At 41.5% G+C, this 61,726-nt stretch overlaps 4 protein-coding genes across 4 annotated transcripts; 1 reads left to right on the top strand and 3 right to left on the bottom strand.

The window, feature by feature from the left end:
- Positions 1-1,719: 1,719 nt before the first annotated feature.
- Positions 1,720-22,961, bottom strand: LOC124276021 (the record flags this gene model as incomplete). Its single annotated transcript, XM_046711663.1, has 10 exons — positions 22,917-22,961; positions 21,644-21,806; positions 18,914-19,019; positions 17,642-17,732; positions 16,199-16,480; positions 13,252-13,449; positions 12,898-12,969; positions 12,772-12,834; positions 11,747-11,848; positions 1,720-1,856 (listed from the first exon to the last, which is right to left on the bottom strand). Coding segments are annotated over exons 2-10 (1,169 nt in total), but the record flags the coding sequence as incomplete, so codon positions are not given.
- A 198-nt stretch (positions 22,962-23,159) lies between these two features.
- On the top strand, positions 23,160-29,355 carry LOC124276019 (RNA-binding motif protein, X-linked 2-like). Its single transcript, XM_046711661.1, has 5 exons — positions 23,160-23,263; positions 24,992-25,150; positions 26,587-26,716; positions 27,382-27,553; positions 27,831-29,355. The coding sequence occupies exons 1-5, from the start codon at positions 23,250-23,252 to the stop codon at positions 28,613-28,615; spliced, it is 1,260 nt and encodes a 419-aa protein (XP_046567617.1). The 5' UTR covers positions 23,160-23,249; the 3' UTR covers positions 28,616-29,355.
- Positions 29,356-36,366: 7,011 nt separating this feature from the next.
- On the bottom strand, positions 36,367-41,777 carry LOC124276020 (integral membrane protein GPR180-like). Its single transcript, XM_046711662.1, has 5 exons — positions 41,653-41,777; positions 41,470-41,497; positions 39,579-39,770; positions 38,197-38,274; positions 36,367-36,749 (listed from the first exon to the last, which is right to left on the bottom strand). The coding sequence occupies exons 1-5, from the start codon at positions 41,775-41,777 to the stop codon at positions 36,594-36,596; spliced, it is 579 nt and encodes a 192-aa protein (XP_046567618.1). The 3' UTR covers positions 36,367-36,593.
- Positions 41,778-51,207: 9,430 nt separating this feature from the next.
- Positions 51,208-53,517, bottom strand: LOC124276018. The gene is made up of 3 exons (XM_046711660.1): positions 53,472-53,517; positions 52,360-52,710; positions 51,208-51,289 (listed from the first exon to the last, which is right to left on the bottom strand). The coding sequence occupies exons 2-3, from the start codon at positions 52,603-52,605 to the stop codon at positions 51,230-51,232; spliced, it is 306 nt and encodes a 101-aa protein (XP_046567616.1). The 5' UTR covers positions 52,606-52,710; positions 53,472-53,517; the 3' UTR covers positions 51,208-51,229.
- Positions 53,518-61,726: the final 8,209 nt, after the last annotated feature.

Below are 61,726 nucleotides of genomic sequence, written 5' to 3'. Positions count from 1 at the left end.
TCTTTTTCACGTATTGCTCGCTTTCGCCAAACAGAATACTATTATTTAACCCAAAGCTATTAAATATATCCTAGCATTGTGTAATTTTAATTACAGTTTTTGCTCTATAAATTCTATTAAGATTAAGATTACCATGTGTATTTGGAGCCGGAATAGTAATCAGCAGCTTAACAAGTTCAAACATGCACAATAATATGACGGGATCTAATTCTGACGCAGACGCCAGTAAAATATAATACAGAGTACTATTATTTAACCCAAAGAAATATAACCTAGCATTGTGTAAATTTCAATTACAGCTTTTATGTAAAATATATATAATTAACATCATGGGTTATAATGGACCCTCATGAACGGGTAAGCAGAAGTTGTACCCATTACGGAATGGGGTAAAATAATGAAGCCATTTAAAATTGACACACATTTTTACTGATGTTACTGTAAACTAGCAGTCAATGGAAAATCCAGGCTGTAATCAGTTTGTGATTGTTGAATGGGGTAAAATAAGCAAGCCAGTTTTTGTTACAATAAATATGATATTTTAGAGAAACAAAATATCTTATGCATTTCTTGGGTCAACTACACCCTCAAGCTTTATCCGGGTGAGTAGACGCGAATATATGATTGGCAGAATTCTTTGAATAATGTGGACCAAAGTTATAATTATTTGTAACTGCCAGTTGTCTGTGGTCTGTGTTTGCCGCGATTAGGACTTGCTAATCACAGGGGATCAACTTCTGCACAAAACATACCATTTTGACACTGATTTTAAGGGTAAAGTTTGGGGGTCGCCTTATCCATGGGGGTCGCCTTTATAGACGGTAATATACGGTACTGCAAAGACAGTTGTAAACAGAACATTGATAACACTGAACGGTGGTCATGGAGATTCCTTGATGGGTGACCGTTTTGGCAGCTTGACTATGTGAGAGTTTCAAGGACTTCTGTCCTTCCCTACGAAATTGAAACACTCCTATGTGGTCACTTACACCTAAGGCAAGTGAGTTTGTTCAAACTGCCTTTGTTCACCCAGCAGAAACCTGGTGGTATACGCCATATGACTATTAACTTTCTTAGCCTACCACAGGCAGCTTGGCTATCCGGGGTACTACTAATGCCCATCGCTCGTGTTATCGCTTAGAGCATGTCCCTACAGAGTTCAGCTAATAATAAGTGTCCAATTATTATTATGAATCATTAATATGATTACTGAATGCACACAGTATGAGTCATATGAACCATTGAACTTTAAACACTGAATAGGATGTTATCAGTATCAATGGAAAGAAAGGGTTTAAAATTTCTGCATTACAACTGTCAAGTAATTGTTAGCTTGTTTGTTGTCCAATGCCACACTCAGCAATATTACTGTTACATATTGCAGCAGTCTGTAAATAATTCAGTCTGGACCAAACAATCCAGTGATCAACATCATGAGCACTGGATTATGCAATTGGGTCAGGATCACATGCATCAGCCAAGTCTGTTCTGCTTGGAAAAAATGTATTTATATGCATAATATAGATATAGATAGCTCTGAAAGGAACTGACCACCAGCAGGGACCTGAACTCTACCATGGATCTGACCTCTATGAGGGTCTGTGCTCTAGCAGAATCTTATTCTAAGCTCTTCCAAGGTCTGAGCTGTACCAGTGTCTAAGCTCTACGGTGTCTGAGTGCTTACAGGGATCGTGTATTAAAAGCAAGCTTTGTCCTGACAGTTTCCATGAAAACAGCTTCCATTTTACCTTGATGTAGTTTTTAAGTAGTTTGCTCTGGGTTTCAGTCTGAGGTTTAAGTCTCTTGAGTTGCTGGACAATAAGGACATGCTTGGCCAGGAAGTCAGCAAGGTCTCCCTGGAACAGAGAGAAGTTTAGTTGCCCAGGAAACCAATAATGGTTACATGCAAAATATAAAGGTGGCAAATTGGAAATTTTAATATAAATTGTATATTTATATACTTATCCTATCTCACGACTTGCACCTCTCTCTCTTGCTTCGACTTTTAGTGGAACGACTGTAAACCTTTTTCCATAGGCCTCCTTGTCCATTCGCCCATGCACTCCATGCTGCTCTCCTTAATTAGCTTCCTGGTTCCTAATAAAGCTTGCAGCATGCTCCACTAATTGCCCACATGACTACCTTGAATGATCATTCTCATCTTGGAGCCAACATTGTAATCTGAGTAGTGGGGAGGGCTGAGATGGCATCAGTAGACGGATACCATAAGCATATACACAATTTATGGCTAAAAATTTCGCACAATTTTAAACTTATCCATACCTTCTCGCTACTTATCCCACGGTTGAGACGGCGGGCCGCAGATTACCCTGCCTGGCGCAGACAGTGGCTGAACAGCTGGTCTTGAAGCTGTGTTGGACTGATGACAACCGATAGCGTCAGGCCAAGGGGAGGGGCCTGTTATGCATGCACGCTAACTCCTCTATGCTTGGTAGTTGGGCAGTCCGAACCTCTTGGCTTACTGCCAACGAATACCCAGGGTGGATGCTCCGAAGCGTCGATGTGGTGTTCGGCCGCAACCTTGGCCAAGACAAGCGGGCTAACCGGGCAAGTAGGCCTCAGCCACACTAATTACAAGGTACCCCGTAATAAAGTCTTGCAATCCAGAATCGGGCCAGCCCCTGCTTCAAGAAGGCCCCAGACACCAACGGTGGCGGTCAAAGAGAAACACAACCCGGCATCTCCAAGCTTTAACGCTCAGTTCGGAGCGGCATCAAATTGACCATCACTCCTTTGCCTAAGCTTCAGTCAAAGGATATGCCCGGCAACTTTGGAGGCAGAACGCAATGAAATCCACTGAATTCGAGTGTCACTTCACTGACGTAATTGCTCAGTGGAGTAGAGGTCAGTAAGCGTGAATGTCGAACCGCACCACTGCATCGCCATACTGATTGTGCCTCAAGTCCGTGGTGGGCGCCAGGTGGCATGATTCGATGCCTTGCGTATGGAGGCCAAGTGAAGTAGTTCTAAACCCATATAATGAGAACAAAAGGTTGAGATCCAGTTCAACTTTTATTCAGTATATACAAGGAAGACAGTAACGCTTAATGGAACTGTCCCCTCATCTGCGTTGTTGGGCCGATGTTGCTGAGCCAGTTACAAGACGCCCAAACTGGTGTAGTCCCTGGACATCCGTTGTCGAACTAGGTCTCTCAAGAGGTACGTGAAGAGAAGACTGTATCAGAAAACCAGAAGCAACCTTCCATGATAACAGTCAAGGAGCAGTTGCTATGAGGGCCATCGCCGAGAGCTAGTGCCGCGAAGTCTCATGAGGATTGGAAACGGCTGGAGGAGGCAACCCTGCAAAGGTAATGGCTCGCAGGATCGCGGCACGCATCCATATGGCCAATGTGGTCTGGGAAACCTCCAGTTCTTGAAGCGGTCGACAAATGCGGTATGAAGAGGCGCTTGTAGCTGCTACACGCTACCTTGCTGCCTCCAAGGATCGCCGTCAGTGTCAAATCTTCATTCATCATCAGGCCCAACGAATGGTGGACAACAGGAAATGGTAAACATCCCGTCCGGTTGCCGTTCTGGCAGTTGGTTTTTCGCAATGAAGTCCCAGCGGAGACCAGGAAAGCCTTGCCATGCTCTCAGCTTGAACTGCACCCGTTATTGACTTCAAGCGCATGCAGTTCAGATATCAGAGCAGCGGTAGCCAAAGCTACCAGGAGCTTTCTTAGTAGTGCGGAGATGCTGGAGAAACCAGCAACGGCTTGAGCCAAGGTGGGTGGGAGATGCAATTCCCCTAACCTTTGTAATAGTCTTCAAACTTCTTCCACTTGTTGTCGGCGGCTGAACCGAGGTCAAAGTACGATGCGCTGAAGTGATGTAGAGGTGACCCGTGGCACAGTTCCGAAAGTGAGCGGCAGAAGAAGTAGGTCGTCCCCGTTGGGAAGCGGTGCACTGGTTTGGCTCTGCCAGGCTTCTTAGGTTGATCTCAACCAACTTCGCTGACATTGCGGGCGCGCACCAAAAGCAGTAAGTATGTTGCTGGTGGCCAATAGGTTTCTGTATTACTTTGGTAGCAGAGCTGGAGGGGAAACGCGTGAGGCATTGAGACCCTCCCATGATATTGCCACGCGCCGAGGTCCCAAGCCAAGGAGTCTGGGATTGGTGATGCCAACTTTGGAAGTTGGTTGTTGAACCTTATTTGAGGCGTGATAACGGGTAGATCATCGACTGAAAGCTCTGGGGCAGTAACTTCCAATTTGTTGGGGACGGTCAAGTTGATCGGGGACAAGGCATCGTACGGATCACATTTTTTAACCCTGGGAATGTGTCCTGCTCTGGCTACGTTTATGAGATGGAAAACCCGATCACCCGTATTGTAGCAGAGATTCGCTGAGCCTGTCGAGCCTAGATGATTTATATACCAAACCACTGTCGAAATGTCTGGATTGGATCAACAGACTGTTTGATTGAAGCCTGCCTTTGAATTCCAGCCTCATTTATAGCGAAGTACCAGTTCATCGGATTTACCACAGTCTCCGCCACTTGGTGGTCGAGGGCGTGAGCTCCCAAACCATGAGGGATGCATCGGCGGTCATAGGATGAGATGGTGCAAAGGGCATCATAGAGACTCGGCGAACATACCATTCGCTGATCAAGCCACCATTGAAGGACTGGACGGCCGGTTCTGGAAGGCAAATCATAGTTCCTGGGTTGTCGGCCTTAAGGTATCGGATGAAATCGCTGTATCGGGTCGAAGTTGGAGCTGGCCTCTGCACGCTAAGGCTTCTTCGAGCTGACGCCAGAAGGCCCAGTAGCTCCTGCCACTGTTGTTAGGTTCTCCCCTGAGACAGTGCTGAGGAATGCATCGCTGAATCTTTATCCACCTGTCGGAGGGATCTAACATCATCCCCTTCGGACAAGTTTCGAACAGTGCTCCGATGAATTGGAGTCTCTGACTCTGAGTCGGTATTAGTTCGATTCCATGATGTTCAGAACAGCCACCCTAACTGTCACAGCGAGGCAGCGCAGGTGAACTGTAGCTGGCTAAGCAATCTGATCGGATCCTGTTGAGCCTGGATGCAATTGTCTATGTAGCTTCTCGGTGATCCCTTGAAGAGTGGAGGAAGCTCGCTATGGGCTTAGTAATTCAGGTAAAACCAAGGAGATGGGGGAGTAGAACCCTGAGAGGCCGGCTGGACCTAGGAGCTCTATCGCGAATTTGTCTAATAGCGGCACCTATAGTGGTTTGCAGAGTCTGAAGCTGGTCCACTGGATATGGCCGATGGAGCGGATGCACCCGCCAGAGGTTGACCGCCAATAACGGGTAGCTGATAGCCATGAAGTAGCAGGTTGGTGACGCACGGATCCTTGAGGGATGGTCCACCCGGGCGAAGATCTGTAATCTCCCGCCTACGTAGAGTGTTGTAAATCGAAGCGACTTGAGCGGAGGTCTGTGCCGGGTGATCTGATTCCTTAGTATGGCTAGGTGATCCGGTATGATATGAAGAACTACCATATATGACCGTCCTATAGGCAATTTTGAGGACCCAAAAGCAGTCTGTAGAAGGGGTCGTCTTATCCATGGGTTCACGCTTTTCGTCAAACTTTTCCAGGGGTAAGAAAACAACATTGTCTCACCCTGGTGAACAAACAACAGAAGACGACTTTGTCAGTAGAGGCGTCAAATTTGCAATTAAACATCACTGACAAGATTATTTACCTTTTAAGTTATAGTTGTTTTGCTGGGCATTGTATTATTTGCAGGGATTAAGATTACCGCGCGTATTTGTCTCCGTACACAAAGCCGAAATAGCAATCAGCTGTGCACACGTTTCCAGCGAACAAGTTCAAACATGCACAATAATATAACGGGATCTAATTCTGGCGCGAAGTCAGTAAAATATAATACAGAATACCATTATTTAACTCAAAGAAATATATCCTAGCATTGTGTAATTTTAGTTACAGTTTTTGCTCTATAAATTAATTAAGATTACCGTCGCGTATTTGTCTCTGCATTACACAAAGCCGAAATAGCAATCAGCTGTGCACACGCGTTCCCGCCGAACAAGTTCAAACATGCACAATAATATAACGGGCCGAATTCTGACGATTCGTCAGTAAAATATAATACAGAATACTATTATTTAACCCAAAGAATTTATTTACAGTTTTATGTAAAATATATATAATCAACACTAAGGTTATAATGGACCCTCATGAACGTGGTAAGCACATGGAATGGGGTAAAAATACGGAAGCCATTTACACATTTTTACCGATGTTACTGTAAACTAGCAGTCAATAGAAAATGAAGCGATAATCAGTTCGTGATTGTTGAATGGGGTAAAATAAGCAAGCCAGTTTGTTGCTACAATAAATATGATATTTAGAGAAGCTATATTATCCATTTTCTGTCAACTACACTTCGTTTCGATCCGTGAGTAGACACAATATATATGACATTGAATTCTTTGAATAATGTGGACCAAAGTTATAATTATTGTTGTGGTCTGTGTTTGCCGCGATTAGGACCCCATCGCGGGGGATCGACTTATGCACGAAACATACCATTTTGACACTGATTTTAAGGGTCAAGTTTGGGGGTCGTCTTATCCATGGGGTCGTCTTATAGACGGTCATATACGGTAATCTGGGTCGCTGTAGTTCTAGTTGGTGATCTGGTTCTGATTGGAGCTCTGGTTCGACCATCTGAATAGAATCGGCCATGAGATGTGGATCTGTACTGTGATCCCGATTGGTCAGTGGCTCTGTAAGGTGATCTAGATCGTATAGGTGACCTGGGTTGGTAAGATGGTCTGGATTTGTAAAGTGATCTGGACCGATTCGATGCACTAACTGGAAACTTTGATCGTGATCTGGATCTATAAGGTGATCTGGTTTGCAGTTGCAATCTGGCTTGATTTGGTGATCTGGATCGGTTAGGTGATCTATTTTGATGTTGTGATCTGGATCAGTTAGGTGATCTGGATCGGTCTGGCGATCTACTTCGATGTTGTGATCTGGATCGGTTAGGTGACCTAGATCGGTCCGGTGATCTGATTCGAAGTTGTGATCTGGATCCACTCGGTGATCTGGATCGGTCCAGTGATCTGATTCGAAGTTGTGATCTGGATCCTTTCGGTGATCTGGATTGGCTAGGTGATCTGGATCGGTCCGGTGATCTGATTCGAAGTTGTGATCTGGACCCATTTGGTGATCTGGATAGATTAGGTGATCTGGATTGATCAGGTGATGTGGATCGTAGTTGTGCTCTGGATCGGTTAGGTGATCTGGATTGATCAGGTGATGTGGATCGTAGTTGTGCTCTGGATCGTGACTGTGATCTGGATCGATCCGGTGATCTTGATCGGAACGATGATCTAGATCGGGTTTGTGATGGTGATCTGGATCGTGAAGGTGATCTAGAATGATGTGGTGATCTGGATCGGCGATTAGGTGATGAAACCTGAAGTGTTAATTCATGATGAACGTCGTAGCTGTTGTAGCCAGCTCCGTCCGGTTCAATGAACTGTTGGGGGACAGTTGGCTGGTTGAACACGGTTGGCCAGGCTCCAAACAAACTGAGACAGTTGAGGAGATATGTACCGATGATCTGGATGATGATAGTGTCCATCTAAGGTCCCCTGGTAGTGTAGATCGGACAGGCAACGATGAATTATCGATCACAACCACCCGCGAGTGATCTGACGCTATAGAAGGAGGTGATTGATGCGTACGTAAGAGCTGCCGAACGTCCTCAGATAAGTAAGAATCTGATGAAGCGTCCATAAAATCCTCTTGAACCACAGACGTCGCTCTCTTGCGTTGAAGGTCACGATTTTCTGTCGCTGTAACTTGATACGGCTTGGTGGGAATGGGATCAGATTCTGTTGATTTCCTGTCCCTATCGGTGATTCTCGGGGAGCAAACACGGTTGGTAGGCCTTAAAATCCTCATCTTTTAGTGAATTACACTTGCCACATCGTTTGTTCCAGTTACATTGTCCAATACAGTCACTGCAAGGCGAGTGAGGGTCGAGGGCCTAATAATTAGTCTTGCATTGAGTACAAAATTTCCTTTTTCCTTCACTGATTATCAGTATTCCCCATGATGTTAGGGGTGAAATAATGTCCCTAATATACAGCACGTCCACACAGTCGTGCGACAAGAAAGAGAATAATCATTCAAGGTAGTCACATGGGCAATTAGTGGAGCATGCTGCAAGCTTCATTAGGAACTAGGAAGCTAATTAAGGAGAGCAGCATGGAGTTCACGGGCGAATGGACAAGGAGGCCTAGGGAAAAAAGTTTACAGTCGTTCCACTAAAAGTCGAAGCAAGAGAGAGAGGTGCAAGTCATGAGATAAGTTTAAAAATTTCATTTTTCACAAGAAAACAAAACAAATTCTTTAACATCATAGATATTTCCTAAATATTTATAGTCTAAGTGTTTGCCCTGACAATGGAATGGTGGTTGTTCTACCCCTGGCAGCTTTACCAAGATATGTTAAAAGATGGTACTTATTGTTACTAGGGCTTCAACGAGTCCATTTTTTTGGACTCGAGTACTCGAGGGGTAAGACTAGATCGGACCCGAGTACTCGAAATTCATACCTTTCAAGCAAACGATAGCGTAAATTGCATGACGTGTTCCGATCACACAAGTGAACACTTACTTCTTTCCGACTTCATATCGTCATGTGACTAACATTTCCCCTGCAGAATCAGTATTTGGATGTTTACTTGACAAATGTTATTTTCTTCGTACTTCTTGTACTGCCTGCAAAACGCAGTGATATACCGCATTGGTAGTGCATTTGGTTATTTTGCTCTTTTCACTATCCAGATCAAGATACGCCCATACATTTGATTTTTTATCTTTCTCCATGTCTATCAATTGTCAAGATAGTTACCTAATCATTTTAAGAAGTGAAATCTCAAACCATGTATAATATACTGAGTCAAAAAAGAAACTTCACAAAATGTAATTTGAAAATAATAAATAATTTGTCTCTGATAATACATCTATGTATCCGAAATGGGATCCCTATCTTTCGACTCTAGAAAAACGTTAGCAAAACCCACTCAAACCCATCTATTCGTCAGTAAATGGCGTTAGTGCCAAATCAGGTTTTGCGTGCAGCAGTCGATCACGTGATCTTTGCATCGAAGTTTTGTTCATTTGCACGCGTTTTGCATCGGCCTCAAGAATTGAAAAAACACTTTTAAACCACAGTTCTAACGGTACTTGAAATGCAACGATTGTCAAATGTGCAACGTGAACGTGCGTTGGCATGTTGCAAGTGGGAAGATCAGTTATTGACGCCGCAAGAGCAATGGGATGCAGCCGCCGTACTGTGTATGACTTGCGAAGTCGTCTACAACAAACTGGCACCACTTCTGATGCGCCTAAGGTCGGGTCGTCCACGGTGGCGCCATTTGAGCAGAAGACCGGGCCAAATCGCCCCTCGTCACCTACGCGGACAGATTTCTGCCGGCTACTACGAACCAGGGCTGAGATGTTTAGAGGTCGACTGTCCTCACAGACCATTCAAATCGGGTTATGGGCTGCCAATTTTCCATTCTCGATCCCCATATCGGTGGGCCAATATTGGCCGTTTTCATCAACGCCTGCTGTGGGCCCAACGTCACCTCCGATGGACCCAGAGACTGAAATCGAAGTCGATCTTTAGCGATGAATCCAGGTTTACCCTCAGATTCGCGGACGGCAGGCATAGAGTCTGGAGACGGCGTGCGTGAGCGGTGTGCCCAATGTTGTGTACAGGAAGTTCGACAGATTGGCGGAGCGAAGTTGCATGGTGTGGGGGTGCTTTCTGTGGGAACAACTGTTCCCGACTTCTGGTCATCCGTGGAAACCTCACAGCTGCTGCTTACCGCGACCAGGTGCTCACCCCTGAACTTCGCCTTTCATGGCTCTCATGGCCCAGGTCTACAGTTCCAGCATGATAATGCTCGTCGACGCATACCGCGATGTTGACACGAAATTTCCCTCAAAGCGCTGGAATCAACGTCATGGACTGGCCATCGAGGTCACCTGACCATAACCCAATAGAGCACGCGTTTGGGATGCACTTGGGAGAAGGCTTCGTGGTCTTAGAAACCAACCTCAGAATTTGCAGGAACTTGGCTGCCTTGCAAGAGCAATGGCACAGAATCCCCAACCACGTGTTCACAAGCATCAGGCAGTCGATGAGGAGACGGTGTTTGGCAGTGGTGAATGCGGCGGGGCGATACGATATTGAACTGAGAAATTTCGCATTTTTATTCTTGTGACTTAACATTCTGTATACCCATGTTTTGATACGGCGGTGTAGCCTAATGGAACTGATTATGGCACTGTCAGTGTATCGAGTACATCACACAGATCTCAGCAATGAAATAATAACAATTTAACCATCTTACCATCTCTTGTTCTTTTAAAGTGCCCTGAAGAAAGAATGTGAAGTTTCTTTTTTGACTCAGTATATTTACTCTCATCTGCAGACTTGTAACAACTAATACCATACAGCCACACCTTGTGAGGAGTAAACTATTTAATCTAGTTGTTAATAAAAACATTATCAGATGGGTTAAAGAATTCAGGGTACATAGAACTCAGTATGTCAGTGTAAATGGCTATCAATCTTCTTTTCTCTCAAACTATACTGGAGATCCACATGGATGTGTTCCTTCATCCGTACTCTTTGTTTTGTATACCAATGACTGTTACTTGTCAATATGTGACTTGTTTACTGTGAAATTTGCAGATGACGCCACTGTTACTGGCCTAATTTCTGATTCTGAACATTATTACCGTCAAGGCATTGACAAAACCGTAATGACAGTTTTTTTTATCAAACCTTTATTTAAAGTGTGTTGACCTACAATTTTCTATGTTGGTATGGGAGTCTGTCTCATCGCAACAAAAGCAAACTTTTCAAAATTGTTAATACTGCTTGCAAAATTTCTGGAGTGTCTTTCGAGTATATTCCCTTCATCTATGAGCGCCAGATTGTCAAAAAGGCAGCTAAAATTAGATTTGATAGTTGATATATTTGATCTCACCATTTTGAACTACTTCCTTCTGGACGCTGTATTCGTTACCTACCCTCAAAACAAACAGAGCTCGACAGTCTTTCATACCATCAAGTATTCGTGAATGCAACAAATATTTTGAATCACCATCATGTGATTAGAACTAGAATTATTCAGGCTCTTTACTTATGTAGTTAATTGAATTATATCATGTCAGTTTTATTTGTAAATAGTATTCGTTTTGAGCATGTAATTATTGTGTATATTTTTGTGAACTGTGTATATATTCATTTTGAGACAGTTTGGATGTATTAGAATTTCCTCCGGGATAATAAAGTTATATCTTATCTTAATATTAGACGTTAACGGCCGCTCATGCATAGCACATGGCAGACAGTCTGTCAACGTCAAATAATTCGAGTTATCTCCCCTTTTCGAGTCCTCGAATCCTTGAAAATGGACTCGAGTCCAGCTAAACCCGACTCGTCCTCGAGTACTCGAGTACCCGTGGAAGCCCTAATTGTTACCCTTCCTTGAGGTCGGCATCAAGAGCATGAAACAAGGACTGGTCCAGTTTAAAGACAAAGCATCCCCTTTGGTTGCATCTCAAGGATTCGAGACAATGGAATGCACACTGATATGTTGATTGAGATAATAATGGGATGCAATTTTAGCATGGATGCAATGTATGATTACATATATAACTCTTACAACTATTGTTATTATCACACCAACCTGTGCTTTGGCCAGTGTCTTCATGTTACTCTTGGGAAGCCCAGATCCTGACCCAGATGATCCGCGACTGTTATCTTCCAAGGAGTCCACAATTTCCTGGTACTGGAACACAGTGATAACATGCATATAACTAAGACGCTTAAGCGCGACTCACATGGATCGGCACTTCGTAATGACCTGCCGATTTCCATACATTGTACAACATGTTCAGTGGTTGTATTGAATATCGATCAATTTTCTACCCCTCGCACGATTCGATCTTCCAATATTAGTGATGATTTCATACAATCTCACGGTAATTTGTTTCCATGGTATCAAAACGTCTGAAGCAGACTTAGTGGCAGTTATCTGCTGTGCAATACTATGTGAAGAAGACGGCAATGCCAAAGAGAAGAAAAAGAAGTTGTTGGACAAAGAATGGATTCTCCATTGTGATATTCCATAGTGTTTCTAACTCAGATGATGAGTCATGAAACACTCCGTTCCTCCTCCGTGAAAATCAATGCAGTGTCTTTGAAGCAGACGAAGCCATGTTTCGTGCTTGTATGTAAACATTTACCACGTGACACCAAAATGCATTTTGATTGGCCGCCACATCCAACTTGAATAACTAGAACAGGCTCTCCTTTTCTGCGACACAATCGGCGCTGGTTCGAAAGCAGCTGATTTGTACCGCTTTGTTGAATTTGATTAATCACTCAAATGATATCAATTCGAATGCTGCCTGTTATCTTCCAAAGAGTTCATTATCTCCTGGTACTTCAACAAAATTATAACACAGATATTACTAAAACCCTGGCTGTTATCTTCCAAGGATTCCATTATCTCCTGGTACTACAATACAATAATAACACACATATTACTAGAACCCTGCCTGTTACCTGCAAGAAAGTCCAATAACTCCTGGTACAACACAATTATCACATATCACAACATTTACAAACATATAGACCACTGATGCAGTCTTGTGTAAATCACAGTAAACAGGCAAATAGTATTTTCATTTCAGCCTGATAAACACTGACCTCTGGAAGATGCGTCTTGACCTTCATCTCAGTTTTGTGGAAGTTGGCATTGATGCTGGTCAACTGCGCGCATCAGTTCTGAACTTCGGGTCATCGTCCATGGCAGCCTCCAGCTGGGAGATCTGCCGTTCTATGATCTGCTCGACATGTCGGACAGGCTCGTAGGTATAGACTCACCTCGGGCTCCACCTCCGGACACTAGGGGATTGGAGTGGGCATTAGTTCTCAGGAAAATCATAATAATTATATTCATAGTGACATCACACTTACATAGATGTTCTATTAACAAAAATCACTTGGACATCATTCAATCTTTGTTCTTTAGCAAGATAAAAACTAGTCATTTCATGCAATAAACATGGAATCAACAAAAGTACTTTCTGTACAAACTGTATCAGGTACAATTCCTAATGGAAAATAGTTCTGAATATCACTCTGTGAAAAAACTCAAGATATCCCTGGTACTACAGCTAATCCTACCCCAATGATTTTGATGATGGCAAGTCTGGGGTCAGCGGGTCTTTGTTCGCCAGGCTCCACGTCGGGGAAGTAGACCAACAGGTCCTTGGCCGAGCATCCCTTACACAGCACCAACCCGCACACACGACAAAACAGCTTCTTACGCAGAAATCCGAATGTGCTGCGACACATGTGACAGCAATCACTCAGGTTCTCTTGCTGTGGAGAAAATACTTTACAATTCCACTATTTCTTTAAAACATTCAAAGCATTTCATTCAAACACACTATATCTTAAAAAAATATATTTGGCACTTTCTCCGATTTCTTCTTGACATTCAAAGAGAATTCTTCCTACAGTCTGACACTGCTGGTACAATCACTGCCACATGAGAACCGGTCATTACAAGAATCTAACATTTGCCCTCTAACCACCAATGTTGTGACACTTTGTTCATGCCCTTAAGAATGTCATTATGGTGTCATAAAGGTTCGAGAATGACTTATTGTTTTGCTGATTAATTTACCATGATTTACAGTTTGTGTCAAGATTATGAGATGTCTTAAATAGTGCAGATGAAATTAGCCAACTTTTTTTGTCAGATTTTGTTACATTGTTCCCTGTCTAAGTCAACATTACTGTTCTCATTTTCAAAAATAAATCAATACAAATATAATAAAAGAACTTTACAGTGTCTTTCTTTTTTTTTTTTTCTTTTTTTTAAATATTTTTATTTCCCAGAGTACATTTGTTGTTGTGGTACAAAAGCATCATATACAACACATCCTCGTCATCAGACGTTGAGCGAAAACATCACCATCAGTACAATCAATCAATACATCAATACAAAAGCAATCATCGTATGTTCAGGGTAAATTGCTATAATGTATCTGTTATCCTTAACAAAGGCTAATATGTATACCAGTACTTGTATTCAAATGCTCTTATCAAATTTTATTGTACTTATATGACATCTAGGTTGGTATAATTGGCAAAAAGTGTATGGAAGGAAGACCAGAAGGCATAGAATTTTGATGGGTTTGCATTTGAAAATGCTGTATATTTGGTAGCTTTGTAATAATTGAGTATTTCCTTTGAAGCACTGTAAAACTGGCTTTATATTATTTTATTTCGCTTGTTTTATATAGCATGTATTTCACTATTAGAAACACCAGATTAAGTGGGTTGTTGTTTTACCTTTGAAACCAAAGATAATATTTTCATCGCGACAAATCAATATTTCCTTCAGACAGTATATCCAGCCAATCGGATACCTCCCTCCATACTTTCATGGTATATCGACATTCACACAATAAATGAATAATTGTTTCAGGAGCAGATTCACAGAATGTGCACATTGAAGAGTCTGTGTATTTCATCAAATGTAACTTATGTTTAGTCGTTAAAATATTGTGCGTAATCTTGAAATGAAACCATCTTAACTGTACGCTTTCTGTACATCTATTTGCCATTAAATATATATTAGACCAGTCTTCTTTGTTATATTGTTTATTGAGGATGTGTTCCCATTTTTTTTGGCTTGTTGGTCCAGTTTCAACTGGAGGTATAAGTATATTATAAAAGGATTTACTCCTTTGGTTTTGTCCGCAGATACAAGATATATTAAAAGGTAATGTTGGGTGTTTAACCTGATAGGTCTACAGTGTCTTTCTTTATGTGATTTTGCAATTCTTTGATATTTTTTAAACAAAAAAATGTAAAACAGTCTGATCTGAATGCCTACCTACACAAAGGTATACAAACTGAAGAGCTGCTTTAATAAGATCCAAAATGGTGTCAGAGTCGTTCATGGCATTTGATTGTAAAGTCACAATGGTAAGCAAACATTGTGAGGCAATCTGATGGAGATATCGCTTCATCTCATCAAGCTAGTTTTGGAAGACATATAACATTTGAATCATGTTGTAATGATGCCCACAGACACATCAAAGAGTGAAACATTTTTTACTTCAAATGTGCTACAGGGCACTCAATAAGCCATTTTCAAGTGTGCCCTCGGGAATTAGAAGTGCTCATAAGAAAGAATACTGCTCATTTACTGAGAAAGTGTATCCCAAATACAACACGTGTTACTGCTCATCTTTATGAACTGAACTGTGATGGTCATTCCACCATCAGTTAAATAACCAGCAGTTGCAATTTATTGGACATCCCTTTCCTTTTCACTGAAATTGAAAAAGATTTTATAGATTTCTGAATCCCTAGGTTCAGATTGTAAATCATGCGATCAAATGTTCATATGCTCATGTACCAGATATTTGCAAATCATATTTAAGTGAATTACATGTGTCCATGACTGAGTGAAAAAACCAAAAAAAACACAAGAGTTACCTACTTCAATATGGGGGCGGTTGGGTAGCCGTGTGGCTAAAGTGTTCGCTCGTCACGCCGAACACCAGAGTTCGAATCCTACATGGGCACAATGTGTGAAGCCCATTTCTGGTGTCACCCACTGTGATATTGCTGGAATATTACTGGGATAAAAGTAAACTCACTCACTCACTACTTCAATATGATTTTACCTAAGAGACTAGTCATATATTATTTAGAGGTCTGTGAGAGTGATTGGTCTGCGACTGTATAATACTAGCTGACCACTGACCCCTACCACTTTCCTGACTCTCTACAGTTGTGAGAAGCTCTGGAGGTCAACTTTCTTTTGCTTAACGATTATGTTCTAGACACAAAACCCAAATCCATTATCCCCCTACTCCCTTACAACAAATGACTGCCCCCTAACACGGGGTATTTCAAACTCTGAACATGTTTCAAATAGATTCAGATCAAATATTATTTCCAGTTAGGAAGTTTACATGCTTAGCAACTGCAGGTCAAACACTTATCCTACAAAAAATATTTAGATGATGAAAAATTGCTACATCCAACAAAACATTCCTGCACAAAAACTTGTTGAGAATTCCGCCATTACGCATCACTCTTTACTTACTATCCACATGCTAGCCTTCTGCCACTCTGGAATCGACACCATGTTCCTCAGCTCATGCAACGTCCTCTTGACCTCTGATGACCCCATTGACCCCTTGAACCCTTCAATAAGCCGTCTGCACTCCTTTTCAAAATCGAATTTGTCTCTCCGTGACGAGGATAAATGACCTCTCAATGCTGATGAATTCTTATACTTATACATTCTGAGTGCCCGGAACTCGGCTGTAAGACAGACCATCCTTCCCTCGGTCTCCTGGCCCTCAGCATAGCAGGACTGACAAACCTGGATAAAAATATACCAACAATCACATTACAGTCATCCGCATGAAGGTCAAGGTTACAATATAACTTGTTCACTGGTCACGAGGGGGGCATGGGTTGATGTAAACAAACATCGAGGGTACATCAACCCATGGGCCCCAAGGGACCAGTGAACAACGTATTTATCTTACCGAACACCTTAATGTTAATTTTGAATTGTTTGAAGCACGGGTACAAATCTTTTTGAAGCCGTCGCTAGATTTTGCTGACAAGAAAAACAGATTTAGAGTTATCTCCCTTCCATCGATTTGCATTCGCAAAACATCGGTAATTTCCGTACATCATACGTGATTCAATGTTATTCGAGATAAAGCCAAAGGATTACTACCACGAAGTACCAAATGAGTTGCCATTGACAGCGGGTCCATTGAAATGTTACTCGCTTGTAAGCGGGGTACATTGAAAATAATAGAAGCGCGCTCAGCCAATCAGAAAGCAACTTTTATGTGTGAGGTAAGATAAATGGTGATGAGCACCTCATGCAGGTCGTATGGGGTGACATTAACTCTGGGGTGGTCGAACTTGCTGACTTTGATGATGCATGTCATCTTATCTCAATATATAGATATATGCTCATGATATCAATCACTTGATTGTCTGGTCCAGTCATGATTAATATCATATAGGACTGCACGGTATTACCAGTATATCGCAATACGCTTTTCTAACGATACGTATTGCAATATTTTTTCTGAGAACCGGTATATTGGGTAAAGGACATATATGAAGTTTTTGTGATTATCTTTATGGTTTAAATCAAAATCTACAGAGACTTTCATCCACAACAAATATTTTCCTAGGTTATTCAATGACAAAATGGCATACTGTGATACTATAATTGTACAAAAAAGAAAAAAGAATCCCCGACTATGCAAACTAATTTTGAGATTGCTGTTATCAGAGCCATAACATATATGCTGTGTTTGGAATCTAGTTTAGATTCTACATATGCATAATATGAACTATACAGTACACCAAACAGGTTTCGAGTCATATTTATCTCATATGAACTATACACAAACAAGTTTAGTTCCACATATACTTATATGAACTATACCAAACAAATTTAGTTCCATTTTACCTCATATGAACTATACCCAAACAAATTTAGATCTATATTTACCTTATAAGATCGACCATCTGGGTCAGGGTTGGCAAGTTTATTTAATTTACGACGGAACTTTACACAGCTGCTGCAAAAAATATTTCCACACCTGCAAAACAAAAGACATGATAACATTACAATGTGGCAGCAGTACTGTCCCCAACCCAAGCTTATGTAAGTTGTTTGGCAATAGTCTATTTGGGCCACAGATAAAGGATGGAGAACAACAAACCAGTGATTATTATGGTATGTGAGTGAATGTGTTTAGTTTTACGCCGCACTTAGCAATATTCCAGCTATATACATACATACAAACATTCGTATAGCACCGATATCCAGTACACCTGCTCAAAGGCGCTTTGTTTTCCCTCGATCATTGGATGTCCTTCACAACGGCACATCGTAGTTTCAATCTCAACTCCCTGGGGATCATACAACTCTTGCTGCCTAATAGGCGCACCGAGTTAATGTGGCTTTCCCATCCTTATGAGGTACCCATTCACAGCTGGTAGGACTGGGACACATAGTCACAGCACTTTGTCCAAGTTTACTGCAACTAGGTGTTTGCACGTATTCATGTGGCCACCATGTGGTCATCTACCAACAGATTTGTGGGTTCTTTTAAGTGCACAAGGTTGTGTACTGTACACTAGGGGTTGTGACAACACTGAAAGAGTCTGCACACAAAGTTGACTCCAAGGTTTTTTACACCCGGTCACAGGTGGGCTCAATCCCGGCACCTCCAACTTAGTCCAAGCTCACTGGATTACTAGTCTGGCGCCTTAGACAGCTCGCACCACCACTCGCCACCGCGCTTTATGGCAGCGGTCTGTAAATAATCGAGTCTGGATCAGACAATCCAGTGATCAACAGGATGACCATCCATCTGCGCAATTGGGAACCGATGACATGTGTCAACCAAGTCAGCGAGCCTGACCACCCGATCCCGTTAGTCGCCTCTTACGACAAGCATGGGCTACTGAAGGTTCATTCTAACCCGGACCTTCACGGGGTTTTATGGTAAGTAGTAACCTATCAAGTTTGTTTACACACAACCCATTTAAACAAGTCAGTCAACTCTCACAAAAATCAGAAATCAGTAACAATATGATAATAAAACAAAAATTAAAGATGTTTGAAGACTGCCTTCTACATTGACTTGACAGAAAGTTATTACTGATATGAGTACGGGAGGGTGCTTAATGTGGAAGTTCCTCTGTTGGATGTGATTTCCTAAAAAGACCCTCCCAAATCAGCAAAATGAAAAGAACGGCGTAGTTTGGGGTGTACCTCCTGCAGTGATGGACTCTATCCAGTAGTGAGAAGGGCTTGCGGCAGCTTCTGTTGCTGCAGACTGTCTTGCCATCCCACAGCTTCCAGTGACGCCGTGTGATGTCTGCAAGAGAAACATACTGTCAGGATTGTGCCAACCTAAGCAACTACATCTCAAACAGGAGTAAAACCATCATAGTGTTCAACAGGGTGAGGGCATTTTATATTTTTAGTGAAATATAAGTTTCTTTTAATCCAAATGTATCCCTGGTACCAGTTGTATTTGATTTTATAGAACAGACTTTATAGATAACAACTTCATTTTAACTTCCTTAGGTGGCATTTAGAAGCTGGTATGATGAAGTGGAACACTTCAACAACTTCTTTATTTCGCGAGTGTGACGTTTCAATACAGATTCTTGTACCGTTGTCAGGCAGGAATCTGTATCGAAAGATCGCACTCACGAAATAGTTGTCATCCATAAAGTCTGTTCTATATTGTAAGTCACAACTTCTAAAATGCCACTCAAACAAGGTATTTGATTTTTATTCCAAAGTCATCATGTTAAGATGAGAACATTGACAATGACTCGATACACGAAGGTGAGGTGAGGTGAGGTGAAATTGGGTTTAACGTTGTACTTGAGAATATTTCGCTTTTATGACGACGTGCATGCGTGTGTATGTGTATGTGCGGCTGCTTGTACTAGCCCAGACTTAAGCTGGTATTATAGTGCTAGCCCACTGAGATACCATGCCGCAGTGAAGCATGAATACCCCACTCAGACACATTATTCTGACTCCGAGCAGACCAGTCCTCGTTGTACCCATTAATGCCGAGCGCCAGGCAGGGACCAACAAGTACCATATTTTAACGTCTTTTGGTATGCACCATCGGGGATCGAACCCGCGACCTTCCGCTCTCCGGGCGGACGCTATAACCACTACACAGCGGAGGCGGTCCTGATACACCAAGGAAATACAATATCTAACTTCACATTTTTGGGTTTGTTCTGTCTCATTATAATCAGATCATAGTTCTTGCTTCCACCTTGTCAACTAAACTAGCATGACACAGGCAAGTATCATGCATTAAACAAGTGTTTGCCACTAATATGGCAATGTCCCCCGCCACTAAAGAAGAATGAAATATTTATCACATATTTTTTACTTTTTATTTTTGGGTCACATACAAGATGCCTGAAATTACTTGTGTCTGCATAATCACCCAATGTAGGCTGTCGAAGACATTAATTTTTTTATGAAGACATTGGGTGCCTTGAAGATAAGTCAAGGTCACCAAAATGAGATATCGTAGGCTGTCACCAGATTTGAAGACATAAGTTGAGAGATATCGCGTCTACATAAGTTTAAAATGTGGTCAAAGTGTCGTGGTGACCTTGAAGATAAGGTCAAGGTTACCCAAATCACCTGGTGTCTTCATAAACCCCAATGTAGGCTGTCACCAAATTTGAAGACATTGGGTACAACAGTGCATGAGATATCGCGTTAACAAGAGTTTCAAAAGTGGTCAAAGTGTCATGGTGACTTTGATGATAAGGTCAAGGTCATCCAAATCAACTCGTGTCTGCGTAATCCCCCAATGTAGGCTGTCACCAAATTTGAAGACATTGGGTACAACAGTTCATGAGATATCTCGTTAACAAGAATCGGGATGTACGTACAGATGTTGCTGAATACATAATCCAAATATACTGGTATTGAACTGACATTCTGCATAATGTCCTCTTAGTGAGAATATAATTGTTCAACTACAACATCCTCATTTTGGCATTTGTATTTCATTCTTTCTTGTGCCAAACACACAGTTGTCTCAAAATATACCGTAATAAGCGCCCAGACCTTTTTTTTCAAAGGAGTTCCAGATCCGGCACTTATTAGAGGCCCAGCGCTTTTGCGCTTACTGGGTCTAATTACCATAATTGTCAGTGAGCTGCTTTATCCTCGGCGCTTATTAGAGGCCTGGTGCCTATTGGAGTCCTGGCGCTTATTAGAGGAAATACGGTACTATTCAGTAGAGTATGGAAACCTGAACTGTCAGTGTTTGTTTCCAGCCGGGTATTTTTCTGTTTGATAATAAAATTTGTACTCATGCAAATTTTACGTCATACACCAATCATCTTTCAAGAGCGATTACTGTACAAACAACTATGGTCATAAGGAAGTGCAATTGGTCAAAACATTTCATTATTATCATATTAACAAAGATTAACTCCAAATTCCAATATATTTCTCAATTTTATCAATCGTAAATTAAAAATGAAGTTCCTCTACTTTCTTTGAAGACTATATAAGCTTGGTTGGTGCATATTCCTTCTGCAGCAATCATTTTCTGGTTGTGTTGAACTCAAAGTATTTACATTAGACTCTGCAACTTTGACACAAGTGTTTGACTGCACATTAGTATGTGGGAGTGATCTTTAAATTCAGTCTGACCTGTGAAGATCCGGGTTAAAATTGATCTACAGTAAGTGAGTAACCCATGCTTGTCGTAAGAGGCGACCAACAGGATCGGGTGGTCAGGCTCACTGACTTGGTTGACACATATCATTGTATCCCAACTGCATAATTCGATGCTCATGCTGTTGATCACTGTATTGTCTGGTCGAGACTCGATTATTTACAGACCGCTGCCAAGTAGTTGGAATATTGCGGAGTGCAGCATAAAACTAAACTCACTCAACCATTTATTGAATCTCTTTCTTCAACTTCAAAAGATTAATATACCTTGAATGCTATACTCCTGATCTGCCTGCGGTTCAGTAAGTCTGTCGATTCCATGCATGTAAACATCCAGTGACTTTTGATTGGATGGCTCTGACATCTGCTTGTCAAAGGTACCCATGGTTGCAAAGCTTTAGAAATTCGCCCCTTCCCTAGTCTGTAAAACCTGCAACTGAATTATTACAAACATTACAAATAACTTGAAGTTTCCAACAATGAAGAACTGGTTTGGGGTTAGCTATGATGGGATGTGGTGTACTCAGAGGGACTACCAATACCCATGAACATCTGGGTTAGTATTTGTGTTCAGCAATCCATGCTTGGCGTAAGAGGCAACTAACAGCATTGGGTGGTCAGGCTTGCTGACTTAATTCACACAGGTTAATTTATCCTGATTGCACAAATTGATGCTCATGCTGTTGATCATTTGTCTGATTGTCGGGTCCAGGCGTGATTAATTACATAGCTGGAATATTGCTGAGTGTGTTGTTAAACATCAAACAAACAAAACATACTCCCAAACTAATGAAGCAATTCACAGTGACCTCATGGACAAACTGCAGTGAACTTATTTGTAGGCACAAATGTTCATATTGAATAATATTTATCATTAACAGTTTGCAGATTATTGACACTTTTGTCATTTACCACAACAAAAGTTGTTTTTTTTGTAACAAGGAGGCATATGATTAGAGGTGTCACTTCGTAACGAAATACATATTTTCATTGGTTGCAAGTTTTGATATGTTTCTATGCCAAATAGAAAACGTTTGTTACGTAATTTTAGGTAATGTCAGGTATTTTGGCATGACTTTTTTGCATATGAATTACTCATGCAAGTATGTCCATGCAAAGAATGACATGTGGATGGGGAGGGTTGAATCATTTGCGGTTCATGGTTGAATTTATTAGGGGCCAAATACAACCCAGAACACAAAAGATTTCTCAAATGACGCAAACAGTCAAGATGATCGTAGCATACATACCACTTTAATCACCTATTGACTTTTTCCTAAGGTGACAGCGTAGTTATACTATCAACCGTTCTCACAGGAGATAATGTGTTCATCATCATAATACTACTTATGTTATCAGCTCATCATGATCATGTGACGGCGCCCAAATGTCAGATTTGAAACTACCCACCTCATACAACTCTAAACAACATGCAAAAGATGTCAGTCATTGTTCGCCATCTATCTGAATACCCACATGTCACTGACTCTTTACCATGGTCTAACAATGGACATCGGTGCCGTTTCGGTGAAATTCTTACCTTTTATTTTGGAACCAAGTTTCTCGCTAAAGTTTCCAAGGGAGGTAACTTACCAAAGCTGTTACTGAATAGACCGCGAAATATTATTACGACTTCCATTGTCACAGCCAACTGACACATGTAAAGGAAAAGGAAAATCCTGATTATTGTAAACTTGGACAACTTCCAATATCGATAGATAATATATTATATATGCATGAATTGTGATCAGAGTCTATGTTTTACCTCATTACCACCGGAAATATTTCTTTTGCGGCACAAGACTTCAGCCAGAACTTATCGTTTTGTGTCGTCAAAGTCGTTGCGTGGCTCAGTTACTTTCTTTGATAAGTAATGAATCCATTGACGTGAGTTTGGTTGAGGCAGAATCTATGGCATAATGACACATGATTCTGTTTGTTTTCTATAATACGGATTCTAATCCAAGGGGCTTATTGTGCGGTTTTCGATCACAACGTTGTCTAGAAGTAGAATGCACTTTACCAGCGCTGTCTCGCTATATCGCGGTAATTGCTCCGTCTCCCTTCACATGCCAGTCAACCATCCTTAGTGTTCCGATCTTTAGGGCTCTGACGCATCTTTAGACAGTTAGAGTCAAACAACCCAGGGTTCGATCCTTAGGGTTAGGGTTAGGCACCCTTTACAATCCTTAGGGTATGGCACACTCTACGATCCTTAGGTTTAGGATTAGGCACCCTTTGCAATCCTTAGGGTTAGGGTTAGGCACCCTATACGAACCTTAGGGGTTAGAGTTAGCACCCTTTCCGATCCTTTGGTGTAGGGTTAGGGTATGGCAACGTTTCCGATCCTTAGGGTTAGGTTTGGGAGAGGGGTAGGGTTCTGGAACCTTTCTGATTCCTTTTGGTTAGGGACCCTTTCCAATCCTTATTTAGGGTTAAACCTTACCTTAGGGTAGTATAACCCTGTTATATCCAATTGAAACACATTTCGATCCATCCAGTACTCGTCAGTACAGACCAAGAAATAATGTCGTGAAAAAAAAAAATGAATTGGAAGGGTGTGGCACAGTGGGGTGGAAGTGCGAGAAATGTAAACAAACCATTGCACTTGTGCAGTGGTTTGTTTTCATTTCTCGCTTCAGGTTAATGAATAAGTGCAAATGACGCGTTAAAATGAGCACTCATTAACTGCGATGGTGCTCGTGGCCCCTAGGTAGAGTGTCCACTAATTACGTCGCTAATTAACAAAGTCAGTAATCCGGCGAAGCACGTTCAAGTCCCAGCAGCGCTAATTAATCTGAAACGATGTGCCCGGTAAAGTGAAGTACTCCCAAAATATGTTTTGAGTACACTCAAAATAATTGGTTGTTGATTATCACATAAACATGTGCAAAACATATCACCAAATTATAAGAGACATCGATATAATTAGTCCAGCATATAACTAGACGACTTAGTACTATACCAAGGTGTGCCCGGCATCGATGTAGGCCTTGGCTGGAATATGAGTTTATTTATATGAACTACTCTATCATAAACACAATGTCTGGGTGACTCAACCAAAAGCATTGTAGAGAGAATAAACACTGCTGTCTGAAAACATATAATCCAGTGATCTGTAACAAGGCTTGTCAGCACTATACCCAAGCTGATGAGACTGCTGACTTTTCTCAAATCAAGATGTCACACCACAATGTAACTGGAAAACTGATCAGTGCCATGTGAAACACATTCACCCACATTCACCTTCACAAACAAGACAATATCATAAGTCGATATGTAACACTGTTATTCATAATAGTAAAATGAAAAACCATATTTCATCCACATTTTTCAAAACTAGGGTTGGAGGCATTTCATCTTTGTTGCAGAACTAATTATTCATGATATCAACTTGATATACTTTGTGGTTGTTATTTTGTTTTCTTAGAAATCATATATTTTGTGAAATTAGAAAATAAGACCGTGATGTTTTGTCTTCCCTAAGTACATCCAGACAGTAAAAAAATTTAATGTAGGGTGTTTGATTGTTAGGTTCATGATGAAAATACATATTTTATTATAACATGTCTGTTTGATGTTATTTTTAGTATTCTTTTGATTGTCTGTTCACAGAAATGTCCGCAACATCCAGAAGTTGAACCAGACTGAGCTTCAACTTGGTACTGTTGGCAAGAAATCATGGCACGACCAGTATAAAGATAGTGCATGGCTCTTTATTGGTGGACTTCCCTACGAGCTCACAGAGGGAGACATAATCTGTGTCTTCTCCCAGTGAGTAAAAGCCATTAGTTCTTTCATGATATTACATGTTAGCTTTCTGTAATGCCTAGAAGGGACATTTAGTAGTGAATGAATATGGTCATACACCTCTTCCAGCAGTATTCCAGCAAAATCATGGAGGGGACACCAAAAATTCACTGCACATCATGTAACCATTTCGGGAGTGGAACTAAGGCCATTGACATGACAAGCAAACGTTTTAAGCACAAGGCTACTCTGCCGCTCCTCATTTGAAAGTGATTGCATCAACTGGATGACTCTGAAACTTGAGAGAAATCACACTGAACTTAGCTTCAGATATGTAATAAGCAATGTGTCTAAGATGATTCAGTTCAATCACATAGCCAGACCTCCAGATAATATTTTGATCACCTGCGTACTTGCTCACATTATATTATTATTGACATTGGTTTTGATAGTTTTCTTTTGGTATTCATTGTATATTTACTCCATTTGGACCAGTTGGGTAGTAGACGTAATGATTATGTTCTCTTCAGTGCTATTACAGATAACTTCTAAGTAGCGTATGTTCATGTTATTACTTTTATTATTCATTATTATAGGATATTTATATAGCGCATATATCCATGCACTAGTGCATGCTCAAAGCGCTGGTATTTTTACCCTCGATCATTGGATGTCAATCACAACGGCACATAGCATTATCAGTCTCAACTCCCTGGGGATCATACAACTCTTGCAGCCACTAGGCGCACCGAGTTATTGTGGCTTTTTCATCCTAACGAGGTACCCATTCACAGCTGGGGGACTGGGACACTTGGTCTCAGTACTTTGTCCATGTTCACTGCACGTTGCTAATAACATTACCTAATAATAACAGTGATCAAAAGTAACAATATGCGAGATGTTACACATCTACTGTAGTGTTTGTATATCGTGATATCTGAATTCCGTCAGTTAACTTCAACATGACACAGAAACTAATAACCTTCAAGTGTTAATATCTATTATTGTATTCAGGGCTCCAGATAATTTTTCATGATCAGGAGTATGTACTCCTTATTTTTTCAATATAGGAGTACTGGAAAACAAAAAGAGTACATTTAGGGTACTGAATGGAATTTAATGGAGTGTCAGTAGTCTTGTGTTTCGTTTCATATATGCACCACAACATTGCTGCTCTTGTGTAAACAGGTCAATGAACAATAAAGCAATACGTTTTCAGATAAATACGTCTGTAAATTATTCTAAGACCATACACCATTGCTGTGGTGCGTATCTGCTATGTTTTCTAAATTATTTCCTTCCATATCGTGCTTATCTTATATCCATACATACGCCAATACGGCCCTTATCTGGAGCCCTGATTGTATTAAAAAGAAGGGGCAGGGTCGCAAATTAAAAGGACAAGATGCCAAATAAATAGGGCAGGGCTCTGCGCTGATCAGTATATGTTCTTCTTTCAGGTATGGAGAAATTGTCAACATAAACCTGGTGCGAGACAAGGGAACCGGCAAGTCCAAGGGCTATGGTTTCCTCTGTTACGAGGATCAGCGCAGCACCGTACTGGCTGTAGACAACCTCAACAGCATTAAGGTAAAGGTCAAGGTTGTTTGGCCATGTACACAACCCAACAATGTCACTGTTCAGAACAGCATGCAGGTTTTTGTTTATTGTTTCTGCCCAGCCTCAGCAATATTGCAGTTATAGGGCAGTTGCCTGTAATTAATCAACTTATGAATAGAAAATCCAGAGATTGAAATCATGAGCATCAATCCACGCATATTGGGACATAATGACATGCACCAACCATGTCATCAAATCTGACTAACCAATCATATAAGTCTCCTGTTATGACAAACATGGGTTGCCAATTCCAGCCAGGATCTTCATGTGGCACAGAATGTAGAGCACTGGTGCCCCTATGGCCCATACTGAAAGCGAAACTCGGCACCATGGTATTGGCAGGTGTGATTCAGGTCCATCAAGAGCCCACCAGTGAAGGTCCGGGTTAGAATTGGTCTTCAGCAACCCATGCTTGTCGTAAAAGGCATCTAACAGTATCACTGACTTAGTTGACACGTTATCGTATCCCAGTTGTGTAGATTGATGCTCATGCTGTTGATCACATGGTCCAGACTCAATTATTTACAGATTGCCTACATGAAGCTGGAATGTTGCTGAGTGTGGTGCTAAACAACCAACCAACCAACCAATCATACTATAAATAATTACCTTATTTATGCTCTTGTGTGCTGCAGCTCCTGGGGCGTGTCATTCGTGTGGACCATGTTGAGAACTACAAGATCCCCAAAGAACATGGAGATGAGGATGAAGTCACAAAGAGGCTGAGGGAAGAGGGATGTGCCCCAAAGATCCAGCCATCATCATCATCGGAAGAGGAACCAGTTGTTGTTAAGAAAGCCAAGAAAGGTAGCCTGAATTTATTACCAAGCTATGTTCATCTGTGATGAAATTATTGAGAACAGGTAGCTTGTTGAAATTGTGATGGCAGTATATATTCTGACTGTATGGCGTACCAGGTGAAAAAGTAATTATCAAAACATGCAGTGGTAAATTATGACACACTTTGTGTCTACCATCTTTTGGTAGACAAATCAAAATCAAATCACAAAAAATGTGTTTTAATAATAGTAATCATTAATCAAACAAACAATATGCTATGCTATTGTAAATTATTTTGTTCCAGTTAAAGATCCAGATAAGAAATCAAAGAAGAAGAAAAAGAAAGAAAAGAAAAAGAAAAAGGTTGCATCAGAATCGGCTTCAAGTAGTGAGGATGAGAGGTCACATGATAGGAGTCAGCCAATCAGAACAAAGAAAGAAAAGGTTGATCCTGGGTTTGTCAAACAGGAACGACAAAGAGTCTCTCCAGTGGACAGCTTTGAGCGAGACAGGAGAGATGGGGATGGAGCCTTTGAGAGAGACGGCCGAGATAGGGGTGGTGGCTTTGAAAGAGATAGGCGAGATGGAGGTGGGGGCTTTGAGAGAGACAGGCGAGATAGGGGTGGTGGCTTTGAGAGAGACGGACGAGATAGGGGTGGTGGCTTTGAGAGAAATAGGCGAGATGGAGGTGGGGGCTTTGAGAGAGACAGGCGGGATGGTGGTGAGGGCTATGAGAGAGACAGACGAGATATGGGTTTGGACTTTGGAAGAGACAGGCGAGATGGGGGTGGGGCGTTTGAAAGAGAAAGGCGAGATGGGCGTGGGGGCTTTGAAAGAGATGGGGATGGGGACTTCCATAGGGATTCTGGGTTCAGAAATGGAATGAACAGATCACAAGATAGGAGAAATGAGAGATATGATAGAGGGAGGGGTGACAGGAGAGATGATGTTTGGAGAGACAGAGAGAGGGACGACTTCAGGCAAAGAAGGGGAGATAACTCTGAGGATCGATTCCGAGGTGATCGTGACAGATACCAACAAGATGACAGGAGACGAGATGAAAGAGCATATGATGATCGAAGGAGGTGATATTCTGGATTTACCTCAAGGAAAATACTTTTCCATCCATGCTCATAAGCTCTAAGTCTTCTGTCGCAGCTGTGCCATCTTGTTTGTGTGGACCACGTGTCGAGAGCCACATGATCTTCAAGCACCATGGAGACTATGTGAATTTCCAAAGAGTGTGTCTGTGAGGAACTTGAGATTTCCAGCAATGTGTGTTTGTGCAGTCTGTGTTCATGTCAAACTGTGCTCCAATGCAGCTTGTGGGGGCAGTGGGGTAGCCTAGTGGTTAAAGCGTTGGCTCGTCACGCCGAAGACCCAGGTTTGAATGCCCACATGGGTACAATGTGTGAAGCCCATTTCTGGTGTCCCCCGCCGTGATGGTGCTGGAATATTGCTAAAAGCGGAGTAAAACCAAACTCAGTCAGTCAGCAATGCCTCTTGTGTCACACGTGCATCTAGGTTTCAAGAGAATTCTAATCTTAGGCAACATCTCCAGAGACTTTTCCACAAAGCAGTCGTCATCAACAGTCACAAGTGTGTGTTAAACTATACGAGTTACGGTCACCTATTTGCTCCAACTGCTTTGTTGACGAGAACCAAGTGCTACAAGCATATCACTGGTTAGAGACTATTGGCTGTCAACATCATAATCATACATCAAGTATGCAGATATTTTCTGTTGTTTGTGTGACCGCTTGTCTCAGATACTTCATTGTAAATAATCCAGCAATCATCAATTTGGTAATAAAATACATGAAATGAAACATCAGGAAATCCTATACAGTTTGTAATGATGCTTTTCGCCCGTTTCCATGATCATATTAACGGGGAAGTGTACACGAAAATCACATTTTTCCTTATGTGAAACAAAAAAATCAAATTTTTGAAATAATTAATATCAATTCTTGAAAATATACATGTACCAGGGCATGGAGTTAATCCACAGATGACATCCTTACCTTGTCAGCTTGCTGAAGGGGTTGACCTCTATGGTCATGTGGACAAGGTGTCTGACTTCAGATCAGAAGGTCCATGGTTGAATCCCAGCACAGGACTTTTTATGGCTGCTACATACACTAATGATGGCAGATAGGTTTAGGTGGACACTGGAGATCTAACAATATGGCGAAGCTAAGATACAATATGCATTCTCATAATATGGGGGCGTTACGATATTCATATCCTGATAAATATTTTTCTTTCATAAGTTCATATTGTCTCCAATTTTGCATTTGAATCAAAACCCTGAATCGTTTGTTTCAATGATGGAATATCAAAAGGGAGAAACACATGTATGACAAACTCTGGGAGACTTCAGATTGTGTTCTTTATAGGCAGCCAGGAAACACTAGAGAATCTGCATAGAGTCAAATCTCGATGAGTCGAATGCCGGTGTCTCGAATATTATGCATAACTCGAAGTACCTGTCAGTCCCGACCATTCCCTGTTATAGTTGTCATCATTTGAATACCAGTTACACGAATTCGACTTATAAATACACACGATGACTTGAGAAGAAACTTTGGTCCCATGAAATTCAAACAACAGCAATCTTGTATACATAAGCCGAAGTCAGTCAATGAGAAGTTGATTGGTGTAGCAAACTGATCCAATTAACAAACCAGCGCGGCTCACACCTTTCCGCCTTTGACGGGTGAGTTCAAAAGGCAGATTAGTGATTTTACGGAAATCACTGTCTGTGCTAATCAGACTGGAACTGATAAGGTGCCCCTATTAGTGATAGAGAAATCATTAGATAAACAAATGCTTAGGCGGAGGAATTAGGACTGGATCATCTTTTTTTCTACCCTCATAGACATACCTATGTCTCGAATACATTGATAAGTCGAATTTATTACTTGGTCCCCAGAGATTCGACTCATCGGGATTTGACTGTACTTTGGTTCTTGAAGAGTTTGTGTTTTTACATCAATATAACTTCAAATGCATCATATGTGTTAAGATACAGGAGTTGTAAATTGTTGTATTATATCATAATCTTCATGATACCGTATTGCCGTATCATTACACCACTGCTGAACTAGGTGATAACATGACACAGGTGATGAGAACAATGTTTTTAAAACTGGGTCCAAAACTGTAAGGCTTAGTCTGACCTCGGTTCATGAAGAGTGGCATCGTCGGTCAGAAGCTTGTGTTTTGTGTGTGTGCGTTTGTTGTTTTACGCCGCACTCAGCAATATTCCAGCTATGGCGACAGTCTGTAAATACTCGAGTTTCGACCAGACAGTCCTGTGATCAACAGCATGAACATTGATCTAAATAATTGGGATTTGATATGTGTCAAAGCTTGTGAATTAGCTGAATTAGAAATTATCAGTAATCCATTGCTGACATAGTGCAAGTTAAGTTAAGTTCTTTATAACAAACCCTTGTAAATACCAAGTTTGAGGTGAGTTGGATTTTATACTTTGCACCGTGTTCCACATAAGAGTCGGCAGAATATTTGAACTTGAAGGTCTGAAGTGATGCAGATCCCAGATGTTTTTCACTTTCAACATGTTTTTCAACAATCAGGGTGAACCTGAATTGGAACCCTCCCTTGGTTTCTGGAATGCCCCTGGGGCACAACACTGCACAGTGAAATTATACGACAGGGCAGCTAATGCCCAAACCAAGTTTAGAGAGGACAAGTCATTGAGTCATATTGTGAGAAATCTTCACAGTATTAGAGCATGAAGACTTTAAATTACCGATCCAGACCACTCCATCCATTTAGCTGCCTCACACAACAAGCATGAGTTGTTTTGTACAACCCAGAAGTCTGATAGGTTGACAAGGCTGTGTTCAAGGGAGGTAACTCTTCTTTCACTTCCTTTCTGAGGGCAACTAATTTGCCCTCCTTTCCTCAAAATGCAAATGAAGAAAGTTGTCTGTTGTTTAACATTGCACTAAGCATTTTCCTGCTATATGATGGATGTCTGTAAATATATAAATCAAGTGACTGACATGAGAAACGATCTATGCGGTTTTGACACTTATGTCAAATGTGGATCTTCAAGGGTTAAGGAAGGTGGTTGTTTAAAGAATATGCAAATGACAACTGACACATTCTCATGTAAAATAGATATTTATTTCTATTTAAATATAGACAGGCAACAACCATGGGAAACAGCCATGCAGTACAGCAGTCGGTCATGTTGGAGAATGTACACATGGGGATGTTGATGTGAGAATATTTTCATCCGAACATTGTTATGGACATTGGGGTTTGGGGATATGAGATTGTCAACATTATCGTGTGGAAGTTGAACTGGTGATAACATTGGAACATTGATGACATATACATACAGACCTTGACAAAGGGACATTGACCTAGACACAGAAAGGTGTTGACATTGGTACACACAGGTCATCACAAAGACACACACTCAAGATCTCATAATACATAATATACTATTCACACTTTGCTGAGGATCAAATCATGGATTCGACAGAAAACTATGATGTGGGGTCAAATTTGGTTTAAATATCTAAGTTTATTGTAAGCATGGATCCTAGGTTTCAGTTTGTCATTTCATCTTGTGGAACACATACCTGCTATAGACAGGCGTTGTGTACTTGTCAATGACTCGTTCCATGATTTGCAAAATGGTTGATTGGTGCCATGAAAACAATTTCTATGCTTACTCATGTATCAAGTGCATAAGGTTAGATTCAAGTGACTGTTTGCCTAAAGAGCGGTTACCATATTATTATTTATCCAATTTCGAATGGATACAATTTCAAATTATACATCTACATTTAAGTAAAGTTATGAAGTTTGGTGATCCTTAGCAAAGTGTGAGTAGTATATGTTGACATGGACATGGGTATATGAGGACTGTCACATGAGGACCTGAACTCTGATGTTGACTGAGGCACAGGTACATGACGACTGTCACAAGGAGAAATGTACATGAGGACCATCATGAGGACAAGTACACGACGTAAGGATATTAACATTGGTACAGGTACAGAACCTTCACAAGAGGACACGTATGAGGACATTGAGATGAGGACATACACATTTGGATGTCTTGATGAGCACATGTTCTCACTGATGACATCCCTGACGACCTCGACATGGGCTGCAGATTGAGATCATGGTCTTATATACTATTCACACTTTGCTGAGGATCAAATCATGCATTCAACAGAAAACTATGATGTGGGGTCAAATTTGGTTTAAATATCAAAGCTTATGCAAGCATGGTTCCTAGGTTTCAGTATGTCATTGCATCTTGTGGATCCCATACCTGCTATTGACAGGTGTTGTCTATTTGTCAGTGACTCGTTCAATGATTTGGATCCATCAAAATGGTTGATTGGTGCCACGAAAACCATTTCTAAGGTTACTCATGTATCAAGTGCATAAGGTTAGAATAAAGTGGCTGTCTGCATAAAGAAGGGTTACCATATTAATATTTATCCAGTTTTAAATGGATACAATTTCATATTATAAATATACGTTTAAGTAAAGAATTATTGTGATCCTTATCAAAGTGTGAGTAGTATATATACAAGGACATGAACCGTGGGACACTGGTCTGCTATACCTACAACTGATAAGGTATTAAAGTTCAGTGTACCAATATCTTACATATCATTAAAGGTTTTCAACAGGAACATCATGAGATACATGACAGAGGATAGATCTATAACCAGTTTCCATCTTGAACAGGTTCCTAAGATTTCAAGTAGAACTACAGAACTACCAAGAAGGTTTTGTTCATGGCATATTCCAAGATCTATATGGTTTCATCTGGAATTATTAGCTGACAAATTCTATATGGTATCATCTAGACTATTATTTGCTGAGCTTTCAACACCATGCCATACAAATTCTACTGGTCATTCTCTTGAGAGAAGTTGGTAATCTGAGGAAGTTTACTGTGTACAACAATGGTGACAACAAAATCAAACCAATGGTAGAAATTGGGTCTAGGTTATTTATCAAAATATGATACATTGCAAATTCAAGTATGATGCTGTAGCTTCATAGGAAAACTTTGGATTCAAACCAACAATTAATCCTGGCAGTTAAGGGGACACAACTCTACACAGCTGGTTACAGCACCACTGGGCCACTTAGGCTCATTTAACTGAAAAGAAAACTTCCTACAAAACATGAAATTATTTTTTCCATGTCAACATTGTCTGTCTTCTGCCAACAGCTCCATATGACATTAAAATATCATTGCCAAACAGGTAAAGAACTTGAATGGAATCTTAGCGAGGATGCGTAGTTTTTAAGCTAAATGTACTCAAGATGATAAATACAATTATGGTATACATGCAGGGTATGAAACTCCCAATAGATTTAGCCAGACCACCAGGCTGGTTAGATGTAAAACTTGCCAGCCCTCACCAAAACTTACCTACCTGCAAATAATTTAGGTTTGACAAGCGACGTAGTTTATCATCTAATTGGAAATCATCATTTATTTTTAATAATGATTTATTATCCTGAAATATCATGAATATCTTCATATACATGTCCAAATTTTAACCCAACCGTCGGGCAGGTGAATTTGAGAATCTGGCAGTCCGTGTTGAAAATAACCCGTCCCGGGCAATGGGGCAGGCAGGTATTTCGAACGTTGATATATGTTAATTTTTTCAAGCTTTTGAGATAGAGGTAAACATTGATTAAACACGTTTACCTTTTGGCTGTGTCTATGCAACAAACAAAATCAAAACTATATCTAGCCATGGCTCACTATAGAACCTCTATGCAACTGTATTGAACAGCTCCATCCTTTCAAGCTAACACAACCTAGATCACCTGTATGTATAAAATAGCGTAAATATCAAACAAATATCATAAACATGCATGGACCAAATAAATACATGCTTCAAAGTTTGTGAACATGCAAAGTAAATAATCAACAACCAATATTTACTGATATGACAATAACTTGATAAACAAAATGTGAGATGAAGGACATATACATCTGTATCTGCCCGAAATGGCTACAAGCACCGCACCAACTGGGATTCTTCATTCAATAGAACCAGGAACTGAGATTATTGTCAAAGATAAATTATTTCTGAATCTTTTAAACACATTTTGTGAGAATCGTTCTTTTCAGTATTCAGTATTTCTACGTTATCTGTCACTTTATGTCACCCCTGATTATCCAGCATATCTACTATAAGGGAATTGGGATATAATAATAGGCTGGATAATCAAGGGAGGTTGGGTTGGCTGGTTGGGGTGTTAATGTGGAGAAATATCATTTTATCAGATTAAGAAGGAAATGGTGTACCATGGTGTATGTTTCTGGTCAAGAGAACAATTTATCAATTTCCACACCCCTGTTAATAATATTCCTGTAAAATATTCCAGTAATTAATGGTCTGATCCTGGATAGTTGATGAAAAATGGCCTTGGATTCAATTGCGAGTAGCTGAGAGTACATCAAAAACACATCTCCATTCAAATTGCACCACCCAATTACACTGGACAAACAACATAATCTATTGTTGGATTCAAATGAAAAAAACCCAAACATGTTCCATATCAACTTTACATATTCCAGCTATAATTCCACTTCATAGCTTCAAAGTGACAAAATAGCTTTTGCCATGAGCTATCTGAATATTGGGGTTCATCAAAGCTCTGTAGATGATGCATAAATTGGGAGCTACCAAAGTGATGAAGCTTTCCTACATCAAGAGTATACTCTATGATCTCACTGAGATACTATTCAAAAAGCAGCAAACTGACCACCTTCCCTATTACAAGCCACTCGGATCTTGAAAGTGCTATCTTGACAACTTGTTCTTGACTTTAACTTGAACGTCATATACTTTTCTTATACTGACATATAGTCAGTATGTGTTTCTGTTGAAAGACACATGACTGCTTCTAGGACCATGAACATAGAAAAAACATTACATTTTAGGCCAGTACATGAATCACACTTTTCTCCAGAGTTTCTACTGACCAATACACTGGAACTGCTAATATCAATGTGAAAATATCAGAAATATCTTTCAATCCTCAGGGTTACATTGTTTATTCTATCAATTGGGTCAAGGAAATGGATTTGGAAACTTCCAACCTTTGAGTGAGTGAGTTTAGTTTTACACGCTTTTAGCAATATTCCAGCAATATCATGGCTGGGGACACCAGAAATGGACTTCACACATTGTACCCATGTGGGGTATCAAACCCAGGTCTTCAGTGTGACAAACAAACACTGGTACACTTACAGAATACCGGATACCTAATTATATACATTCTATTGTGCGCGTGAGGCTCCTATATATAGAAGAAACAGAGAGCGCGAGCCTGCGAGCGATCCAATAAAAATACGAATTTAAGGTAAAAAATAAGGTTAAAATCGAATTCCTCTCCCTTACTTTCGGTTTAGGAAACCTAAACTGGGGATTTTAACAGCGTTCACTGACGTAAACAGAGTAAAAAGTAATCGTGTGTTGAAATTTTATTCAAATGCATGCTGGGAAAAGGAACTCTACAGTGTGGGAACACTCTGATGGTAAGTGTTTTTTGATTGGTAAGGTAAGGTAAGGTAGGTAAGGCTTTTAAATAAAGGGTGGTACCCCCTTTACCCCCATTATCTTACCTTTTTTTAGCTTTAATATTGTTTAATATTTAATATTTAATATTGAACGCTGCTTCAACACAGCCTTCATTCATGGCGTGCCGTTGCTAAGGAAACAAAACGGAAGTGCGCCAAAATAAATGCGCAATCAAAATAAAAATGGCGGATAGGTATCCGGTATTCTGTAATCTTGCCCAAACACTTTAACCACTAGACTACCCCACTGCCCCTACAACCTTCGAATCTTCTTTTGAAAACAACACATAAAACCAGTATGATCATCATAAAAACGAAAAGTTATCACATGGCATTCTGAGGTTTCAGTTTGTCTCTGAATGGTAAACAACAACTTCATTGATATGAAACTGAAACGATCATTTGTTATGTATTGAGTGACACTGATGACAAAATGACGTCCACTACATAGTGTCAAGAATACATCTTCAAGCTAAAGGTTTTATCAAATCTGAGTGGCAGGGTGCTGGAGAGGGCGGACACTTCCCAGTATAGGCTTCTGGAGAGGAAGAGCTTGTACAGGAACGCCCCGGCCAGGGACTGGCTAAGCAACACCCCCATCAACACTAACTGCAATACAAAGAAGGAGTTAGGTTACTAGGACTGGCTAACAATTAGCGGTGTTCCAATCAATTGAAATAATGGAAGATTGGTCGCAGTGACCAAACGACCAAGCAATCAATCACATTTTCTCATAATTGAACACAAACAATTTTGGAACTACTGTTTTAGTCTTTGAAACACTTGACGATGGAACATGTCTTCTAAGTTTTCAGGGCCTGAAAACTTGTTTTTCTTCCACTAACTAAAAAGTCATGACTGAATATTTCTTGAAAATTCCAGGAAGTTTATGTTCATGATATATTAGTCATCACTTTAAAGTAGCTAACTGCATCATGCTATACATATCTGCAATAACAACCTAGATAGGACATCTGAAAAATTACGCTAACCAATTTTTTTTCGATGATTGTTTGTTGGTAATGAAGCAATCCTCAATTGTGAGATTTCAACCAATTCCCAACACTACTAACGGTATAGACAGTGTATGAAATAAGCCAAAAACCCAGCCAGACATCAGGGCTGGTAACTTCAAAATGTTACCAGCCCGAAATGGATTTAACCAGACCAGACACCAAGATATTGTGAATTTACTCAAGATGTATAGAACATCTAAATATTTTACCAGACCATTGGACTGGCTAGCTGTAAATTTAGACCACCTGTCAGAAATCTAGCCCGTCTTGGGCGGTCGGACGGGCCTTATTTCATACACTGATAGATATCATAGAGATCAATAATCATTAACAAAGTATCAATTATCGATAAATATCTGAGCCGTAACATTGACCAAAATGAAAGAAATGAATATATTTCCCATCATTAGTGAGTGGTGACATGTTTTTCATCGATTCTTAACAAAACAGCATCCGGAACAGTTTCAAGGCAGACCATGAGTACAGTGCTAAATTTGTATATTGTGTGAGAAAATTACAACTTTCATCGATAACACAATTTTCATATTGATAATCATTAATAATTCTTCCTATCGACAATATTTCCGATTATCGTGCATTTTAGCCAGGTTACACACAATGCCTTTAGAATGTGGTCAAATGATCTCCAGACTTCAAGTGCTTTCATTCAGTAATTCTATTCTAATCAATTGATCCATTTACATTGTTCATGTGATCACAAATTGTCTACATAAACATTTTAACAACCAATCAAACGCTAACATTGGTGAACGTGTAAGGGAGATAACTTGAAATTAGAAACCAAACACAGTCAGTTATGGTCATGACCACATATTTTCCATTAAAAATATATTTAGGGCTTCCTTTAGTGAGTCAGTCTGTTTTAAATATTGAATGTCTTGCCAACTTGTTCATAATCAATGGGACTAGCCACCACATTGAGGCAATTATCCAATCAAATTAGCAAATAGAAATCAAGGGCAGATAATTTGACATTACGAGAACTACAAGACTTTCGATAATTTAGCCCTAAATCTTACCTTTGAGCGGAGGTATTCCGGAAATATCCATGTTATAGTAACAGTGGCAGGATAGCACAGGAACCACAACATGCAGGCCTGAAGTAAACAGTGCAGTTTAGTGAGTCAGTGCAGTTTACGTAGTGGCTTGTCGCTATGGGCAACAAGCCCTAAATTATGCAGTTCTCAAATGTTTACCACAGTGCCTCTGGTGCTGAAAAAGGGTTTTTGGTACGCCTAAGGGACACAACTCTGTTGTACAAACTGTGATCTCTTGGACAAGTACATTTTACAGAATATATATTGCTTGAACTTGGGTCTTGATTCAGTAGTCCGGACGATTCAAAATCCGGACGAATTTGCTGAGAAATGCAACCGTCCGGATTAACGAGGCTTCACTGTACATGACAGCAATGGAGCAGCAATATTTCACTGTGTCCCATGATGTAACTAAAGAGATCAATAACATCTGGGGGTGATCACAAGTGATCTGTTTGATTGGCATTTTTTAAGTTGATGAATAATAATGAAACACATGATGCTTTATCATGCTTTGGACTAAGTTGTCATCCAAGTATCATACCTTTCTTGGTTTGGTTTGGTTAGGTTTGGTTTGGTTGGTTGTTGTTTAATGCGGCACTCAGCAATATTCCAGCTATATAATGGCGGTCTGTGAATAATCAAGTCTGGACCAGACAATCCAGTGACCAACAACATGAGCATCGTTCTACACAAGTGGCATACGATGACATGTGTCAACCAAGTCAGCGAGCCTGACCACCTGATTGAGTTAATGGTAGCATCTGAAGACAAGCATGGAGTTGCTGAAGACCAGGATCTCCACGGGTCTCCTTTCTTACGAGGTGAGGTGAGGTGAAATTGGGTTTAACGTCGGCTTGAGAATATTTCAGCTCATATGATGACGTGCATGCGTGTGTATGTGTATGTGCGGCTGCTTGTACTAGCCCAGACTGAAGCTGGTATTATAGTCCTAGCTCACTGAGATACCATGCCGCAGTGAAGCATGAATACCCCACTCAGACACATTATACTGACTCCAAGCCAACCAGTCCTTGTTGTACCCATTAATGCCGAGCGCCAGGCAGGGACCAACAAGTACCATATTTTAACGTCTTTTGGTATGACGCGGTCAGGGATCGAAACCCGCGACCTTCCGCTCTCCGGGCGGACGCTCTAACCACTACACCACGGAGGCGGTCGCCTTTCTTACGATATACAAAGTTATGAATGATAATGATACCAATCATCATAATATAAGCTGATTATTGAAAATGAACTGTTGTGTGGAAACATACCATACTAAACATGACAACAAGACACCAAAGAAAAATATCACACACATACCAAAAATGTTTCTTGTAAACAACTAGATCAAAACTTACTTTTGTAAAAGAACTATAAAATTCACGCTTTAATGAACTTCTCTCAGCTTTAATGGTTGTGTAGAGATTCCATCCAAACATGCCGGCCAACAGGATGCGGAGCACCACCAGGGCTGTCCCCGCCCGACTCCTGTGGGCGTGGTACGTCCGTGTGTAGCTGTCATTGTACTGCTCCCACAGAAACAAACCTCCCTGAAAAAACAGAAGCGGCATAGTACATAAGTAGGGCTGTGTATTGCCAAATAAACTGTATTGCAATACATCGCCATTGTGGTACCCACACTCTAAAACATAATGTGAGTGTTGGGAGTGTTTGACAGTGAGTGACATTGATTGTACATGCAGAGCCTATTTTCTACACGCTAAAGCCCTAAAAATAAATGTTATGGTTGTGATAATAGAACTCACAAATGTAGATTTGATTTCGTGGGATTGTGTAGATTTGTCTGTGGGAGCTGTGCCTATTTACACATCAGAGGGGTACACAAAGTCCACAGCCTAGACTACCAGTTGTCTGACTTCCATTTTAGTGGAAGCCCCGTGGCTGAATGGGTTAGGCGCCTGACTTTGTGTGTTGGAGATTAGGTGCCTGACTGTGAGGGTGTGGGTTCAAATCCCATATGGGTCTCAACCCAATAAAAGGACTAGCATCTGTTTTTCACTGACAAAGTATCATCCCAAATATAAAAAAGTTCTACATTTGACCACTTCCTAAATGGCATTGTGTGTTCATAGTTTTCAGCTGTGGGAGCCGTGCCAATTTACACTTATCAGTGGGGTACACAAAGTCTGTGGTCCAGACTACCAGCTATGAGAATTTAAAATTGTGGCAGCTGCAGTGGCTGAATGGGTTAGGAAGACTGCATAATGTTACAATCAAAATCCATCAGTCCCTTAGTCACATGTCAGTTTTACAGTTTTTGTGTTTTTCATTCTTTAAAGCCTTTACTCAGGAATTCTGATTTTCAGAAACCAAATGCACAGAGAACATTCATATAACATCAACAATACACAGCGTTGAGTGTAGATGCCATAACTTTCAGAAATGGTGTGTAAAATAGCCATAATTTCATTAGCACAGCCTTTATTGTACTCCATTCATGTTTCTTTTCAAGAACTGCCAGGTTCATGTTTGCTTTTCAAGACACAGAAATGAGAAAGTTCCCTGAGGCAATCTCTTATTGTTTTGTCTTTTTTGACTCAGAGAGGTTCCATATCTGAGTTGGCTGACCACTTCCTTTCAGATTATGCAGAAGCCACAGATATTCAAAACAGCCTCATAGAAGAAAGTTCACCTTGATGACAATTGTTGGCCTTATTGATGATGTTTCAGCTGTTTCCAGATTCTGCCAATCAGTTACAGAAAAAAAAGAGAGTTGAAGAATTTTGTGATGCCACAGGAATGAAGTTAAACCTGAACAAGACAAAGATAATTGTTTTCAGGTTATTAAAATCTAAATATTTTAGATATTTAAATACTTACCTTACCATAGGTCTTATGCATATTACCTCAAGCTCCGCTTTAAAGAGATCAGACAGTCGCTGATTCGCCATTCTATAGAACGGCCACCTCGTGTATCGACGAAAGTGTACAGGCAACGGAAGTGACGTGATCTTCCCCTCCAGCAAAGCCGGGTCCATCCAAAATCACTTTTACTGACCAGGTCCGAAGAGCCCAGAGAGGGGAGGAGCATCCAGCGTTGGGAGGGAGTTACCGCCCTATGGTAAGGTAAGTATTTAAATATCTAAAATATTTAGATTTTAATAAATTTTTAACTTACCTTACCATAGGTCTTATGCATATGGATTCGACAGTAGGACGGCGGTGTCGGGCTCCAGAGGACCGTCCCACGAAAAACCCACATGCCAAGGGAAAACCAGAAGAAACTACTGAATCGCCAGACTGTCGCAGGAGGCGCCTGGAACAGGAGACAGATAGTAACTAAAGGCAACCCTAAGGAAAACAAATACACCCAAAGTGTAAGTTAACCTGAAGACCAGAAGGTAAGAAGAAGTAGTTACCTAATGGGCGGTAGGACGGGTGAGTTGCTGAGCAACCACCAGTGGACCAAACGATTGAAGACCTTCCACGTCCTCGACGGCCAAATCCCGCAGGTAATGACTAGCGAAGACAGTAGAGGACTTCCAAAAACAACCCTCCATGATGGCTGGAACGGTGCAGTTTCTGTGGAGAGCCATGGTGGATGCCAGAGCCCTAATCTCATGCGGATTATTGGCTGTAGGATGAGGCAGATCTTGCGCATCGTAGGCGGTCAGGATGGTAGTACGGAGCCAGAGCGCAAGCGTATTCTTATTAACTTCACCTTTGGCCACAGAAGACAACGGATGAACAGTCTCTACGAGACTGCCTCCTGGAAGATGACTTGGCAATATAAATCTTAAGTGCCCTCACGGACAAAGCAGCTGTTCCTCAGCCGCGTGAGGTCCTAGAATGGAAGACAAAGGAGGGATGGAGAAGATCCTATCCGGGTTGTCCCGCAGCTGGTTCTTGGCCACGAAATCCCAAAGCAGTCCGAGATGAACAAGACCATGCCGTGACTGCTCAAAACGCACCCTGGTGACATCCAATGCGTGGATCTCACTAACCCTAGCTGCTGTGGCCAGGGCCAAGAGAAAGGCTGTCTTCCTGGAGAGGTTCTCAAAAGAAGCCGTGTCCAAGGGCTCATAAGGGGGACCTCTCAGATGACGAAGAACGACGTTTAGGTCCCAAGCCGGAGGACGGAGCTTTGCCTTCTGGTCCTCCAGCTTAAACGCTTTGAGGACGGCGATGAGTTCTGGCACCTTGGAAATCTTTTTGTCGCACTTGACCGCCAGAACGGAGTTAAGAGCCGATAAATAAGTTCCTATAGTGTTGCCCTTGAGACGCCGGGACTTCCGAAGAAAGAGAAGGAACTCTGCTATAAACTGAGGAGAAGCCTTCAACGGGTCCTTGGACTTCTGTGCACAAAACTTCTCAAAAGAAACCCACTTATCATCATAGAGTGATCTTGTGGAGACTCGATGAGCACGAGCAATAACCTTGGCGACACCCGTGGAGAAGCCCTTGGCCTTCAGCGCCTTTTGCAGATGATCCAACCGCACAGATGAAACCGAGTCGGATCGGGATGCCACTGTCGACTGTGGGGATGCCTGAGCAGGTGAGGCCAGTCTGGTAACTGTTGCGGACTTCTTTCGGCGAGACGGCGCAGATCTGGGAACCAGGTTCTGGCTGGCCACCAAGGCGCGACCAAAAGCAGACGAATCGTCTCTGTCCGCTTGACCTTTGCTATTACCGCTGGCAACAGAACTGGTGGTGGAAAGGCGTACACGTCCAGACCCTCCCACGACAAGGACATGGCGTCGACCGCCCATGCCGCTGGATCTGGAATCGGAGACACGTACAACGGCAGCTGTGTGTTGAAGCGAGTCGCAAACAGGTCGATCAGAGGGCGGCCGTGACTGTGACAAAGAAGTTTGAACGCTTCTGGATGTAGCATCCACTCTGTTGGAGACGGTTTGCCCGGCCTTGAGAGAGCGTCTGCCAAAACGTTCTTGCACCCTGGGATGTGTCGGGCTCTGGCGCTGATGCCATTGTCGCCCAGGAGACTGGCCAGCTGGAACGTCTGCTCCAACAACTGTTTGGACCTGGTCGTTCCCTGATTGTGAATCAACCACACCACCGTGGAATTGTCCGACGCTATCAGGAGCCTGGTGTTCCGCAACAGAGGCACCCAGTGTCGAACCGCTAAAATGACTGCTTGCAGCTCCAAGTTGTTGATGTGCCATCCTAGCTCGGTGCCTGACCACAGCCCCGAGGTGGTCTGGTCGTTGAGGTGAGCACCCCAACCTTGAAGAGACGCATCTACTAACAGTTCGTGATCGTGAACAAACTCTGTCAAGGAGACTCCTGCGCAGACGTTCGACTCGACAGTCCACCAACGGAGGTAAGCGTGGAGATGCAGGGGCAAAAGGAACCTCATCTGAAGGTCGTCCGCCTGGATGTAAGGCAACAGGAAGCGCTGTAACGGCCGGGCATCGCTTACCTCTGAGCCGCCAAGTCCTGGGCTGAGGTGAGGAGACCTAAGAGGGACTGCCACTCCCTGAGCACGAAAGCGGCTGGGATAGACCTCGGTTGGCTTAAACTGACAATCTTTCTCCAGCGATCTAGCTGAATCCTGACAAGGTCGCAATGTGTCAGGAAGAGGCCTCCTATAAACGCCAGTTCCTGGACGGCTCCAGGTGGGATTTGTCTATGTTGATAATCCATCCCAGTTGCTGCAAGAGATGAATGGCAAAGTGCATCTGTTTGGCTAACTGAGGGTCGAGGTGGTTCATGAGACAGTCGCCTATATAAGGGTCGGGTCGATGCCCCTGAGATGGAGGAACCGGGTGATCGGCGAGGTAATCCGAGTAAAAAGCCACGGGGCCGTGGAAATTCCAAATGGAAGCACTTTCCACTGGTAGTGGGACCCGTTGAAAAAGAACCTCAGGTACTTTCTGTGACGGTGGTAAATGGGCACATGCAGGTAGGCATCCTGAAGGTCGAGGCTGGCCAACCAGACCCTGGGCGCAAGCTTGGCTCGTAGCTGTTCCAGGGACACCATGCGGAAGTGAGGCGGTTCCGAAAGATAAAGGTGGTTGAAAACTGCCATGTTGTGAATCATGCGTAGTTTCCCTGAGTCCTTCTTGGGAACCAGGAAGATTGGTGAGTAGAACCCCGGGGACTGTCGGGGGTCTAGCACTGTCTCTATAGCTTGTTTGCGTAACAGAGTGTGGATGCTGTCTGCTAGCAGTAACTGTTGGTCTGGAGCATACACACGTGACTGGGGCGTTGAAGTCAGAGGCGGCGACACGGCGATTGGCAGCTTGTAACCGGTCCTGAGAATGTTGGTGATAAACGGGTCTTCCAGGATTGTCCAATTGGGCCAGAAGATCCCCAGTCTCCCGCCTACTGGAGTAGGACGAACCGCACGACTGGGGCGGAGGTCCCAGTCGTGTTGGGTCGCAACTTCAGCTTAATCGGCGTAAGGGCGCCTCCTACTTCCCTGCCGGGCGGCGGGGGGGTCCCGGGACGATCCTGCTGACGGCGCTGAAAACAGGTTCGATCTGCCACGCCACGCCCTTCTGCCAGAGGCGCCGCGACGGAGTCTCTTCGACGTAACGGCGCTTCCTCTACCCCTTGCAGATGATCTGCCACGAAAAGGTCAACTCAAAGCTTCAACGTAGACAAAGAAACCTCCGTATTGGTAAGCTCTGCGTTCCCTTATACACCTCCGAATGCCGCCATTAAAGAGGAAACGAGACGCAAAAGGGGCTCTTAACAGTTTCCTTTTAAACTCTTCCTGCCAAGAACAGGGCTCCAGGAAACCCATCCGCCGAACAACAACCGTTGTCATGGCCAGAGCCGCCTCGAGGTGCGCCAGCAAATCATGCAACACCTTGCCCTGCCATTGAAACAGGGTGGTAAGATGTTCTAACCTTGACGCGTTGTCTTCCGGCCAGATCCCAAGCAGCAGCCGGTTGCCGCCGAGGCCAACGCTGATACCGGGCTTCAACATCCGCTTGAGTTCTGCATCAATGGCCAACATCTTGGAGTCCTGCACTCGGTAGGATGCCTGTGGGGAAGCCGATAAGCGCTTTGAGGGACTCGCCATGAGCCGCTACTCCATCGGCAAAATCCAAACTATGAATCTTGTAGTCCCTTTGCGACTTAGGAGCCTTTATCGTGGTATTGAGAGACAAAGTAGCAAAATCAGCGCCCAAAGAAGCCACAGCATCGCCACCATCGGGTGAGGCGGAGGAGTAACTCCGAGAAGACCGAATAGCCTTCGGTCGGCCGAACCTGAAGAGGGAGAAGGACAATCCGGCAGTCTGTCGGCAATCCAGTCGAACACAGCAGAGAGAGGGAGGTAGGTGCCCCCATCATCATCATCCTCTTGCAACATTTCCTCATTATAATCGGGAGAAAAATAGCGCCCTCAGTGTCCTCCCAGGACACGGTAGGAGCAGTAAATCGCTGGACCCGGCAGCAGGCTTCGTGGGCTTACCGATGACAACTGAGAAGCAGCACTCAAAGTAACTGTCGGGAACGTGGACGCCGCGGGCGAAGCGCGAACAGGAGGTGACCTTGAACGGACCGACGGTATCGCCTTACCACGCATCGGTGATCAGGAGCCTCCCCTATCCTTGGAACGTACGGGAGAGCGAGACCTTGAGTCAGACCGACGACGGCGAAGAGAAGTATCCGAACTAAGACGAGGACTCCTAGACCGATGATGCTGCCGAGGAGACCTGGAACGAGATCGTCGAGAACGATGGGAACGCTCGGCGTCCTGACGCCGGGAACGCTTCTTCCATTAACTGACGCTGTAGGTTCTCCTCTCTAGACACTGTAGCCTTCCTGGGGATACGGTAGTCTGCCAAAGGCGTCGGAGTTGGCGCTGGCGCTGGCGTCGGTACAGGCGTCGGCGTCAGCATGGGCGTCGGCGTCGGCGTCGGCATAGGCGCCGGCGTCCGCATGGGCGTCGGCGTAGGCATCGACGTTGGTTGAAGCAACAAGTCAGCAACTGGAGAATCAGTGCCACAGGCGCCGGGCGCAGGGACAAAGCTAGGCAACGGCGCTGGAACGGTGCTAGCTTAATCCGCAGCTGCCGGCAAAGGAGCGTCCGGCAACTTCTGAACCTCCGGATGCATAAAGCCGTCCGGTGGGATAGGTCAACAAAGGCGCAGACAGACGAAGCTTTGGCTTCAGGCGCCAGCAAACGAGGCGCAGGGGTGGACGGCTGATCTATCACAGGAGAAGAGCGTCCGACCGGGCGCATTTAGGGGAGAAGACCGGAGTCCACAGAAGAAACAGGGGAAGACATTTTCCTCTTCCGCTGTGACAAGCGCTTCTTCTTAGCTGAGGTAGGCCTTGAAATCTGCGCGACGGACAGCGGAGTACAAAAGTGACAGCCACAATGGAACAGGCAACAGTCGCGACAGTCTGGGCACCAGGGTGTGGGTCCTTGGCAGACTTCTGCACCTTGCAGATGCAACAAAACTGCCGGGTCATGCACACCAAAAGCTGTAACACACAAATGTGAAACGTAAAAAACCTAGAAACAACCCCTGCAGACGAAAAAATGGAAGCACCCCTCCCACAAGAATGGGCACGCCTGGTAAGTGGGACAGTCGTAAACAACCAAGATGGCTGCCCCCACACTGAGCCGAAAAAAGCGTGAAAAAACACACAATTTAGGCAAGAAAAAAGAAGGTACACAAAAACAAGCATGAAACAGAAGGTGGAAGAACCCTAGAGGTATCAAAACACCCAAACATGCCACGTGGAAAAAAACTCGAACGGGGACACACCCCAAGCCGGGCGAAAAACATAAACACGAGGTAGCCAGGTAAGTGAAGTTATTTGTAAATTATGTTCTTCACCCACAGAGAAGAGACATAAGATAGAAAACATACATACCAATAACTTTAATATCTGAAATCTATTAGTAAGTGTCTGAAAACTTAGCTAAACAAAACGCCTGACAAGCAAGACGCTTTGAAGTAAAAGTGATTTTGATGGACCGCTATGCTGGAGGGGAGATCACGCCACTCGTTGCCTGTACACTCGCCGATACACGAGGTGGCCGCTTCTATAGAATGGCTTAATCAACGACTGTCTGATCTCTTTAAGCCGGAGCTTGAGGTAATATGCATAAGACCTATGGTAAGGTAAGTTAAAATCTGCAAGCATTTAGCATTTCTGACTAAAATTGATATTTTATACTTATCCTGACTCTTGAAGTCAGCCCTCCAAACCTCCCCTCTTATGGCACTCTGGATTTCCTGTAAATCTGGGTGTCGGGCATATATACAGAGAGAGTGACAAAACATGGCCGGTCAGTTGACCAAAAGGGCCAAGGAGGAAAGGGAGGTAACTTGTGGGTGAGTGGTGATTTTACGTCCGCTGTTTAGAAGAGAACTTCAAGGGATTTCAAGTGTTCCACTATCATTCGCAAGAAGAAGGAGACAAGCATTTAGCATGAGCCAGGATAAGGAAATTTTTTAGATATAATATCCACACACAGAAACTGTGCATTGCTAAATTCTTTTAAATCTAAAAATATAACAATGAAAACCCATGCTTCTGCTTCTTCACACAAGCAAGGACCACCAGGACTTATCCCTAGACCATCTACTGGGAGCTTGTGTTGGGAATTGGTTAAAATCTCATAATTGATGATTGGTTTATTACAACCCATCAATCATGGGTAATAATTGGTTAAGCGTCACAAAAAACAAAGAAAAACCACGTAGTTCTTTGGGGTTTTGTTTGCAAATTTCACATCTTTAAAGTATGACTAGTATGTTCGAAACATATATTTCTTGGCTCTTTAAGATAAATTCAATCATGACTTGGACCAAGCTTGTAGTGCTCATGAAATGTAAACAAACAAAACCAATCCTGTGAAAAATATTGTTAATGCAAACAAGTGTTCCAGAATTGTATGTGTTCGATTATGAGAAAACATGATCGATTGCTTGGTCGCTCAGTCACTGCGACCAATCTTCAATTATTTCAATTAATCGGACCACCACTACTGGGAGTAGTGTACAGACCCACCTTTAAAAGAAGACACACAGGAAGTGGGAGGGTCACAACTTCTGTCTTGCTCATCTAAAAGTGACCACTCCAGTTCACTCTCTTCATATGAGCAGCTGCTGCGGTTGCTGCTTCTTCCACTGCTGCTCATGCTGCTGCAAGAGAGCCTCTGGTCATAATCTGCCAAAACAGAGCAAGTACAGGGATACCAGTAGGCTATATACTGAATATTATGGGGTTAAACAGCTTTGGTGTGACTTAACAAGTGTAGAAGTAAGCACAGCTCACATACCGCCACTTCCCACTTTGGGACATGGAAATGACTGATATTGATATATATAATGTGACAAGGGATCAGCAGCTCACAAGACTTTCTCCTTGACTCCAAACTTTATACACGTTAGATAATAGTCTTGCCATTTACTGATTATATTAATAATTGAACCTTGCATGTATAGCTACAGAGATACGATCCGGACAAGATAACCATCAAACACACTTTGAACCAAGTCATGTTTCCATGGAAACAGCAAAAAATAAAATTCTGATTTACTTCAAAGTAGCAAAGGGCACATCTATGGGTAATGATTAACATGTGTGTGAAGTTTGGTGAACCTAGCATGTAAACATTTAGAGATATGTTCCGGACAAAGTTTCGGGATGGAAGGACAGAACAAACTCACTGTAACCCTTTTACTTCGTAGCGGGGGTATAATAAATTAACATCTCGGTGGCAAGATTTTGAAATGATTCATAATATAATGAAACAAAGATACAAGACAAATCTTATTGATAACAACTTCTTGATTTATTTGTCAACGTTTCTGGGCTGGTTCTTGCCCCTTCTTCAGGTGGATAATGATATGAATGATAATGAATTTCAAGAAACAAAGACATCTTTACACTTGCTACTTACTCGGTTTGAAAAGACCAGGAACTTTGGGCATGTGAACTTCTATTTCTTTTTTTCTGCATCTGATGGGAATATCAAGGTCATGCCTTTAAAGCAGATCCACCATGAAATATAGACTAACAACTAGTCTCTGAAATGAACATATTCTACAGAAAAAAGTTCATAGTAAGAAAAACAAATACAGTAGAACATGGATATAACGAACTCCAAGGGACCAAGAAATTTAATTAAGCTATATCCGTTGTTCAAGTTATTCACATTTGACCGCCATCTTGGATTGTAGAGATGTAGAGACATGTATATGCTGAGGCCACAAATCTTTATTCTTGTGCATTGACATAACATTAAAATTCTGAATTTATCATTCACAGACATTAGCTAGAACATGTTTAACAATAGGCTTATCTGACTTCCCTACGACTAACAACTTAAGTTTTTCACTTCCAGTCATGTTTGCCGCTACCAACAATGTTATTCTCTTTAGAATTTTACCCCCACTGCATTTTTCAGATTTAAAGTGAAGAGTTCTGTTTGGTTTCATTTTGTAGAAGAGGCCAGTTTCGTCAGCATTGAAAATGTTTTTCAGGCTTGTACTCTTCAAGATAGCCAGGCAGGCGGGTTTTCAGCCAATCATTGACGAGGTCAGGGTCAACAAATGCACTTTCCCTTGAGATGATTTACATACGATGCCATGCCTCTGTTTGAATCTGTCAATCCAAGCACTATTGCAATTAAAATCTAAATGACCTAACTTAGATGCCAATTCATTTGCCTTAGTCTGCAACATGGGACCATTTAAGGGAATGTTCTCACTTCTAGCCCCTTGAAACCATTTGTAGAAAGCATCTTCTACATCTTGGTGATTGGCAGCTCTTAACTTATTATGGTAGGGCCAAAATCAGTAGACACAGATTTTGCATAGATTCGCAATTCTTAATAATGGAACTGAGGCGGATTTTGGAATGCCAAAGTCGAAAGCGATGTTTGTCTTAGATTTTACACCTGAATCTACAGCCTGAATTATCTGAAGCTTGGTGTCAAAGGTGATACCTTTACGTTTGCCTGCCATAGTGATGAGAGTGAACTGAAGACCTGTATACCAGTCAAGGTTTTAAACACGATAAGTTTGTTTTGTTCATTAATTAATGACCATCAAACAATGTTGATTCGCCCGCCAACAAGGTTGATGTATACCGTTAAGTGGCTGAGCTGACACTGAGTTCGGCTAATCACGCGTCGTTAATTGGGTCTTGGGGTAGTAAATCAGTTCGCTATAGCGTTAATTAAGCTACTCACGAGTTCGTTATTCGTGGTATAATTTAATGATATTATAAAGGACTACTGACGGGACTTTTTAATTTGTTCGCTATATCCGTTTGTACTCTATATCTGTGTTCGCTATATCCATGTTCTACTGTATAATCAAAAGGAGCCCTGAGACTTTCTTCAGTTCCAGAAGCTGTGGAAATCTAGACTTGCCTCATTTTGAGACTTGCGCTTTCTTGGATATATTTGCTTCAGGGTCTGCATGACAGATTACATGAAATATTTCAGCAGACATTAGCTTCCAAACTGCATGAACTAAGTTATGTCAGAGACAAGTGCCATCGAATGCTATTTTTTCTGAGTGATATAAACAGAATTTCATTCAAGAGTCGAAATAATTTCTCATGGAACCAATGCAAAATGAAACAATGTAAATTGGCCAACAGTATCAAATTTCATTCTCACAGATCAACAAACATTGTGGCTGTCAGGTAGGTAGTATCAAGGGAAATACCTATGTCATACATGCCAAATATTGGTTACTCAATATCTGTAATAGTGCTAACACTTTCATTATCTCAACATTCTAATCATTACCTTGTTACATATCTCAATACATTCCTCAATCTAAGTAATATTCAAAATGTTAGAACATGTCCCACACATGGCCAATGTCTGGCAGATCAAGGTGGGATTTAGTCTCTTGAAGACTCCCAACACGCCACCCAGTTGTGTCAGTCTATCAATGTTTTTACTTGCCCAGCTTTGAATGTGTTGACTCGACAATTATCCATGTTTTCATTCCCTTCAGTTTGAGTGTGTGCCTCTGTTTTTTTTCAAATTTCTGAATTTGGCCAGTGTTCACTCACCTCTGATGAGTCATCCTCCTCATTGTCTATCTGAATCAGCTCTCCATTCATGTGGCATGCTAAAAAGGTTAGCAGCTTTCTGAAACAGATATCTTTTCAAACTGAATGTGAACAAATTGTGACACCATTTTGCAACACTTGTATATGAGATACTTCAAGAGTGTAAAAATCTGTTCCTATCCAATCTTTTCCTGCATGTTTCTCACTGCATGTGTTGAGAAATATCAGTGATATTCACTCTGCTGGTCCAATTCAAAGTGAAACAATTAACACTGCCTGGCTCTGTCTGGAATTACAAATGTTCAATCTAACCCCAAATGTTTAAAGATTGTCACTTCAGGAAAAAAGCATTCAAATGTTTATATAAACAACATGTCAACACTGCTTATTACTAGCGTTGGGTATTGGTTAAAATCGCATATAATTGATGATTGGTTCATTACAACCCGATCAATCATCAAAACAATTGGTTAGCCTCATTTATCAAATTTTCCTGGTCATGTTTGTCAATGCATTAAAACAAGAACACGAAGTCATCAATATCCCCTGCAACGGCAAAATACTCTTTATGAATATGTCTACTAGTTATGATTATGTCAAATGTTTTGGAGTGTACATAGCAAAGTGGAAGAAGCGTATTGAAAGGTTTTAAGATCTGCTCCAGAAAGGAACACTACCACCAAATTAAGTTGAAGCCTAACTTGTTGTCATGGAAATGCAACAAGATGACATCATCAAAGCCACAGCCAAGTCACGCTTCCATGGAAACCGCAAAAATAAAATTCATACCTGGGTCTAAACCGCAAAAGGCACATCTAAGGATCATGCTTGACATGTACCAAGTTTGGCTGAACTATCACAAATAGTTGAGGAGATATGCTTCGGACGAAATAAAGTGTGACAGTGGTGAAAATGTCAACGCAGTAGCACTCCAGTGAGTAAGTAAGTAAGTGAGTTTAGTTTTATGCCGATTTTAGCAATATTCCAGCAATATCAAGGCTGAGGACACCAGAAATGGGCTTCACACATTGTACCCATGTGGGGAATGGAACCCGGGTCTTCAGTGTGACCACTAGGCTACCCTGCTGCCCTTCTTTGTTAATTAAAATAACACATCTCCATCAGATACCCAAACTAATGTTCACCCACCAGCAGACTCTTCAGGCATGTTGATGCAATGACAAGTGTTTCTTGATTACTTCCTCCTCCGAGCTGTATAGTTCCAGTGAAAGAAGAACTTTTCTTCTTCTCCTTGTCCTGTGTACTACTGGATTCCTGCATCCTACAACCCCTCTGCTGCTCCCCAGGGCGGGGGAAGCTAGGAGGTGGTCTGCACTTCAGATTGTCCTGTAGGCTAGTCGTATACTGAATATTGTTATTCTTCTCATTGCACATGTTTGAGTTATTGAAGCCATTCCGCCCCTGGGGGTAGTGTTGTGTGATGATGTCTGGTGGATGGGCACGGCTGTTGGGTGGCAGTGTGTGAAAAGGTGTTGGAGGCTGCAATGAGAATATATTCTGTAGCGACTGAACAAGCTGAATTCAACACAGCTTTGAAGAGTGTCAATGAGATGTAGATATTTATCATCATGAAACTACTGCTTAATCATGATGTTGACAAACTCTTCCATGAGAGTATGTATATTATTTTTTTAACCTTAAGATTATGACTCATGAAAGATTTGAATTATATACATGTAGTTCCCAATTCATATTCTCCTAAGGCCTAAAAACAAGATGTTGTGGTTCCGATTACCCGACCAACCCTTGAATTCTGGTGCCGAATTCTATCCTTTTCAGGCGGTATGAATAAAATAACCTTTTAGATACCATTGTTTTTCCGTCACTGATGGACATTGGTCCCTCTGATAGGGGAAGTCGACAAGCTTGATAAACAATTACACATTGATAAACGTGTTATTAGTTTGTACCCAAAAATCCTAACTACCCTAAATTACAAAGAGGTGCATTCGAACCACAACATTTATTTTTGGCCTAAGACGAAGTCAAACATAGAGGGCAAAGCTAATGGTCATGTCAATTACTGGATTCCTATAACACTGTCCAACATCAGGGATTTATTTGGCCTTCCTCATAGGCCAAGTCAGCTGCAAGACATCTAAACTTCTCAGATCTTCCCAATTCAAGTAATAACACATAAGTAATTCACTAACTTTGTAGAGGTGCCCAGCAACTAAGAACAGGACAAACACGGGACCCTGCATCCCATTGACACTTTGATGTGGAAGAAACATAGATACCACTGAAGTCTTCCTTGTGCATTCTGATGTGTCTTGGATTGGATGAGCAGATTTCACAAAATTCCTTTGCTCTTTGCTGAATCAAGTTCACTTTGTTCTGTGAAATCATCTTGCCCAAATTGTGTGTCTGAAAGGAGACCAAAAGATATTTTTCACTCAATTTTCACACGTTTACGTTTCAGTTAATCAAAGCAATACCAATGCCATTTGGTTTTTGTTATATCAAGGAGAGAAGCTTCTGACAGACAATTGTGTATGGTCATCAGTGATCATGCTGGTTAGGCCCTAACATGATAAACACATCAAACAAGTTGCTTCACTCATTAGTGATCGCTCTTCATTGGTTGTCTGCCAAACAGAGAAAAATGGGTCATGATAAAATCCAAGAGGTGCTAAAAGATAGGTGGTATTGGTAAGTGTTGGAACTTTCAAAATTCCGAAGCAGTTATAACCTAAAGCCTTCAAGTTCAAGTACTTGAGACTAAGATTACTTCTGCTCTTATGACAAGCTCAGCTTGTGAAGTTCATATATTGATACTAAAGTATGAGAAATTTGTATGGAAGTACTTGCAAAACAGCAGCCCCTGTACCACCATTACCAGTAAAAAATCATTACAAACCACTTTGCATTTCAAGTGATACTTTTACCTTCAGTTTGGTAAAATACATTCCTACTACCCAGTGTGTGAAATAGCCACTGGCCTGCTAGCCCATGGCTAGTAAAAATCCAGTCGGACCAGTAAATCTCCACAGTCACTGGGTCCGACTGGCTAGTGAGTTTTCATAGGGTCATTTTGTAAACATATCACTCTCTCCGACTTGTTAAGGTATAATAAACTTTATAATCATGCAAGATTACGGCCTGATAAAATGTTCATTATATTAGCAGCTTAATGATGAAACCTGTGTCCTGCCAACAATATCTTATTGGGTCTTCAGACGAAAGTCTGGAAGACCTACTGTTATTATCCAAATCTTCTTCTTCTTATTTGTACAAATTTTGTGACAGCTCTCCTGACCTAACCGGCTGGGCCAATTTTCGTGAAACTCTAGGGTGATAGCCTGTATGCTGAAATTGATACATAGTCGAAAAATCCCGACTTCGGCTTCCGCTAAAGGCAGATAACAAAAATGTCGAAAAATTTCAACCTCAATATCTCAAAAACTATAAGGGATAAATGGACCATATTTTCACTCAATGTAGACAACACTATTCATATCTTGAATAGTGTCTGAGTTATTGCCCTTGGAAGTTGGTCAATTTTGGCAAAACGCATTTTTATAGGGTTCACAACTCTGCAAAACACAATGAATTTCATTTTTGAAGGTACCAAACTGTAGATAATGAAATGTGGAACATTTTTGCTTCACATTATTATTATGTAAAAGTCAATAGTTACGCCACAATCAGGGAGGGACATTAGGATTTTCGCATTTTGTCAGTTGTGAGATAACTAACTGAAGGAAGCGACAGTAAAATCTAGCAACAATCCCCGCTTCCTTGTTTTCCAGTGCCCAAAGAGCAATGAGCTTTAAGTAACAACTGGGACTCCAGCAGTTTGTTTACCAGCCTGACTGTGCCAGGATCGCTAAAACCCTTTCTGCTACATCATCATGATTGCAGGAATCCAGCACATAAACGCACAATATTTTATATACATTTAAAACAGAATAAAACTTCACACACAAAACTGCAGCTATGGCAGTCGTACTTTCAAATCATCTTTCAAACCTCAAAACCCTGTGGGTTTCCAAATAGTCACCCATTTGCTATACTCCTCAGCAGAGATGATGTATATTTTCAAAATGTATGTTTTGTAGACAGTTTGCTGTGAGCCTTCATAACATATTTCTTTATACTATGACTGAATATCAGCCTGAACTGGCAAGTCAATTTTGTGATATTTTATGGAATGTTCTTGAATACTGCAAAAGACAGCTTTATTCTGCATTAATAGACATTGTAAGTACAGAGTCAAAATGAGTTTTATTAAAACATCTATTCATTACGCTTGTCATTTAAAACAGAAAAAGTCATAACACAAAATTTTAAAGCAGGCAATTTGTTAGTCACATTACACAGTTGTAATTTTTGATACAGATAAACTTCCCACAGGTCGTTCACTATCAGATGAGCGCACACGCGGGAGAACAGATATCTCCTATAAAGAGACTACCACTGCAAAGCATGGTCCACGTGCAGATATGGGAGACGATGTGAATTTCAACGACAGATGTAGCCAAGGGGAGTGTATGGGGAAGTCTGAAGACCGTCAGTATTGCCCAGGAGGCAATCCTAGTTCTCATCTATATTTGTAATCTTTAGCTTAGTTACTACAGTCCGTTTGAGTCAGAAACGGACCAATGAATTGCAATTTGATCATTGTACAAAATTGCCACATAAATATAAATAGTACACATGTTTATCATTTACTAATACCCAACAGCTTTCTTTATATTTGAAAATTTTCCAGACCATCAATCCATCATCATTGAAAACGCAAAGTTGTTATCTGTCGCGGCGGGTGAAACCGCAGAGAAACGGAAATCAGCCAGTCATGGCTGGGGACATCTCAAAATCTATTCCGTAGACATGTCGGTTCCTCGTCTGTCGTAGTGTCATAGTCACGACTTAAAGGGATGACAAGTGGTGCCACAGTTGCCTGTTGTAAGCCATCCCGAGACCAGTAACCTTGTTCAATGACGTTAGCTACCTTGTTGACACAGTTTAGGTTAGTTTCAGTCGTGATTTTGTTAAGGGATTCCTTAACCAAAACCACTACGTCACGTAATCTAAAAGTTGTGTTTGATCTGGCAACATCTCCTTTGACAATACCCCCATATCATTTCAATGGGGTTAGGGTCACAGTGATAGGGTGGAAGTCGCAGAATATCATGACCTTTACTTTTTATTTAACTGTCAACTTTGTAGAAAGGTTCACCTTTGTGGGTTTTATGATCTCTATATAGCTGAGGCTTCGCTTGCCTTTGAAGGCCGTGGCGATCTGAAATTTGTCGAGCCATGATATCATATCACCTTTTCGACTGTTCGATGTCGGGGCTTTACTGTCGGGTCCTGCATGCTGTGGTATGGGGCATTGTCCATTACGATAAAAGACTTCTCTGGTAGAGCTGGTACCAACCCAATCAAGGAAAACTGCACCATTCATCTCGGAACGGTAGTCTCTGTTATCTGTGGACTTTGCCCTGAATACCAAGTCACAGCCTGGGAGAAAGCCTTTGCTGGAGCAACCAGCATGGAGAATGATTATTCTCTCTCCTTTCCCTAGAGGCAGCTTTCTACGTGACCCCTTATCACCCACATCGGATACCCACTGACTGCTGGCAGTGTGCGAGGTATTGACCCAGGTCTCAGTCCAAGTACACTGGCTCTCGAACCCTTCGCGCTTCTTCTTTATAACCCTGAGAAAATTATTTCTCAAGCGAACGATATCAGGGCGTTCACAGAGTACTGACCTATTCTCCTCGAACTTTTCTTATAACGATACCCAAAAGAGTGTAAGAGTCGCTTAGAGTGTGTACTTTGATACTCTGCGGTTTGTGTTCTTGCTTCCAAATGCTTTGTTAAAATTTTCAGCAACATGTATTTGTTTTCAGAATAGAGCTTGTTGATAGACTGCTTTACAAGGTTCTTTTGAAAGTTGTCCAAATGTTTTAATTGTGTGATTTTGACACAACCCCTACCTGCTTCTCACAGATCACCCTCACAATGTTTGTGTTCCAGAACATTTGTCAGTAACCTTGCTGATACTCCTAAAAGCTTTTGCTGCCCGCTTTACGAATTTATTAATGACATAAAATAGTTTGCCCCCTTTCGGCTTCAGCACGGAAACAATCGCATTACACTTTAATCATCAACTGTTTCACGTCAGTATTCAACTTCATTGTTCATCAGGCATGTGTATCCGTGCACTACCGAGATAGTGGCTGTTCCGCTTCTCAAGGTTTCACCCCACATGCTAACAAATAACAACTGTTTCAATGATGATAGATTCTAAAACAACTTTTTGGTGGAGTGGGAAAATTTTCAAATATAAGAAAGCTGTTGGGTATTAGTAAATGATAAACATGTGTACTATTTATATTTATGTGGCAATTTTGTACAATGATCAAATTTGCAATTCATTGGTCCGTTTCTGACTCAAACGGACTGTACATTCACATTCTGAGCTAGTGAATTATTTTGTGGGCTATTAACTTTTAGGCATAGCTAGCCCGACTGGCTAGCAAAATTTGGAAACTATTTGGCACACTGCTACTACCACAACACAAGTTACCGTGAGTAATCATATAATGAGAAACCTAAAAGTCTTCCTTGACATCATGACCTATCATTTCTGGTTTGGAAAACATTGTGAATGCAGGGACATCAACCATTAGGCCATCAGTTTAGTGATAAGGCATTGGTCTCCAGACCAGCCGATTGGGGTCTGTAATCCAAACACTGAAACTCACCTGTGTCCTCCTCGTAATTTCCTCAAAGGTCTTGGCTTCTTCAGCCCAGTCATTCTTGCTGCTCGGCCCATCACTGCAGTAGACATGACTGGAAGAGAAACACAAGTATTACACAGGGAGACAGGCAAGAAACAATACTTTTCTAACCATTAACTGCTCATTGCCAAGTGGCTTAAATCCCATGAATTCATATTGCACAAAACATGTCTCTACTGACCAAACACTTGACAATTATATGCAAAAACGGACTTGACAACGTGAATGCCTAATATGCTAATTGCTGCATGAACTATGACAAAACTTGAGACCACATTATAGTGAATGGTATATAGAAGGTAAATTTCTTTTTCGCCACAAGACTCTGATGTTCTGAGTTAAACAGTAGATCACCTTTTCTGTACCAGGCAGAAAGTTAATCACAAAGTGTTGAAAATATTTACTTTTATGCATTACCATATTGTACTTAGATGATCACATGCTACAGATCTCCGCTGAAAAGTTAGCACAAGAGCACTATATTCCTTAACATGACCACAAGTACTGTCATGTGATATAGTGTTTGTTATTGAAGGGCTCCTAGGGTCTTCCAAATAAGCTGGGAACGCCAGGAAAGACTATCTTTTACCTTATCATTATGGTCATTGACTGCTGATGTGATACGAGAAAAGCAAAGGAGGACTTTGACAACTTTCTCCTTCAAGGCATTCAAGATATCTTACAGCTTCACACTAAGCGACTTTCACCTTCAATTTCAGACGATCAGATATGAAGTGAAAAACAACTAATTTCCGCAAAGCAGCATCACAAATATTCTACCATACTTTTGGTGGAAGAAAAGAAAATGATTCTAAATCAAATCCACTTTCATAGTTACTTTCCAGATAATATGAGTTCCGACAAGAAAGACCATGCATATGTAATTTCTTTGAATTCCAAAAAAGATTTCCATGATTACTCAGGTTATTGTACATGTTCACAGGCTTTTTGGAAGTCAATATTGAGAGACCTGACTTTCATTAACCAACAGCCTATAAATGAATGAATGAGTTAGTGTTAGTACTGTTTTCAATTATTATATCGTTCCATGACAGTTTGAAAAGGGATGAAAACCTTAGTAAACATACTAAGCCCCTTAACAGGTGCCTTTCTGCTGAATCTGTTGTCAGTGTACACATGTCTTCTCAGAATGTAAGAGTGCAATCCTATCTTGAGAGACTGAACTGTGGACTGCTTGGCTCAGCAATATAGAACTCTCGTAACTGAGGTCAACACCAAGTTTAAATGTTCATCCAAACATATGGGAACAAGGTATGTCAAATAAATATGAATTCACATAGTTTTTAAGTTCATTCATTATAGCGTATCTTCAGTTTTTGACAGATGACATGCATTGTGGCTACTATACTGGGTCTCAAAGTAGCCTCCTAAACATCATTTTGATTACCTGGGTGCCAATGCACAAAGCGCTTGTAGCTAAGACATCCGTAAGCCTATGGTCAGCTATAGAGTTACGACAGGTCGTTAATGTTACTTAACGCTTTGTGGATCGACCCAGGTATTTAATGAATCTATCATTAAAATTGTACATGTTTTACTAGCAAAATGTCCTCCATATGGGGTCTGATTGTAAAGGCATATATTTCATATACTTAAACAGAGAGCTGTGTTGGGAAAGAAGTATACAATTTTGTTATTTTAATCAGAACAAATTACTGTGGATTTAGACTGCAATGAATATTCTTATACTGGCTTTTTAGTGTGAGAGGTATATACATGCCTTGGCACAAGCCCATGTTTGACATTTTGTGAAAACACTTGAAGGTTATTTATTTTCTCAATGAAAACTTTTATCTATGACTCCACATCTGTTGCTGTAACCCAAACATGCCTGATGAGTTTTAAACTCTTCTCAATTGCTTGGGCTGAAAAAGGAACAGTATTACACCAGGACGAAGTCTCCCCATCTAAATGACCATGTTGGAAGTGGTTAAGTTGGTTTGTTTATTGTTTAACGCCGCACTCAGCAATATTCCAGCTATATGGCAGCCGGGTCTGTAAATAATAGAGTCTAGACCAGACAATCTAGTGATCAACATCCTGAGCATCGATCTATGCAATTGGGATAATGATGACATGTGTCAACCAAGTCTGCCATCCTGATCACCCAATCCCGTTAGTCAACTCTTACGTGGAAGTGGTGAAGTGTTAGCAGTACATAATCAGCAGGTGTACACTTTGGTAAAGTCAGAGGCCATTTGACTGGTCTGCCACAAGAAAAGTACTTTTTGTGAGCTAAGATGCCGCTGTTATTGCCTCTTGGCTGAAAGCAATTGGTGTTTCTGCTTTGCCCAGACCTTGTGTATCATATGGGATGGTCAAACTTAGGCCCGCATAACGATGTCCGACGCCTGTCCGCCAAACATCCGCTTTCCCATTTTCTCCAGAACTATTGGACATACAATACTGAGATTTTGCAGAAAACATCCCGCTGAGTGTACCGTACCTACTAATAGTATAAATGTCAAGTCATTCGCTTTTCACCTTTCTTTGCTATGGGCAATATAAAAATAATTTTAAATCTAAGAAGGCTACCAAACGGTTGGAAATATCCCCCTTTGAACAACAATCTAATATGATCGGAATCTCATGACAGTCACATATCAAATATGGAAGCTATTGGGTCAATACCGACAGAGATATATGCTGTTTTATGCCGTCCTGATCACATATCGCATTTTTGCACTTTTCAATCCAAAATTTCCACCAAACTATGCGACTTCTTTATTAAAGAACAAAAATATTTAGTACAGCAAGCTACAAACAAACTGGCAAATACCAGCAACGTATCTTAAATAGTAAAGAAGGTACCATTTTTTTATAACTAATTTTAGGAGAACAGAAACAATAGAAACAACCATCTAGATATCCGCAAATCAAGACATCGAAACACCGTCCCAGATTATTCACGTTTGAGGTATGGACACTATATGTGCAAATTTTCAAAGTTCTGTAGCTCATACATTCAGAGCTACAGATTGCGGAAATGGCTACAATTCAAAAACGGCAAATTTCTTCTGAACATCTGAAATCCAATATGGGCACCAAACCATGTGACTTCTGACATATGACTATGTACAGCAACCACAGGCGACATCATAACCAGCTTTTTCAAGACTTTTACCCGGAAAGTTTGCTTTTGAAAAAATCGCGAAGAAGTCTTAGAAAGTTTTTGAAGAGAACTTTGGCCCAGTAGTACTAAATATGGTGGCCATCGAAGGCATATCCTTGCACTTTCTGTGCACAATTTCCACAGTGGTTACTGGACATTAGTTATGGAAAGTTTGGAAGCTCTGGAGCTGATGGTTCGAGCTCAGCACATTTGGAAGACAAGTAACTCAGAAAAAGGTGAAAAACACTGCCCAAAACTTCAATCCAATATAGCTTCCAAACGGTGCCTTGTAGCTATATTGGTCCTACACTTGAAATTGTAGGGATTCTGATTCCGGACCTGTACCAGAAATTTGGAGGTCTTTGGACCAGTAGTTTTGGAGATTATTCGTCTAGAAATTTTTGAATTATCTGCCCTTTGCTTTTGGGCCTAGAGTCCTGAGTTTTGGGCGCAATCAACATCAGCACTGTGGGCACCTTGGTGAGTTTTTGGAAGCGATCATGAGCACTTGTTTAGGAGCTATGTTTGGTACAAAATACGGCGAAATAATAAATAATAATAATAATCCGAACGATTACAATAGGTCACCCTGCCTTGAGGCAAAGAGCCC

The sequence above is a fragment of the Haliotis rubra genome, unplaced genomic scaffold (genome assembly GCF_003918875.1).
Source record: "Haliotis rubra isolate DU_JTF1 unplaced genomic scaffold, ASM391887v1 Scf2049, whole genome shotgun sequence".
Taxonomy (NCBI): domain Eukaryota; kingdom Metazoa; phylum Mollusca; class Gastropoda; order Lepetellida; family Haliotidae; genus Haliotis; species Haliotis rubra.
This window is presented reverse-complemented; position numbering and strand designations above follow the sequence as displayed.

Excerpts from the sequence above, each read along its gene's own strand:
- LOC124276019 (XM_046711661.1), top strand. Across the intron at positions 25,151-26,586 it reads ATAATCTGTGTCTTCTCCCA|GTATGGAGAAATTGTCAACA; the intron begins GTGAGTAAAAGC and ends TTCTTCTTTCAG. Across the intron at positions 27,554-27,830 it reads TGTTAAGAAAGCCAAGAAAG|TTAAAGATCCAGATAAGAAA; the intron begins GTAGCCTGAATT and ends ATTTTGTTCCAG.
- LOC124276018 (XM_046711660.1), bottom strand. The coding sequence starts at position 52,605 with ATGTGCAATGAGAAGAATAACAATATTCAGTATACGACTAGCCTACAG. Across the intron at positions 51,290-52,359 it reads CATGCCTGAAGAGTCTGCTG|AAAGCTGCTAACCTTTTTAG; the intron begins GTGGGTGAACAT and ends TATCTGTTTCAG.
- LOC124276020 (XM_046711662.1), bottom strand. The coding sequence starts at position 41,777 with ATGGCTCTCCACAGAAACTGCACCGTTCCAGCCATCATGGAGGGTTGT. Across the intron at positions 39,771-41,469 it reads TGCGACAGTCTGGCGATTCA|GGAGGTTTGTTTCTGTGGGA; the intron begins GTAGTTTCTTCT and ends CTGTTTTTTCAG. Across the intron at positions 36,750-38,196 it reads CGGAATACCTCCGCTCAAAG|TTAGTGTTGATGGGGGTGTT; the intron begins GTAAGATTTAGG and ends TTTGTATTGCAG.